General features: G+C 34.7%; 5 protein-coding genes across 9 annotated transcripts; 4 read left to right on the top strand and 1 right to left on the bottom strand.

Annotated features, from left to right (window-relative positions):
• The first annotated feature begins 11813 nt into the window (after positions 1–11813).
• Positions 11814–14172, top strand: LOC107934298 (uncharacterized). Its single transcript, XM_016866680.2, has 3 exons — positions 11814–11946; positions 12114–12326; positions 13874–14172. The coding sequence occupies exons 2-3, from the start codon at positions 12156–12158 to the stop codon at positions 13946–13948; spliced, it is 246 nt and encodes an 81-aa protein (XP_016722169.1). The 5' UTR covers positions 11814–11946; positions 12114–12155; the 3' UTR covers positions 13949–14172.
• A 1629-nt stretch (positions 14173–15801) lies between these two features.
• Positions 15802–28172, top strand: LOC107934308 (phosphomannomutase). 5 transcript variants are annotated; one of them, XM_041075413.1, is made up of 13 exons: positions 15802–17329; positions 17468–24022; positions 25722–25815; positions 25954–25998; positions 26082–26148; positions 26331–26407; positions 26586–26621; positions 26953–27008; positions 27116–27215; positions 27306–27401; positions 27497–27586; positions 27748–27799; positions 27911–28172. In XM_041075413.1, the coding sequence occupies exons 3-13, from the start codon at positions 25747–25749 to the stop codon at positions 27964–27966; spliced, it is 744 nt and encodes a 247-aa protein (XP_040931347.1). In that variant the 5' UTR covers positions 15802–17329; positions 17468–24022; positions 25722–25746; the 3' UTR covers positions 27967–28172. The 5 variants fall into 5 exon arrangements, with proteins under 5 accessions (XP_040931347.1, XP_016722178.1, XP_016722177.1 ...); XM_016866689.2 differs by lacking the exons at positions 15802–17329; positions 17468–24022 and adding an exon at positions 25263–25597; XM_016866688.2 differs by lacking the exons at positions 15802–17329; positions 17468–24022 and adding an exon at positions 25267–25583.
• On the top strand, positions 16412–18169 carry LOC107934304 (uncharacterized). Its single transcript, XM_016866685.1, has 4 exons — positions 16412–16820; positions 16958–17142; positions 17468–17730; positions 17878–18169. The coding sequence occupies exons 1-4, from the start codon at positions 16412–16414 to the stop codon at positions 18167–18169; spliced, it is 1149 nt and encodes a 382-aa protein (XP_016722174.1).
• A 48-nt stretch (positions 28173–28220) lies between the features above and the next one.
• Positions 28221–37471, bottom strand: LOC107934307 (K(+) efflux antiporter 2, chloroplastic). Its single transcript, XM_016866687.2, has 21 exons — positions 37120–37471; positions 35294–36947; positions 34762–34933; positions 34573–34663; positions 34139–34275; positions 33982–34041; positions 33784–33903; positions 33307–33375; positions 32774–32839; positions 32129–32218; positions 31609–31713; positions 31377–31505; positions 30730–30939; positions 30227–30376; positions 29805–29858; positions 29612–29670; positions 29235–29301; positions 28986–29162; positions 28838–28894; positions 28656–28730; positions 28221–28564 (listed from the first exon to the last, which is right to left on the bottom strand). The coding sequence occupies exons 2-21, from the start codon at positions 36892–36894 to the stop codon at positions 28436–28438; spliced, it is 3618 nt and encodes a 1205-aa protein (XP_016722176.1). The 5' UTR covers positions 36895–36947; positions 37120–37471; the 3' UTR covers positions 28221–28435.
• A 25281-nt stretch (positions 37472–62752) lies between these two features.
• Positions 62753–64544, top strand: LOC107934305 (LIM domain-containing protein PLIM2b). Its single transcript, XM_016866686.2, has 5 exons — positions 62753–63100; positions 63188–63287; positions 63430–63452; positions 63539–63628; positions 64026–64544. Exons 1-5 carry the CDS (start codon positions 62966–62968, stop codon positions 64299–64301), a joined length of 624 nt encoding a protein of 207 aa, XP_016722175.1. The 5' UTR covers positions 62753–62965; the 3' UTR covers positions 64302–64544.
• The last annotated feature ends 7545 nt before the right edge of the window (positions 64545–72089 follow it).

The raw sequence follows: 72089 nt of genomic DNA on the forward strand, positions 1-72089 counted from the left end.
TTTGACAAATTCTCGCTCATATTCGGCTACCGTCATGCGCCCTTGTTTCAATTCAAGAAACTCTTTTCTTTTTTGATCAATGAAACGCTGACTCACATACTTCTTCCGGAATTCTTCTTGAAAGAAGTCCCATGTAACTTTCTCTTTAGGCACCACTGACACTAAAGTTTTCCACCAATTATAAGCCGAATCCTCAGCAATGAGATAGCACATTTGAGACTTTCTTCTGGAGTACAAGATAATTCATCCAACACTCTGATAGTATTATCAAGCCAGAACTCTGCTCTTTCAGGATCATCATTTACATTAGCTCGGAACTCTTCGGCTCCATACTTTCGAATTTTGTCCACTGGAGGCTTTGACAATTTTAACACTTCAGTTTGTTGAGGAGCTATGGGAACAGCTTGAGGAATAGGAGGGGGCGGAGGAGGTTGAGCATTAGGATTAGTTCTAACAAACTCAGTGTACCAATTGTTCATCATTTGGAGAAAAGCTTCTCGAGCCTTATCTCCTTGACCCTGAGTCTCGAATCGAATTTCAACAGGCACATTACTTTGAGCATCATCAGCTGTATCTCGGTTAGAATCCATTACTATAAAAAAAACATTTTAAGATGTCAGGAGTCGTCACACTATCATTATTCAATTATGGCATGTATAGATAGTCTATTACACTCGCTACGTTAGTCCGAGAATCGACTAAACCGTAGCTCTGATACCACTAAATGTAACACCCCTTACCCGAGACCGTCTCCGGAATCGAGTACGAGATGTCATCCAATTTAACTTACCGATTCGGAGCATAAAAATTTGCTTTTAAAATTAAATTCACTGTTCATAACAACACTGTCCACCTGCGCAACTGTCACTAATTTAATTATAACTTGAGTTACGAAACTCAAAATTTAAATCCGTAAATTTTCCGTGAAACTAGACTCATATTCCTACTTACCATAAAAGTTTCAGAATTTTGACTTAGCACATTAGTACAGTTTATTCATTAAAGTATCCCTGTTTCACAGCTCGACAGATCTGACCTCTTGGCGCTAAAAATCAAATATCTAATTGTACAGAATTCATATAAGGTTACCATTAATTTATTTTGAAAATAGACTCACTAAGGAATCTGAACATATAAATTATGACCTATAATTATTTCTGTACAATTTATAATGATTTTCTAAAGTTAGAACAGGGGACTTCAAAAAACCATTCTGACCCTGTCTCACTAAAATTTAAATATCTCAAAATATAAAATTCCTTTGCCTACACCGTTTCTTTCATGTAAACATAGACTTGATAAGCTTTAATTCTATATATCATTCACCCTCTAATTCCATTTCTACTATTTATGGTGATTTTTCACATTCACGTCACTGCTGCTGTCAAAGAAACTGCTTCTTTGAATTAGTTACCATTTAAACATACATAACTCCAAACATATTCTTTAATAACTACTTCAATAGCTAACATTAGCCATATCATTTGGACATGCTCAAAATGATTAAGACTCTATACATGCCATAGTTTAAACATTTTGAAAAGCACATAATACCGAGATGGTTATGATAGTGTGATACGAGCTCCGACGGTCCACTATTCGATCAAGTTCAAATCACTATAAAACAAAGGAAAGAAAGAGATGTGTAAGCTATAAATAGCTTAGTAAGTTACATGTAAACAATAATTACTCAATTAATAATTAACACTTTTAACATATAACTAATCAAAATATTTCTTAGCAATTTCAATCACTTACACATACACAATCTTACCAATTCACTTGCATATACATTTTCACACTTAACATTTCATATTCACTTTAATTCATTATTAATCCCGTTGAACACTTGGAATATACACGGATACGTAGAGATTTAGCACATAAGTGCCACACTGATATGTAGCCGAAGCTACCACTGATATGTAGCCGAAGCTACCACTGGATGTAGCCAAAGCTACCACTGAAATGTAGCCGAAGCTACCACTGATCAATAACACTGGAAATGTCCACGGGTCTGCTCACACAAGCTGTCAGGTGTCTGCAACACATGCTAGATCACCCAGCACCCGGGACTCACTGTAACACTGTAACACTGGTCTCTAGTGACATGTCACTTGTATCCAATTCTATTCCTAAGTTCAACCGGGAATTTACACTTAACACTTTATTTTCAACACTTTATCACTTGAATAATTCATGAACAACTTTCCTTCCACATTCAATATTAATTCACATATCAAATATAATTCACAATTTATACAAATATAACTATTATTTACATATAACTTACCTTGGATGCAAAACGACTATTTTTGTAATTTAGTCGATAACTTTCTCTTTTCCCCGATCACTTGCACTATTTCTTCTTTCTTGATCTATATTAACACAATTTAATACATTTTATCAATATTCCATTCAAATACAATTCATACACAACATTTTGACACATTTACATTTTTCCCCATAACTTTTCAAAAATTCCACTTTTGTCCCTAAGCTCGTAAAAATAAAATTCTCTAAATTCTTAAATTTCAAACTTCACTAAATCATATTTCATGCTCATAACGGGCCTCAATTTCACAAAATCACAACTTTATGCACACTTTACCATCTTTCACAATTTAGCCCTTTTTCAACATTTTTCATTGAAATTCATCTAGTAAAACTTGTAATTAACACTTCAAACATTCATTATCTAACATCACTAATCAATTTACAATTATATCATGAATGGGCCAATTTTTAAACTTTAATTTCATTTAAATTAAATGGTAGAAACATGAAATTCAAGCTTCAATAAGCATAAAAATACGAAAATAATTAAAAACGGGGCAAGAAATCACTTACAATTAAGCTTAGGAAAATCAAAACCCTTAACTATGGTAACCTGAAACTTTCGGCAGCAAGCTTCTGATTTTTTTGAAGAAGATGGACACTTATTTTCTCTTTATTTTGTCTTTTACCCAATTTGGACAAAAATGCCCTTGACCCATTACTTAGATATTTTTCTAGAAATACCCTTTTGTGTCCATAACACTAATTTATGGTCTAATTGCCACATAAACACTTCCAATTTCATGCAATAATTCAATTAAGTCATTTAATCACTAATTAGACACACTTTGCATTTTTCTCAATTTAGTCCTAAAAATTCAATTAAGCACTAAAGCATTAAAATTTTCTATCCATATTTTCACACAATATTTCAATCAATCAGTAACTAATAAAAATTTATAAAATTAAACTATTTCACTTCAGATTTGTGGTTACGAAACCACTATTCCGATTAGGCCCTATTTCGGGCTATCACAGATGGTCAAATATTTCCAAAGCACATTCTTCATCGATTTTCAACTTTCAATAATCCTTTCCACTTGTTCATAATCACATCCATACTTTTAAGTATTTCAACATGACAAGTACTAAATTACCATAGGCACATAAAGAACCAACATATTCCTTATCACATATATGTAAGCTTACAAATCATAATCCTTACCTTGTACTGGCACATCTAGCTCAACCCAACCCATACTCAGATCATAAGGCTTTTGGGCAGAATATGCACTAATACATAAGAATATTTCATCGCATACTTTATTATACAAACATACCATTACCAATTAGATCATTCTCACATTTGGAGTTATAATATTAATCACATTTACCTACCTCTTTGATATTGATAATTCACCTCGAAATCACTCCACCAATGAGTAAGTAATACGTACCTGAACATCTTGAATACATAATACTTATTTGATGGTAACTTAATGCAGATACTCAATATCAAAGTCTTACTTGAATCCTAGCATTTAGCCGTCGGGTCTTTAAAGCTCGGATATAGTACGAGCACGAAGCCTACGGACATTAATCAGGATAATATTCTCGCATAAAGCCTGCGGGGTTTTAACCCGGATATAGTACTGACACAATTTCCCTTCGGGACTTATCACATTTATACACTTCCACATCCATCACATTGGCCATTCGGCCTTATCACATATATACACTTTCACATTCATCACATTGGCCATTCGGCCTTATCTCATATATGCATGTTCACATTCATCACATTGGCCATTCGGCCTTATCACACATACATATGTTCACATTCATCACATTGGCCATTCGGCCTTATCACACATACACATGTTCACATTCATCACATTGGCCATTCGGCCTTATCTCATATATGCATGTTCACATTCATCACATTGGCCTTATCACACATACACATGTTCACATTCATCACATTGGCCATTCGGCCTTATCACACATACACATGTTCACATTCATCACATTGGCCATTCGGCCTTATCACATATATACACTTTCACATTCATCACATTGGCCATTCGGCCTTATCACATATATACACTTTCACATTCATCACATCGGCCATTAGGCCTTATCACATATATATACACTTTCACATTCATCACATCGGCCATTAGGCCTTATCACATATATACACTTTCACATTCTTCACATCGGCCATTAGGCCTTATCACATATATACACTTTCGCATTCATCACATCGGCCATTAGGCCTTATCACATATATATACACTTTCACATTCATCACATTGGCCATTAGGCCTTATCACATATATACACTTTCACATTTATTCAAATATACTTCACATACCACATATACTATCATGTACAGACTTGGTCTTGGCCGAATCTACATCCATCACTTTCCAATGAATAATTCAATTTTACGCCATACTATCATTTCATATTCGAATACTCATAAGCTTACAATATCACGATTTAGAATTCAAGTATGGGTTTAATCAATAGCTTATGAGCAACTAAAACAAGTTTTATCCATGTTTACAACAAAATCACATATTCACTACGAGCTGTTTTCCTGAGCAATGGTCACTAAATTATTTATAACCGGAGCTACAAAACTCCAAATCACTTGCCGTTAATTTTTCCTGAATATAGACTCGTATATCTTCCATCCATAAAATTTCCAGAATTTTAGGTTTGGCCAATCAATACCAGATTTTTCTTAAAGTTTCCCCTGTTTCACTGTTTGACTAATCTGACCACTCTTCACTACGAATCAAATTTCTCATTTTACAGAATTCAAAATGTGTTGTATTTGATTTCATTTGAAACTAGACTCATTAAGGAGTCTAAGCATATAAATTTTATCTTATAACCATTTTTGTAAAATTTATAATGATTTTCTAAAAACAGAACAGGGGATTTCGGAGTCATTCTGACACCGTCTCACACAACTTTAAATATCTCTTTATAGGAAATTTCTTTGCTCACAAGGTCTCTTTTATAAGAAACTAGACTAATTAAGCCTTGATTACATATTTTATTCAGCCTATAATTCCACACCAACAATTTATAGTGATTTTCTAAAATCACGTTACTGCTGCTGTCCAAAGCAAATTATTACAATTTGCTCTTAAATTTCCGAGTCCAAACACATATGAACTTACCATTTGAGTTTAAGACATATCAAGGCCACATCATATCTTATTAAATCAACTCATTATGTCCTATTATGATTGAATTTACTCAACGTTTAATCACTTAAAACTTACCTCGGATGTTGTCGAACGATTTCGGCGGCTATTCGATCACTTTTTTCCTTTCCTTTATCCAACTTTGGTCCTCTAAGCTCTTGAGCTTAATCTAGATACAAGTATGGCCAAACCTCCTCCTAATCCTCTTCCAAACCAAACATGAAGCAAGAACTCCTTCCTTCTTCCTTAGAATTTTCGGCCAAAAGAAATTAAAGAGGATGAACAAATTTTCTTTTTTTTCTTTTCTTCACTCACGGCAATGGGGGGGGACAATCACACACATCCTTTCTTTTCTTTTCTTTTTTTGTTTCTCATCCTACTAACACTAATATTTTATTGCCCATGCCCTTTATTTTATTAATCCTTACTTAATGCACTACCCTAACATGTTTATGACATGTTTTTAGCCATAACATCTTGTCCACCCATGCTCTTTATTTTATTAATCCTTACATAATGCACTACCCCAACATGTTTATGACATGTTTTTAGCCATAACATCTTGTCCACCCATGCTCATGGCCGGCCACTGCATATTAGGGGGGGAAATTGACATGCAAGTCCTCCCTTTTGATTACATGCACTATTAGGTCCTTGTAGATTAGCCTATCACATTTCAAAAATGTCACCCATAAGTCCTTTTGACTAAATTCACATGCAATTTACTAAATCGAAGCCTAAAACTTTCACACCTTCATAATCACATATTTGAGACAATAAATATCACATTCAAATAATTTAGTGACTCGGTTTAGCGGTCCTGAAACCGCTTTCCGACTAGGGTCACTTTAGGGGTGTCACAAGTAATGTATTCCGAGCTCTAAGATTTGACAGAACCGATGCCAGTAAGTTAAATAAGATTTCGACTTTGAATATCAGTGGTAAACATCGTTGCATAAGTATTATATGTTTTACATGTTAAGGTTCGTGTTATGTGCTTATATTTGAATTGATTTTTTTTAAGTGATTTAATAGCATCAAAGCACGAAATATATATATATGTGTGTGCGAATGAATTCGGTATTTGAGGATAAGACAATAATATAATTGGTTAATGTAAGTCTCCATATGAAAGAATGTGATTAAAGGTATTAGTATAATCTATGTAAATAGTGAAATATGTGCAAGAAGTCTTGTGTATACATACATACATATTCGGCCAAGGGGTTTGTAACTAATGTACTGATGTATATTTGGTCAAGTGAATTACAATTAGAATACAAGTTTTGTGATACTCAATGTTCAATTTTAATGATGAGCATTAATAGTATGAATTGCTTAAAACTTACTAAGCCTCGAAAGCTTACTTTGTTTCTTATTTCTTTGTTTTATAGATTGTTGATTTTGGCTATCGACTCGGGGATCGTCAGCAGTTCTTCATACTATCGATCTTTTTGGTACAGTTATATTTTGGACTCGATATGGCATGTACAGGTTGGACTATTGACACAAAAAACAAAAAAATATGTTTTGAAATTGTAATTATCTTGGCCGTATGAAAATGGCACTTATGACTTATAAATCTGTATGTATTCAGTTCGATTTATACTTGTGTTGGTAGATTATGTGATTGAAATTAAATGTTTAGCTTGGTAATACTTCATAGCCTATACCGGCGATCGGACATGGGCTAAGGGTGTTACAAATATGCCATTCAAAGATACCCCATTTCATACCAAAACAAAATCAATTAAGAACAAATCTATAATTGTCACATATCAATCATAAAACATAAGTAAAATAGTTACCTAATGTCAACAATTATCAACCCATTTCAACATTCGAAACAAGCATACCAAAATGACCACTTTCATATAGCTTTTAACATGTACAAGCCAACTGTACCATATATACATATAACAATTTACAAAAGTAACGAAAACACAACAAAAGTATAAATGACATTAAACCATATACATGCCATTTATAACCATATCCAAAACAACTCAAAATCTACCAAAATGCTTGCTGGATAGTGTGATAGAACTTTGACAAAGTTTCAATCGATCGAGCTTCCGACGATCTACAAAATAAAGGAAAACATCTTCATAAACATTTAATGCTTAGTAAGTTCGTAAAAGGTAAATTTCAACTTACCGAACATCAATTAACAATCCATACAACATTGCATCATTTTACATTAAACTTTCCTAAGCACCATAATTCACATGGTTAGTAAATATCATGAAAACATAACATACGTGCATCATCTCATATACTAGGACATAAATTCCATACCTTTCTTTTTCATCACATAATAACTTTACATTCATCACATTTCATAAGTTCATATACATCTTACCTTTTCAATTGAACATTAGCAATAATAGGTTTTTATACAGGCCTTTCCTTCATCCTTTACTTACCTATAGTGTGCCTTTTCATGTAATCATAACATTTTCTTTTTAATAATGCTCACACGAGTTGTGAAATGGGCCTGCTCACACAAGCTGTGGCTCAGAATGTTAGCTACACGATACTGCTCACACGAGCTATGGACAATCCGCAACAAATGCAGAACCTCAGCCATCGGTAGGACATTCAAGACCAGCACCCGAAACCGTATAACTCTAATGACATGTCATTTGTATCCTAAGAATTCTTAAGGTTCAAACGGGATTATTTAACTGTCAATTATTCAAAACATCGTGATACTTTCGAGTCAAATCACATTTAATATAATATAACAGATAATCAAGTCAAACTATCATTAATAAGATTATAATTCAAACGAACTTACCTCAATAACTAAGGTCACAAAAGTAGAGTTGAAAACTAATCTAAAGCTTTTGCTTTTCCCCAGTTTAAGTTCGGTTATTGCGTATCTTAATCTAAATAAATAATTTCATTCAATTAAATATTTCAGTAACTTCAGTTATTCAATTCAAGTCTATAATCCATATTAATAGAAAATTATAAAATTACCCCTACTATTTTAACTTTTTCACAATTTAGTTCTTAAGCCTATAGCTTGAAAATTCACCATTTTGTACTAAAAAATATGCTAGCAAATTTTTCCCTATACTCATATCAATCCATATTTTTCCTCATTTTACAAAATATACATAAATTTTACCATTTAAACAAATTAATCCCTAAACTTTAAATCCTTTAAAAATCACCTAACAAAACATGTTCATTTAACAATCAAAATTAATAATCTATCAACTAACATCAAAACATATTCAAACTCAACCATAGCAAGTCCCTCAACCTTTATTAATTTTTTCAAGTTAATCCTGGGCTACATAATTTAAGTTAAAACGAGCTCAAAAACGTAAAAATCATTGAAAAATAATAGAAAAACCACTTACATATTGCACCAGCCGAACCTTCAGGTTCAAAAATGGTGCTTTCCTTCACAAATTGGGTGGTGAAACAAAGAAAGAAGAAGATGGCCACCAACAAATTTTGTTTTTGTTAATTTAATTGTTAATTACCATATTGCCCTTAAGTTATATCTTACATAACAACTAAATCATGTCCATCTTTGTCCACCATAAATTCATGTGATATAATTACTACCTAAGTCCACTATCATACATTTCCAATGCTATTTAATCATTTAACAAATAAAATTCCACATTTGTATCTTTTTGCAACTTAATCTTTATCATCTAATTAACTAGCTAAACCTCAATTTTTTTAATGAAAAATTATCACGACCTTAATGTAACCTTATAGACATTAAATAAATATGAAAATATTTACTCACTTGTCAGAATTGTGGCTCCAAAACTACATTTTCTGACACTACTGAAATCGTGCTGTTATAGTAATGGTTTTTAAAATATAAAATTTCAAGTTATAGTCAAATGACAATGGCACTGAAAAGAGATGAAAGAACATTTTAATCAATGATAAGGTAAAAAAATAATATTCATTCATCATCATCACATACTGATTTAGTTTATTATGTATATTATACTAAATCTATTTTAGAGTCACCCTTATTCACTTTCCTCTATCATCATCTAATATAAAAATTTCACTTTATATTTATATTCTTCAATCTCTCGAATTTTTAGTTCTTTATATCATTTTATTTTTTATTATAAAAACCCTATAAACTCCTTTTATTTTACCTTTGTACTATAACTAAACTAAAGTACTAATTAGATCTTTTAGTGTTTAAGTAAAAATTGATCTAGCACTCGCCTCCCTTGGGTACGGTTCTAGGAGTACTCACCTACTCCGTTGTAACTATATTACAACTGGACCCATTCGGCTACCACCTCATTAATATATATTTTATTGCAGTATTCACACTCTGGACGTTAGTATGTCCAGAGGCAGTCATTAATGCAGATACAGAAGATCCCTTTTCTTTTCCTGTGTCTTCTCCCCTACTATTGGGGTTCTCAAAATTGGGGGTACACTCATACTTCCACGCAGAGTCATTACTATTGACGTTCTCAAGTGCCACAATTATTTCCCACGTCGTTTTGGTCCAAATGCTTCCCCCATGACATCAAACTATACCCGACTATATTTGTCTAGGCCTATATAGAAATATTAAAGCTATATCGCACTCTCAACCCCATTTCCGATTAATTTCCGTAGTATTCTCTTGAATCTCTCCCAAGTCTTCCCTAGAGTCTGTGTATTCTCCTGCTTAAATTCGTATAACTTTTTATAAGTGGATAGCACTTCATTCATAGGAACATTCCGCTTCAAAAATAAAAGCTCTATTTTAAGCGACGATACTCTTTTTTCAACTACAAATTGAAAATATGATTTTAGCACAATTTATGCGAGCTCCTATGTGAGCTAAAGTTTTCAAAGAATGTTTTAAGAAAGGTTTTTCAAGCTGTGTGTCAACAAAGCTCCCCTGTGAGCTAAGGATAAGCTGTGTATCAGCGAAGCTCCCCACGTGAGCTTAAATAATGAAGTTGTGTATCAACGAAGCTCTCCATGCGAGCTTAAGTACTAATTTGCTTGAGAATAAGCTAATTAAGTATACCAAGAAAGCCTAATTTGTCATATCAAATTATGGCAAATCAATGACATCAAACATCTAAATGTTGAACCTTATTGCTACCATCTCTGAACGGGTTGAATGTAAAAAACGAACCAATCTCTGATACCAGTTTGTTAGAGATAAACTTGTGTAAGCAACAAATAAGAAAAATAACGAAGAAATTGAAAAGATCAAACACCCAAATTTTACGTGGAAAAACCCATTCGAAAAGAATAAAAAACCACAGATAAAGATAATTTCACTAAATCGACAAAAACAAAGAGGACAAAGATGGAGATAAAAGTAAACCTTGAAACCCCATAATAAAAACCCTCAAAACTTAAACAGAAAATTCCCTGAAAGCTTGTAGAAACTAATACTTAAATGTGTTATGGGTTAATCTTTCTAGGGTAGAAAATGGCCTATTTATAGGCTAAATTCGTAGGTAAAATAATCTTAAAATAACCTACACTAATCAGAGTTCGATTGGGACAAATAATCATAATTTGACTGGAAAAGGAAAAATAAGAAAATTGCATGACACGTTGCCACGTCCCCTATCGTGACGCCGCGACGTCGTTTGTGCTTCTACCCTGTTTCGTCGTTGCGTTGTCGTGATGTTACATAGCTCCTTGTCACGACATCGCTCTCTATTTATGTCTTAATTTGACCGAAATGTGAAGCATACTCCGCAATTTTTGAAATTTAATATTTAAGATATAGATTTACATTAAATTTCAAGATAAAGTTATGTTTTTACTTTTATTCAAACTCATAATAAGCATTTCGGTAATAAAAATATAAATATGTATATTCATATGCAATGCATGTGATCTAAAAAATTAATTATTAGAAAAACCACGTTGGATATGAATTAGATAATCATTTATCATATGTTGGGTTTAATTTACACGTTAACTTAATAATATCAAATAAATAAATGACATGTATTATGGTATAATTAATTATAGATTTTGTTTAAAGTTTATTTATTGCTTAAAAATAAAAAGAAAAGAAAAATATCAAATAGTTTAATTAACTTGTAAAAATCATATTTAAAATCTCACATCAATATATTGATCGGTTGTAGCTTAAGTTAACGAGTAAATCAAGCAATATTAAAAGTTTGTGGTACATTAAGACATGGCAAAAATAGTACAAATACCCAAGTCAACATTTTATTTTTTGTATAGGCACATTGAATGAAATTTGAGGGGCAACCGTGACATTAACCCTACTAAGAGCAGCCCACTAAAATCAGAACCACTTTAAATAGCTCTGTAAATCTTCAAGCAATGGGCTTCAATGGGCTCTTTGATAATAACAAGACGATAAATTCCTTCATAAACCACCAACGATGCTTTAAATCCATTCCATCACTGTCACCTCAGCTGATCCTTGTTCTTGACCTGCCATTACTCAAAGGTAATCCAATCACCAAATAATCCTTCTCTTTTTTTCTCTCTTAATCCTCCAAATAAGTTATTTCATAAAGCTCTGTTGTTTCTTCTTCTTCTTCTTCTTCTTCTTCTTCTTCTTCTTCTTCTTCTTTCATTTTGATGCATTTTTTTTATTATCTATTTTGTGTACAGATTTCTTAGTGATTCAATCCGTCGATCAAATTAGGGGGAAAAATGGGAGGGGGAGAGCATGGGCATGGAGTTCAGGATTTCAGGGCGAAGGTGTGGAGCATGTCGGGGGGTCCGTACTGCCGGCCCAAGCACTGGCGTCGCAACACTGCCATTGCCATGTTCGGCGTTTTCCTCATTTGCATCCCCATTGCCATGAAATCAGCCGAGCTCGAGGTTCATAAATCCCCCTCTTTTCTCTCTTTTTTTTAATTTTTTTATTACCGTTTCTGATTTCTGCTAAGAAATAGAACCTATATTAGCCCTAACTAATTGAATTGTTGACTCTAGGGGGTTTTTACCATTTTGAAAATTGAAAGGATTCAATTCTTTATGAAGTATTCATGCTAAGATGTTGGTTATGAATTTGGTCAAATCATGTAGCTATTTTTCCTGCGCTTCTCATTTTTGTTGAAATTTGGATACATTTCTGGGCATGGGTATGGTGGGGTATGACTTTCCTGTATAGAGAAACATAGAAAAAAATCCAGCATAGGATATGTTATACATAGAAGAGGTAATGGTGGCTCAGAACGGTTCACCCTGCTTGGTGGGGAGCCGTACGGTGGCCGGAGATAGGTAGAAGGAGCTAGAAGAATGGTGGAGGTCCAGTTAGGTGGGAAATTCAGGTGTTTTATGGGTACTTAGGCTCTATCGTTGAGGTCCCTGTTTATATATACAAGTCTTCGCTTGTCCCGAGGTGCCACATCTCATTTTCTCGTTGAGGCATTGGCAGACAAGTGGTCTAGGTAGGATGAACAGTGAGTGGGGCTTGCTTGATGTGGACAGATTGCAGGGATATGTTGGGCGAGGTGTCTGCTCGTCGATCAAAGGGTTTACCCTGCGAGGCCACTAAGAAGTTCTAATGATAGGGGTTTAGGTGAGGTATCCACGAGGTGTTTGGTGACGAGGTGTAACAGGCTACATACCCATATCCGATGTGCGTTCTCAAATCTGAGTAACATAGGCTAGTAGAAATGTTGCTTGAAGCCTGAAAATTTAGATACAAACAAAGATAGAAGTGGATACGAAGGTCAATTATGATAATCCCTTTCGAATAGGCTACCAGCTATCTGCTTGATCATTCAAACATTTAGTTGACTGTTTTTGTTTAAATTTTATTAATCAAACATAGTTCTAGTGTTCATTAAACTTGCTCTCAGTTTCATTTCAACGTCTAAATGGTGCAGAAAAGTCGAGTTTTTCTTGTAGTTACTTGATCAGCATATATTCCTAATTGAACACTGATAGATCTAACACTTCCCACTTTCCTTAATGAAATCAATATGTGAAGAAGGTAAGTTAAAAAAGTCACCCTCATCATGCATAAAGTCTATCTTATTGATGGTTTCCAAGCCCATCACTAATGTAAATTCCAGCTTCTCATTTTCTCATCTGGTAACTGACATTTAGCTTCCTCAATGGCATTTTTACTCTTTATACTTGTATGTTAGGATTTCAATCGTCTATGTGCCTTCCAAGCTCAATTTGTCACTCACAGATTGTCATACTGTGTCTTCATCAAATTATCGAAGTAAATGTCCGTATTTGTATTGCTTTATGCACGTCTTTATCTCCTTAAGTGGTTCTGGGTCTCAGCTGATCAAACTGATAATGCCAGACACAAATTGCTCAACTTTTAATTTGAGAACTTTGGTGACTAAAATCTACTAATTTTCAGATGATATTGATTCAAAACTTATAAACCATCCTTTTTGTTGCAGCAACGACCTCATCAGCCTGTCCGTCCGATTCCTTCACAGCTTTGGTGCAAGAACTTCGGAAACAAAGATTATTGAAGTCTGCCTGGGGCTGTTGATGGAGTACCGATGGCATATCAGAGCAGCCTATGATCTGTATTTGAGACCCTTTCACCGATTTAGCTTTCTTCGTGATCAATAAGTTGTGCTTGTTTTGCCTTCACTGTGTTATTGACAAATTTTGAAGTTGATTTTTTTTTCAAACTGAATCAACTTAATATCTGTTTATTCCATCGGTTAAGTGGATTAAATCATTTTTTTTCCTCTTTTTCTTTCCAAGTGTTAGAAATGAGAATGAGTAGAATATTTTTATATTTGGGTTAATACACCATTTAAGGCTTGATTTTTATTTTTATTCAATTTAGTATTTGAGGGGGTTTTTTTTTTTTGGTCTCATTTGGTATGGCGCACAAATTCTAGTAAATAATAAGTACTTGGAAAAAAAAAGTATTGAATATTGAAATTAAAGTCAGTATTTAAATAGGACAAAAAAAAGTAGTTATTAAATTGAAAAAATATACTTAAGTGCTAAAAGTAGATCCCAAATTGTATGTTAACCTTTTATGAATATATTTAAAAAACTTGAAAGTAAAATGCATTAGAATTTAGAAGTCAGGTTTTACCAAAGATTCAAACTTAATTTCACTTTTCCAAAGATAAAAATAAATTTATCTAAATAAGAATTGTACGGTTCCTTAGCTGTAAATTTTGAGAAATTTCCTTAGACGAAAGAAAGGTTATATTTAATTTTTTGTATTCTAATAATCTTTTCAAAATTTAAAATTTCAATCTTATTTCAAATGGTAACACCTAAATTGATTATGTTAAAATTTTGCTATTAGTTCCGTCCCATGTATAAGTTGTTGGTTTGATGCATATTCTTCAATCTAATTATTTTTAGTCTTTATATTTTATAAATTTTGAAATTTTAATTCTAAGTCAAATGATAACCACTAATCCATTAATCAAAAGGATGTATTTTTTCAATATTACGTAGAAATGATAAGCTGACATAGCATTATTGTAACGACCCGATTTTTTTGTTGTCAAAAAAATTCGAATCTTAAGGTCAAATTTATTTAAACTGGGACAACTTATTATTAAATCAAGAATGTTCTTGAGCAAATTATGGATTTGGCAATTAGAAATATAAAGTGGTTTTTGTGAATTATTAAAGAAAATAGTGCAGAAGCTTTCAATATTTAATGCCACTTAACAGGTTAAAATGAAGGGTTTTTTTTATAAAAATAACCCAAAAAATAATTAATTACTTAAATGATCTATTTTTTTATAAAATATAAAAATAATCCAAAATCTACAGTAAAAGTTGGTGGAGCCAAAGTGTTTGGCGCCACCAACATGCCATATCAACAATCTGCATTAAAAAATTAATTTTTTAGTATAGCCATGTGAATGGGGGCCACTTATATAAATACTAGAAAAATACTGCGATTTTTGAAAGTATGAGAGGTTTAAATAATTTTACTTGTTTCAATAGACAAATAGGCAAATAGACTACTTTCTTGGAATTTGGTGGTTGGTGGTGCCAATTTATTTGGCTCCACCAGAAAAAGGTAAAATTGTTTAAACCTTCCATACTTTCAAAAATCACAGTATTTTTCTAATGTTTATACAAGTGGCGCTATTCTACATGGCTACACCAAAAAATTAATTTTTTAATGTAGATTACTGACGTGACATATTGATGGCACCAAACACTTTGTTCTTCCAACATTTGCGGTAGATTTTAAGTTATTTTCATATTTTATAAAAGAAATAGGTCATTTAAGTAATTAATTATTTTTTTTGGTTATTTTTATAAAAAAAAAATCTAAAATAAACCACCTAAATTCAATCAACTTCTAATTACTTTAGGTTTTCTCTTGTGAATGACGATTTCTAATGGTTCTCCTAACGAAGACGACAAGGGTGGGGCTTGTCAGAATGAGAAAGTAGATTCGAATGTGACGAAGGCAGTGGAACTGGATCCTGATCCACCGCTTTCATAGAAGGAGAGGCTAATAGGGAAAAGTTCTTGGGAATTAGGAAGGAAGAATAGTGGATCGGGTATTGATGAAGATGGTGACTTTGCCTTTGTGGAGGGAGACGTTATGAGATCTTTTGTTAATGGCATTCATTCTATTAAGTTTTCAGAGAGAATTAACCAGTTGTTGATCAAAGATATGTCTTTTACTGTGGTGATCAAGCTTTTAGGAAGGAGCATAAGGTATGCTGCACTCCAAAACAAAATTTATGCTCTGTGGAAATCTTGATGGATATTGCTAATGGCTATTTTTTGGCCAAATTCCAGAATAAAAAAGGTTACGAATGGGTACTCTCTCAAGGACCTTGATCATCTTTGGCCAATATTTAACTGTTCAGCCATAGTCCATTGACTTTGATCTAACACAACCCTTTCCTAGTGTGGTCATGTCCTGGATTAGAATTCCCAGGCTACCGGGTTATATGTACAAAAAGAAGATATTATGAGAGATTGGGGGCATGGTTGGTAAGGTTGGCAAGCTAGACTTCAACACAGATAGCAGAGCAAGGGGAAGATTTGCGCGTATGGTGGTTAATGTCAGTCTGGACAAACTTTTAGTCTCACAAGTTCTGATAAACGGGCCCCTCCAAAGAATAGAGTATGAATATTTACCTACTGTTTGCTTTTCATGTGGTTGTTATGGACACATGAAGGAGTTATGCTCGTCGAAGGTGATTATTCCAGGGGCAGATTTTGAAGGGAAATCGTCCGGTAAGGGAGATCAAACGATTATTTCAGCTCCGGTGGGGAAGGAATCAACGGATGCTAATGACGCCTATGGTCCGTGGATGCTTGTCGAGAGAAGGAGTAGGTGTAATTCAAGGGATGCTAGAAAGATTAGTGCCGAAAATCTTAGAAATTTGGCAGGTAAATCAAGATTTAATGTGTTGGATTCCCTAAATGAAACAGAAAATTTTCAGGGGGAGACTCGTGAAGGGGATTTGAACAATAGCACTAATCAAGCTGGGAATTTTATCTCCCTGAATCTTGTCGGTGCAAATAAGGCTCCATTTCGTTGATTGAAAAGTCTGGACAGGATAGTTCTATGGGCCATAGGAAATCAGTGGGCCACAAATTGATTGTTGGGGCTAAGGAGCCTAATGGAAAAGGGAAGAGTGGACATGGCTTTGTTTCCGCTGGAGTGTTCCAAGTCCAACGGGTCAAGGGAGCCATCCTTTGCAAGCCAATGGTCTGGGCTTTATTAATTTAGCTAATAGACCTGATTTCGCCAAATGTCGAATTAGGTTAAAGGGTTTTCAAGGTCCAGCATTTTCAGACCATATTAAGGACGTCCAGATGCCTTTAATTTTGGAGGATTTTCCTACTGTTCAAAACAGCGAAACCGTGAATGGGAAAAAATTGGTGATCGATCTAGGGTAAGTTCTTCTTGCGCCATGAATAATTCTGCCTTATTCTTTCACTTTAATCCTATTTATAAAAGGAATTCGGAGGTGCTATTTTCTTTAGAGAAAAGTATTTTAGATTCGAATAAACATTCTATAGTTGTTTTCAAGGAGAATGTTCAACCAAATTCTTTGGGAGACATGGGTGAGGGTCAAGCTACAGAGGTGGGTGGTGGCTTTGCGGATACTGGTGTGAGAATTATTGGCGGAAAATTTAATGGAAGACAGAGAGGCAAGAAGCTCAACCGGACCATTCGTGATAGAGGAAATATTTTTAAAAATTCTAGTACTCAGGTTCCTCTTCACGAGTCGATGAGAAATTTGGTTGAGTCTCTGCAGGATGCTCCAGATGATGGCCGTAAGGAGTCAGGGAAGTAACTTGTCTTTAAATTTGCCCCTTGTTTGTAAGTTAGTTTTTTTTTTTTGTGTTGATTTAATATTTAACGGATTTGAATCTTTCCCTTCTTTCATGGAATTGTCAAGGGTGTGCGAACACAAAGTTTTAAACCAGATATTTTTAGCTTGTTGAAGCCAAGGGTATGTGGGAGAAAAACTGATGAAGTCATTGACAAGTTGGGTTTTCAGTACTCTCACCGAGTTGAAGCAGTAGAATTTTCAGGAGGCATTTGGATTAGTTGGAAAAATACTGTTAATCTTGAGGTTATACGTAATCATCCTCAATTCATTTTGGTCCGTATTTGCAGTAGTGTTTCTTCTCAGTATGTCTTTATAGCTTTTGTCTATGGTAGTCCTAATTGGAGGAAACGAAGATTGCTTTGGGAGCAACTGAAGACTACTATCCCTTCTGCTTAGATCCCCTAGTTAACTATTGGTGATTTTAATGCTATTTTGTCCTCTGATGAGAAAAAAGGAGGGAGGTCTAGTGGGACAACGTGCTCTTAATTTGGAGATTTTGTCGATTTTAATGGGCTTCATGACTTTGGTTTCAGTGGTCCTTTGTTTACTTGGCAAAGAGCGAGGACTTTTGAGCGTCTTGATCGTGCTTTAGGGAATGAAGCGTGGGTTAAAGCCTTTTTGGATTGTTGATTACTCACCTTACTAGGTTTAAATCGGATCACCAACCACTTATTCTTAATTTTAATCCAGCTCACTCCTTACCCAAGGGGCGTCCTTTCAAATTTCTTGCGGGTTGGGCAGAACATCCATCCTTATTCAATTTTGTCAATGAGAATTGGAAGTATAACGGTTAAATATTTGATTCCTTTTCTAATTTAACTGCTAGCCTCAAGGTCTGGAATAAATCTATATACGGTCATATTGGTGATCGTAAAAAAAAGTTTCACTCCTTATTGAATGTTCAGAAGGCATTGAAACTTTTGGATTCAGAATTTTTGGTCCATAAAGAGATGAAGATTAGAGAGACAATAGAATCGGTTCTTTTGCATGAAGAATTGTTATGGAAACAGAAATTCAGTTGCGACTAACTTGGGGCACCTAAATACTAGATTTTTCTATCGTCGTACAATCTAAAAGAGGAAGGCTAATCGCATTACTTCTTTGCGTAGTCAGGATAGGGATTGGATTTATGATCCTGATGTTATTCAGCAAAAGACGGTTAATTTCTTTCAGAAATTATATAGGGAACATCCGACTTAGGGGGTCTCTACCTCATAACTCTTTTCCTCCAATTGAATAGTGTGATAAGGATTTTTTGGAGAGTGCTATTTCGAATTAGGAAATTAAGAAAGTTCTGTTCGGCATGACCCCTCTAAAAGCTCAAGTAGTGATGGTTTCCATGCCAGATTCTTTTAGAATCAATGGGATAACATAGGAGAAGCGATCTGTAACTAGGTTAAAAGTATTTTCAATGGTTGTTCTATTGATCAAGGACTTAACAGTACTCTTCTTATTCTCGTCCCTAAAGTTGCTAATCCTGAGGAATTCTCACAATTTCATCCTATTAGTCTCTACTCCGTCCTTTATAAGCTGGTAATGAAGGTAATTGCAAATAGATTTAGGGTGGTATTCCCTAAAATCATTTTCTTGTGAGCAGGCTGGTTTTATTGCGGGAAGAAACATCTGATAATATCCTTATAACCTAGGAGGTCATACACTCTATGAAGGCTAAGAACAAAAGATGAATGGCTGTCAAAATCACCCTTGAAAAGGCCTATGACAGATTACAATGGGATTTCATTGATAGTTTGTTGAAAGCAGCAAGTATTCCAAGTTTTCTTAGGAGAGGAATCATGTCAGCTATCTCAAACTCCACCATGAAGATTTTGTAAAATGGGGTGCCAACTCCTAAGTTTAAGCCTCTTAAAGGCGTTCAATAGGGATGCACATTATCTCCATACTTTTTTGTGCTTTGTATGGAATGGTTAGGACATAGGATTCAGTCAGCTATTTCTAGTGGTAAGTGAAAACCTATCAGATTATCATGTTCTTTGCAGATGACTTAGTTATCTCTCTAAGGTAGACTTGAAGCATGCTGAGGTCCTTAAGGAAATTCTTGATAAATTTTGCAATATTTCAGGTCATCAGGTTAATGTTCAGAAAACCATTATGTTTTTCTTTGGAGGAGTAGAAGATAATCTTAAAGATAATTTGAGTAGCTTACTTGGATATCAGAAGGTGCACAATTTGGGTATCTACTTGGGAGTGCCATTATTTCATGGCAGAGTTACTTGCTCTACTTTGAGGTTCATTGTGGATAAGGTACGTAGCGAATTGAATAATTGGGGTGCTAAGCAACTTTCGATGGCTGATAGAATCACCTTTGTCCAATCTGTCCTTTCTATCCCAAATTATTTTATGCAATCTATGAGTATTCCCAAAGGTGTTTGTGACGAAATCGAAGGTTTGGCTAGGCAATTCATTTGGGGTTCTACCAATGGGATAAGAAATATATCCTTGGTTGATTGGGGTTCTATTTGTCAACCTCTCTCTCGTGGAGGTCTCGGTTTCTGTCATTTAGAATATCAAAATTTTGCCTTCTTACTGAAGTTAGGATTTAATCTTGTTTCTAAAAATGATGCCTTATTGGTTTGAGTTCTGCGAGCAAAATACAGGATGGAGGATAAAATTCCTGAAAGCATAATACGAGGGAATTGCTCAACTGTTTGGAGAGCCCTTGCTAAGGTCTGGCCTCTTTTGCGCGAAAACTTATGTTAGTATATGGGAATAGGAAATTCCATCCGTTGTTGGAAGGATCCTTGGATTCCTAATGTTGGTCCTTTGATGAATTATATTCTTTCTCAAAGCAATCTTGTGTCAGAATGTTTTCTGTGTGACATGATTTCCAATGATGGGGCATAGAATTTGGACTTGTTTAGAGTCTAGTTGTCAGAAGATATTATTAAAAGAATTGTTAGCATCCTTCCTCCATATCCTTCTACAGGTAATGACAAAATTAATTGGATTGGCACATCTACTAGATCATTTTCTATGAAAAGTGCTTGTAGGTCTCTTCATGAAAGTTTTTGGTATTCTAAAGATAAATGGTGGAAGGTTACTTGGAAGTTTCTGGGACCTCAACGAGTTCAGTTATTCTTGTGGCTTGTTTTCAAGCAACGCCTTCTAACGAATATGGAATGGATCAAACAGGATATTGGACAAAATGGTTCGTGTTCGCTTTGTGGACATGGCGAAGAGGATTTAATTCATGTCCTTAAGAATTATTCGGCAGCTAGAGAGGTTTGGTTTCGTGTTATTCTCTTGGAACTTCAAAGCAGTTTTTTCTCTGGTGATTTGCTCGAGTGGATAGGGATAAATCTTTGCTCTTCTATATAGATGCCCAATGTGGGAAGTCTTTGGTCAAGTCTCTTTGGTTTAATTGTTTGGCGTTTATGGAAGAACATGAACCTTTTTATTTCCAAGGAATATCTTAGAGCTTTACTGAAACTATTAAGTCTTTTGTGTGTTGGGCAAAATAATATTTTCCTGCTCGTAAGTGGGTCCTGCCTAATCAAATTTAAGCAGATCATGATTCTTCGATGACAGGTAATTGGATCCATTTGTTCACTGATGGAGCTGTTATGTTGGATGCATGTTTTGCGGCTTCAGGAGGGATGGCGTGTAAGCAAGAAGAGGAGTGGATCGTTGGGTTCAATTGTTATTTGGGATTATGCACAGTCTTCGATGCTGAACTATGGGGTGTTCTAGATGGCATAACACTCGTCCATGAAAGGGGATATCAAAAAGTTGTGATTCATACGAAAAATTTGGAAGTAGTCAAAGTTATTCAAGATGCCAATTTGACAGATTCATGCTTAGCTTTATTACGTAGAATCCACGTGAGTCTACAAGCTATACAACATTGGAAGATAAAACATGTTCAAAGAGAGAGCAATCAAGTTGCTGGCCGTCTTGCAAAGTTAGCTACAATAAGGAGTACTAATATGAAGATCTTTGAATACATTCCTGAAGAGCTAGTACCTGTTTTTGAGATTGATGGAATAGAAAATTCTCGACTATGCTAATTTCTTTTAGATAGTTGTTTAATTCACCCAAAAAAAAACCAGTGCAGAGACTAAATTGAGAAAGCTAACAAATGATAAAGTAAATGAGAGGGACTTATGTAGCAATTGATCATGGTCGTGCATGGTAATTAAACCGTGGCCAAATTAAGCTGAATAAATACACTTGATCCAAGCCATCCAATTCCATTAAGCTTTGTCACGCAAGTTATTAGCGATTAGATCGGCATTAAATGAAATTAAAAAATAATGATAATAAAACTAATTGCACGTATAAAAGTGATGGTGGGAGAGATAAAAAAGAAATTCTCTTTTTTTTTCCTCTTTATTAGTCGAACCATTAAGGAGGAGAAAGGAAAATTTTCTTAGCTTTTCTTCCTTCTTGTCGTGGCCAATTCATGAGGTAAGGGTGGTTTTTCATTTGATTTTTGATGGATTCTTAATCATTTGAGCTTAATCTAACTAACCTATGAATTAGATTTTCTTATTATTTTTTTTATTAAATTGCTATTAATAAGTTTAAGTGAGGTTGAAGCTTATCTGAGATGAAATTATGGATGATATGTTTAGATTATGTATGGATCATGTTAGAATGTAGTAGAAAGTGTTGGATTAGGTTAGAAATTTAGTTAGATTTTATAATTGATTTTGTGATACTAGGATCCAAATTAAATAGAATGAAAGCTGATGGAAACTTTTGTTATAATTGAAAGTATGCGGTTCCTAGAGTGTGAATATGAAGTCGTATTCTAATTTGATATGGAATATCAAAAGATACAAGATTTTTTGATATTATGGCTTTCAAGGACTAAAATGAATAAATTACATTTCATGTTTAATTGATGTATTTCTATACGTTATATGTGGAACTAATTTCGACTTCATAATCGAACTTATCGTACATAGTTAATGGCAAAGTCGGAACGTTGAGAGTTAAGGCGTAGGTGAACAAAATCGGTTTGTGCTATTATAATTCGCTTTCAATTACTTATTTTATTGGTTAGCTAGTGAAATAGTCAAATGCAAAATAAATGTCAATGTAATCGATTCTAAACTTGAAACCCTATATGTGTGATACGATATGATACTTATATAAGACTATGCATGAATGATGAAAATTGATAATATATGCCTCATATGATTTATATGAATTGATTATGAAAATGTGGTGATAAAAATTTCGATGCCATGATAATATGTTATACATAATTTAATTATAGTATTTAATACACTAATGGTATTACGATGATAGATATTGACATTTGCATTGATAGTAAATAATGATGATTGTGCTATTAAACGATGTTAGACGTAGTTTGGGTATAGTTGGTATGTCATAGTGTCATTATAGGTGATATTATTTAGTTCCAATTTTTAGAAGGTCGTGGGCAATCCCAAATTTCAGAGGATCGTGGACATATATTGATATACAGATTGAGTAGTTCCAATTTTCTAAGGGTTGTGGAGTTGTTTTGATATATATAAAGATTTGAGTATCCATTATAATGTCTATTATTGATTAATAAGGGCCAAATTGAATAAGAAATATATGTGATATTGCTTTGGTATATTTTGTATTGAAAATGCAATGACACGAATATATAATATGTTGAAATGAATACCGATTATCGAAATATAATAATTGTGGACTTGTGAATTCAATGAAAGATTGAAATGCATTTGTATATGGTTGCATACATTGATGGTAGACGAAATGAAGCTACAGTTATCAATGCTACATATGTATATACTTGTTATTTATTTAAATCTCTTGTATTGAGTTTGAATTATATTAGCATCACTAGGTATGTAATATTCAGTGTATTACTTTGTTTATTTTCATGCACAGGTTAGAGTAGGTTCTTTAGTAGATCGAAGGTAGTTTAACTCAATTCGGTCAAATTTAATATCTATGTCTATAAATTTATTTAATGACATATTCCTAGATTGAGTCTTGTGTTTTAAGTATCAGTTTTAGATAATTTGGTATGTTTTGTTTTCTAATGTGCCTTTTAATTATTTTGAAGTTAAGTTTGGTTAGTTATTTCTGTATTAATATGCATAGTTTTGCTTATTTGATAGCTTGTTTAATTATGCTTAGAGTTGATGCATGAAATGCTGTAAATACGTATGTGATTAATTTGGTGAATGATGGATTGATGTTTTTGTTGGCATAGGTTAAACTTGATTTGGAAGTCATTTGATAGACATCTGTTGTACAATCTAGGTAAATTGATCATTTAGTCTCGAGACATCAAGATGTAAACATGATAATTTCATGCAATTATGTTCTTAGGTCCCAAGACATGTTGAGCGCGTCTCGAAATATATAATGACATGCTTCGAAAAGTAAACATTGAACTTATATTAGTTTTGCATTGTTTTAGGTCTTGAGACAATTACTTTTGTCTCGAAACATCCGAACATCGAAAATAAATTAAGAAAACAAAGGTGTCTCAAGACCAATTTCGAGACACAAAAGGCCCAATCTCAAGACATGAACCCCAATTTCTCAAGACATAACTACATCAAAGCAAAAATAGTAAGTAGTCTCGAGATAAGATCTCATTGCCTTGAGACATATTGTTGAATTTTGATATTAGATTTTGGATTTGAAACCCAACTTCGTATTTGAACCCATGTAACCCCAAGGCATGTTAATTAAGAGTCTTTGACATTAATAATGTATGTATATGGATATAAATAATGTTTGAATATTTGATATGAACGATATTTATAAGTTAAATTTATGGAAATGTAACGTAACGCGACATCATTCTTCTGAATCTGTGATTCGGTTGATGTGGGGGTGTTACAATTATATATGTGATAATATGCTTGTTGCAAAAGATTTTGAAAATAGAAGAATTTAACGATACAATTTGACGATTGTTGAAATTTTAAAATTTGAAAAGTACAAGGATTAAAAATACCAATAATATAGATCAACTAGTGTTGGGTATAGTGGTAAGGCCAATGTTTTTAAAACAAGGCTAGTGGTCGAACTAGTAAGGTCATCGGTTTATCGATTCGATCAATTCGATTAAAAACTCATTAAAAAGTTTTAAAAAAATAAAAATATATATTTAAAATTTAATAAAAACTTAGTTCAATCAGTTTATACCGGTTCATAATCATTTTCTAAATCAGTACGTAGTTGATTTTCTGTCCAATTCAAATATCATTGGATAAAGCATATTGTAAGCTTAAGAGAAGACATAAATTCAAACCTTAAGATGACATTATTAAGAGAAGTAGCTTGAAACTAGAAGTAGAATGTAAAATGGATATAAATAATAAAAGAAATCAATAATATAGGAGAAATAGCAGAATTAGGCCTAGAGAAAAACAGATGTGAGATAAGCAAATCAGTTAAAGCTCCAGGCCAAGTTTTGTTGGTTAGGCTCATTGGCCCATTATCTTTCAACCATTTACAAAACTTGTCCATTTCTACTTGGAATATGCCATTAAGCATTATCCTTTACTGGTCGAGTTTTTCTCACCCTTTGATTTTCATGAAAGCTTTACGTTCATAACACGAGTATAAATGACAACTGAAGCATCACTTAGATGGGCTACAACCCCGTTGCCATGCATTCTCTTACCTAAGCAACTCCCAGATCTAAAGCAGCTCTCTATCTCAACCAAAACCTTCTCAGCAAATTGTTTAATCCCTGGCAATTCCTCCCTTGTTCCGCCATTAAAGATCTATACTTTAAATCCCCTAAGCTTTTGTTTCACCTTTTTTAACTCTTTTTTTCTCTCTCGAAATCCCATCAAAACTCAAGGTTAAAAATTCTCAGTTAATCCCCATCTCTTCTCTGGCTCTAAATTTCCACTTCTTATCATAATAATGCATTTTTTTGAATTTTAATTTTAATTTTAGTTTGCAGTTTTACTTGAAGCTTTTGTAATTTTTATGGCAGAAGAAGGAAAAACAGATAAACTTCAATGGCTATCAGAAAACCTGGTTTGATTGCTTTATTTGATGTTGATGGCACTCTTACAGCTCCAAGAAAGGTATTCAATCTCTTTTTTAATCCTATAAATTTTAGTGATATGATTTTGGGTTTTTGAATTTAAGTTGGATTTTGACCTTTATTTTCTTCATTTCTTCTTTTTTTGTTGAATGTATCATTCATTTAAAATGGTATATAGGTGGCTACACCCAAGATGTTGGAGTTCATGAAGGAACTGAAAAAGGTAAATCTTTTTTGGAACATAAAAATGACTTCTTCTTTTCTTATTTTTTTTGGGAGTTTATCCAGTTTTATTTTCAATTGTAGGTTGTTACTGTTGGAGTGGTGGGCGGATCTGATCTCAGTAAGATATCTGAGCAACTTGGGAAATCAGGTTAGCTTCAGCTCTTGACATTATACTTCTAATTATGAAATGTTGTTCTTTTCATTGTTTCTCTATAACTATTAATGAAGAATTTGTGGCCAATTATATCTCTTTCTATAATTATAGATTAAAATTTTTATGAAATATTAATGCCTGTGTTTATTAACCATAGCTTACATTTTTCAATGCAGTTGTCAATGACTATGATTATGTATTTTCTGAAAATGGGCTTGTTGCTCATAAAGATGGAAAACTCATTGGCACCCAGGTATACTCATAGCCTGCATTTTCTAGGTGTTTAAATGCTAATTTTAAGACACTTTCTCCAGATACTTGCAAGGATAGTATTTGCTTGAGCTAATGATATGTTCTTTAATCTTTTTTTTCCTCGGTTTGTTTAAGCTTATTTGCTTTTCTTTAACGGGTCTCTTTTTTCCGTTTTTCAGAGCTTGAAGTCATTTCTGGGAGAAAAAAAGGTCAAGGTAAGATTTTTTCTCCTTAAATGTGATCCTATTCTATTAAAAATCTAGAAGGTATTGCATAACAAAAAGGGTTCATATGTGGTGTTGTTATGACTCCATTGGCATTCATTAGCAATTTCTGGTTTGCGCTAGAGATGTCTACCAACATGTCTGGTTATCGATGATTTCGAGAATCTCTACAATCTTTATACTCTTCTATTTCAAAAAATAAATGTGGGATGGCTAGAGTATCCAACTTGCACAGAGTTAAGTGGTGATTGAATGATATGTAGAAATACTGCATTGCATGTTCTCAACTCTTTTTGTTCATAGACTGCAAATGATTGTGCAGGAATTTATAAACTTCACACTGCATTATATTGCTGACTTGGATATCCCGATAAAAAGGTAAGATCATTGGAAGAGTTCATTTTTTAAAGTCTAGTTCAACCCTGTGCATATTCCTTTATCATTCGAGCTGAATAAGACCAATCCTTTATCAACATTCTGTTTAGGGGTACATTCATAGAATTCCGAAGTGGGATGCTCAATGTATCTCCAATTGGGCGAAACTGCTGCCAAGAAGAAAGGGATGAATTTGAAAAGTATGACAAGGTAAATATATACCTTATAGAATTTGTACTTTTATAGTGTAGAGTTTATAGATGTATGCTTTACATACATATAAAACACTTGGGGTTCCAGGTTCACAACATACGCCCAAAAATGGTTTCGGTGCTTCGAGAAAAGTTCGCTCACCTTCACTTGACATTCTCAATTGGAGGACAAATAAGCTTTGATGTGAGTGACACATATAATTTGCGGTTTAACCGTTTTAAGTACAAGGAGTATAGAGATTCATTGAATTAATCATTGCTTCATGTTGGTTGTAATAGGTTTTTCCTCAGGGTTGGGACAAAACATACTGCTTGAGATACCTTGAAGAATTTCAAGAGATTCATTTCTTTGGTGACAAAACTTACAAGGTTGGATTCTTATTTGATTCAAATCTTATGGCCAAACTACATTATAGATTTTTTGTCACTACCCTTTGCTTTTTGGCTTTCTTTCAATTTATACCTTATGTTTGTTTAATTTTCCGCACTTTCATGTGGCTAATGATCTTGGCTGGGTGTTCTGTGATCAGGGAGGGAATGATCATGAAATTTATGAATCAGAGAGAACAGAGGGACACACAGGTCAGTTGTGCATTTCAAGTTAACATTATTCACAATCACAATATCTAATTTCCATTGACAGAAAATTTTGTGCCTATGAAAGCTTCAGGATAACTGTTATCGTTATTGCAGTTACCAGCCCTGAGGATACAGTAAAGCAGTGCAAAGCTCTTTTCATGAGCAATTGAAACTTCCCTCTTGGTATACCATTTCAATTTGTATCTCTTAGTTTATGGAAGAATAAGTGCTAAAGCCAATGCTTGGCCCTAGCATATATATATATTGTAATTTTATACGAGTCATTGTTAAAATTTGCCTATTAAGAGAATCTGTATGTACCAGGAATTATTACTTTATCACCACTCTTTTACTATAAGAAAATATTTTTGGGTTACAGCCATTTATTTACAGAAACCAGAAACATTTTTTAGGAGATGAAATATTTTGGGAAAAATAAAAATGAATGTATATTTACATGTGTTTTCTCTATACAAATGTATTTTATGAAAAACACATTTTTAAATGCAATCAAAGGAATCAATCACTTTGAAAAGTTGTAGTCAGTCTAAAAAGTTTTGTAATTTCCTTGCCTTCTCCCCTTTTTACACCTTACAACAATGGGGGCAAGTGATCTTCTATACGTTTTTTTCCCCCTTTTTACTCTTGAGAATCTTTCACATTGCCAAGGGTGACATTGTTATCATCCGAAGAATCTGATTGCTGAGCTTTGGATTTACTCATGACTCCAAATCCATAGTTAAGAGGAATTCCATCATCTTGGTACAGCTGTGGATAAGAACGCACACATATATCGGGTTTGATGTTCGAATGCAAAGTTTAATATCGCTGGAATTGAAAAGAGGGCAGTTGAGAATACCTCTGTTAGCTCCCTAAGATGGCGGGATCTAAATTCGTTGATTGTTGCCGCAATCTCCGATGAGGGAATTTTAGCCTGCATAAAGAAATGGCAAAAAGTAAGAAGGCTTAGATAACATGTTGCGGAAGCATAGGTTGCATATCCAGATCCATCTATTGTCAAGGAACAATCATCCATCATACCTGTGAAAGAACAGCGGCTGCCAACTGCAGACTTGGTTCCACGGTCTCCGGTACAACCTGTGGTCAGCCCACGAAGCAAGAAGAGAATTAGAGGGAAGCAAACAGGACGATGGGAGGAAATTTTGGTATGAAGGTATCAGAATATTACAGCCGTTGCACCAGCCTTTTCTAAATTAAGGCCATGATCAACATCGTGAGCACGGACGAAAGTCTTCACATTAGGGAAATGCTTGCTCAGAGCCCAAACAGTTCTATAATTGCCACCAGGAGAATCCAAGGTTATTGCTGCAGCACATGCTCTTTCAGCACCAACATTATGAAGCACCTAGCACCCAGTATAAAAAATGTTCAACATTGATCTACAAGTTTTGCTTAGTTCAAACTAGTTTTGCTTTACCTCTGGACTACCAGAATCTCCGAAATAAACAGGAAGGTCCAGTGCACGCCCCATAGCCACCCGATCACTGAAAGAGAAAAGCTTTTATTGAGGAGCTTGAGATATCTGGCTACATATTATTTCTACCACAGGTATAGATGTTGAAAGTACAACAAAATTTATGATCATTGCAGAATGCCTTAGCCTTATCTACGTGTATGTTTTTTAGCTTCTTCAACAAAAATGTCAATTGCTTTGCATTGAAGAAAAAACGTGCCATGAAATAGGTCTACCCCTAAGCTTAAGATGGAGATAGATGTTTGCAAAATCATAACAATTACAATTGACAATCATAAAAATATGCAAATAATTCCTTCAAAAAAAGAATTTGAGGATACCTCCTTACGTCAAGAGCAACAAATGGAATTAGGCGTTCTGAAAGAAGCTGAGCTATGATCTGAGCATGGTCAAAAGAAAAAGAGAATAATTGCCATTGTTATATACATGTTCAAATTACAATTTTGAGAGCAGGTTCATCAGATTAACATTTTTAGACTAATTTCGCAATTAAAGGGTTTAAATATTAAATACCTGCCCAACACGTCCAAAGCCACAAATGATAATATGATCATGCAAATCATCAGTCTGGAAATAAAACCAAGTCATAAAAGCAGATTTGTAACCATCAGCGACCTCATAACTCAGGTCTTTAATGTATTGAAAATAGCTGTACTACATACAGATACTTTATATTCCCTCAAACTTTAATAATGTACATACATTAATTGAACTTTAATATTCAGTACTTTTATTGCAAAACCAATGAAGCTTTCTTCCTACAGGGGATTGATAATCACTCGGATGCCTTGGACTTTCCGAATCTAATTATTACTACCTCATGCAACAAAACATGGATTTCAAAGAACCATAGCAAGGTTGCTTTAGTTATCCAGAAACTGCTGAGAGGGAAAACGTAATCACAACTCAATGGAGCTGTAAGTTGGAAACATTACCTCACTCTCAACAGGCAATAAACTTCGAACATCAACAAGCTCGAAACGAGAAGCAATTAACTGGCCTCCAGCAGCAAGCCATGGTGTGAGGGCCATTGAGATCCCCACAACAAGGAACAACAATGAGGATAGCTGAGAAGACATTATACCCTGCCAACAACACCATTTATACTTGAATAAGCAATATACTTGAATAAGCAACAAACATTTCGTTATTAACAGTTAGAAGTTGGATTAGCAATCATATTTAAAAGAACAATGATCCCAGGCGATTAGGTACAAAAAAGTGGTCATTTACCTAAAAAGAGTGACACGACTATAATTAATGTCACAAGTATGTTATCAAAATTATTTTTTCTCAAATCACCCTAAGCCGGAAGAAAATCAAAAGTAGAATCTAAAGCGCAAGAGATTAACTAAAAGTTTGGCAAATGCAGGATTAACGTTACATGTGAATGAAATAACCTCATGACTAAACTATGCTAGTTAATAGGGGCAGAAACCTGATTAACAGCTTCACCAAAAGCCACAAATGCAAATTCTCCACCTGGTGCAAGAAGAAGACCAACCCTTATGGCAGATATGATTGAAATACCACAAAGTTTACCAACAAGTGCCACCAATATAGTCTTGCCACCAATTAAGAGTCCCAATGCCCCCGCAATGGCAGGAAAATTTGAAAGAAGAAGTTTTGGGTCAATGGACATGCCAACCTGAAAACTCAGTCAGCAAACGTCATCAGTTGCACATACTTGATAATCAATCTATGGCAGTACCAATAACCTAAAAGCAATACAAGCCTAAGCAAGAGCCAAGATTCTCCAAACTCAGTGGTGTATATAAATGATACGAAGACTTTATCCAACTACATCCCCCAACCTTTTCCCCCCTCCGGACTGTGGGATAAAATAATGCTCTACTGTTGTTGCTTTTTTATAAAATCCTCTACTGTTGAAATAATGAAATTGGGTGATATGACAATTTTATAATATTACACTAGTGGCATAAAAATCTATTTCATCCTACCAAACATGACCTTATGGCCCCATAAAATGATCACCAGGCATGTTTTACAACTGAAGCAAGAATGCTATTCAACGAAACAAACATCTACTCATATGCAGATTGTCGAGATGCCAAAAATACCAACCGTCATGAAAAAGAGACCCAATAAGAGCCCTCGATATGGAGCAATATCTGATTCAACCTGCAAAGCGAATTCAGTCTCTGCAAGAAGCAACCCAGCTAGAAATGCTCCCAATGCCATGGAAAGTCCAGCCTGTTCAACAAGAAGAGAAAGAAAAGGGGAGGCTCTAAGGTAGTATAACTTCTACAGCAGGGGAAAAAAACAAGTCAAGAACAAGAATGTAAAGTTTTCATACCCTTGCAGTTAGGACACTTGTCCCTAAAATAACAAGGAGGGTATTGGCAGAGAATATTTCTGCATTTTTATTTTCTGCTATTTGCTTATAAATTGGCCGAAGCAGCTGCAGGAAATAAGAAAAGGTTATAAGAATCAGCAGATGCTGTGTGTCTGAAGCACTAGAGTGGTTTTCCAGAATTGGGCGCAGGTATGGACAATATTAAGTAGAAGTTCAGAAGACTGGACTAAATGCTACTGAATCAAGTCTGGCAAAAAAAAAAAATGCTACTGAGTCGGTAGTATCAATCTATTAGATACATTATTATGTGCATTAAATAAATGATCAATCATCTCCACTTGAATAATATCACATACACCAACGTGGTTATATTTGAACACTCTTAATATATATAGTCTTTGAAGTTTTTCATCAGTCAACATTACAGGATAAATTAAGATAAAAACGGTAGTAACAGAATAGAAAATTATTGGGCAAACCTGAGGTCATAATTTATGAATGTCTTAGATATAAAACTTACCAATCTTCCACCAGCAATAATTGCAGTGATGGCAACTGCAGCCTTAACAGCAGCTAGTCCAAGAGCTTCTGCAATGGCTCCAAAACCAACCTGGAAACCAGAAAAAATACATCACCCAAATTGCCAATATCAGTTGGTGAAGCAATAACAGCAAAGATAACAGTAATAAGGCAGTCATATAAACCAGACTGAGGGGAAATTTTCGCTTTTTCTTAACTTGCCTTGACCATCAAAATTCTTCAAGTTTCTTCCCTTAAATTTACACTAGCAAATATTTATTCAGACTACTTTCTTGGGAGTTCATTAGAAGCATTTTATGGAAGCAAAATCAACTAACACAAAAGGCATGATGTTGGGGAAAGCACATGCTCCCTTTAAGCAAATTAATGGAGTAAGTTTCCAAGAGCGTAAATAGCTACTAAGATATCTCAAGGAGATGAAGGAACAAGCAGTCTTTTATTAATAAAAGTTTAGGAAAACCATTCATCAAAGCCTGAGCGTTTTTATGCAAGCATTAGAACAAAAAAAAAACCGGATGTAAGTAAATGACATACCATCATAGCAAGACAAATTCTGAACCTTCAATGTCAAATGCAGAACAAATAGGAAAAGCAAAGACGGATCATTAGAATTTAGAAACCTTACCCCTCCTTTTGATGAATTTGGCGAGATAAGAGGTATGAGTATAAGCAAAACAACAACAGCCAAGTCCTGAAAAGAATAGATAACAAGCAATAAAATGGCTTGCAACCATGACATCTAAATTAACTAAATGTCCAAGCAGAACTCGAAAGACTAACGAGGAATCCAAGCATATCATATGTAGGAATTGTATTTTCCATAATTGCTAGTTTAGTCTAATCATTCATAAAGTATCTTAAGCAATACTGGAGCTAGATGGCTCAAGTACATAGCCAATTACCATATCATGTTGAGTAGATATCTAGTTTTGTCTTTTGCACATTTGAAGGGTAAAGATGACAGTTCAAAACATGAAGAACAGGAAAGATGATTAAAAAAACAAAAGGACAAAAACAGAAGATGCAGGGATAAATGTATAAGTTATCAAGATGTTCATTTTGGATAAAAACACTGAACTATCGTCCCTGACCGCTAAACTCAATTCATAACAAATTGCATCCTGGAGCCAGTCACTTTTTTCGAGATCATAGGATAACCTGGAAGAGTAAGACAGAAAATGTTGCGCGTCCATGGCGTGAAGTACTCTCACCTCGCTCCTGTAATACCTGCAAATGAAGACAACATCAATTATATGTCCATCAAATCGAACCTTTAGGTTTCATTTTCTCTGGTAGGTAGCTATTGTGACAGAACAATATATATACACACAAATAAAAAGGAAAATGATAAAGTCTGATGCAATCAGATTATAGTCATATGATAAATATATCAAAACTATTAGGTGGATTTGTAAAGACATGGCAAGCTCCTAAGTTATATTCTAATTTTCAAAGATTTCACGATGCTGCAGAAGAGTATAACAGGAAACATAATCAACAAGAACATTAAAATATTTTGCTCTAGGAAGCTTGTCTAATTACCTTTTTTTGCCTTTCTTCATATAGCACAAGAATAATGATAATATCATGTTACAATAAATGAAATCTGAAGCAAAATCAGTCTGTGTTAATTACCTGCAGGACAACAGCAGTTGAAGACAATGCCAGGCCATTGCCAATCACTATCGCAGCTGGACTGGGATGCCCAGCAACAAAATGAGCAACTAGACCAACTGCAACTGCTGTCACCAAGACCTGTATCACATAAAATTAAGTAAAAAGAACTTAGTAAAATACAAGTGAAAGTGATAGAAAGTTTATTTTCTCAATCACCTGGGCAGTGCCTAGTCCAAAAACATATTTCTTCATGGAACTTAGCCTTTCAACAGATAGCTGCAAAAAGCAAAATGAGGGTACAAGTTTATTAACTTCTCATAATGATGGAGTTCAAATGTAAAGCTGGAACCGTGGATATGATAATATACTCCACCTCAAGGCCAATATTGAATAGCAAGAAAACAACTCCAAATTCAGCTATTGCTTTGGTTCCATGTACATGACGGATTATCGATAGACCATAAGGTCCAATCAAGATGCCAGCAGCCAAATATCCAAGAACGGGGCTGCCTAAAATTTGGGGCAGATAGGATAGAAACATCAACTAATACACTATTCCAGAAAGAGAAAAGGAAAAATAGAGCAATGAATGATAATGATAAGGAGAAGAAAAGCTCCAAACAGAAATTAGTGTAGTTAGGACTATAGGAAACATCATAAAAAGAAAACAAAAAAATAATCAAGCATGAACTCCAAATGCTATCCCAAAAATTCATGAATGAAAAGAATACTCATGTGTTTTTCTAAGAACGTCACCTCCATGCAACATGCTCAAATTTGAAATAAATAATACAGTACTTTAGTCACCTCCAGGAAGTTTCTGAAAGACAGGCACAAAAATTACACTTGCAAGCAGTAACCACAAAACATCAAGGAGGGAGGCCTCCTCCTCGTTCATCTGTGAAATTTAAACACTGAAATGAGATGATGACAAGCTGCATAAAAGGGGATTAAGGTTAAAAATAAAAAATAGATAATTAATAAAGAATCACATACCTCTTGATGAGGAAACGTAGCAACTAGTTTCTTGAGTCTTTTGGGAATTTTCTGTATTTGTCGGATCAGAGGCTTTGCATTTGCGGAAACTTCTTCTATACTAGTGGCAATGACATCTGGCTGCTGCAGCAGCTGAGAATTCCTCTCTGCCCGATTAGCATAGAAGGCAGCCCTGTAATTGAAGGTGGGAATCATTTCTCCAAGCAGGAAATCTTATAAGTAGCAATAAACTGATAAAACACGGACTCGATTGAATAGCCCCTCTCAGAAGATTTGACTCAGTGTTGCTCTATAATCAAGCAGTGCTTTTCTAGATCTAAACTTTTAATTAAACAAGAAATGGCATAGCATTGCAAAGGAAACACATCTTGTTTCTACAGCTTCTATAAAAAACTAAAGATAATTTAATACGACTATTTGAGTCATAAAGCAAGAAATCAACAATGTTCAGTAAAGACATATACAGGAATTTCCGGAAGAGTGATATATTTAAATTAGTTAATGAAACAAGGTAGTAAAATTCAAAACATACCCGGCTCCAAAGAGAAGTATTCCTACAACCAGCTTAGGGATTTGTTTCCTTGCAGACTCCACAAGATCCTGGGCAGTTGATGCTGGTGTGAATTCTGTCCCATCAACGCTGAAGGAAAAGAATGACGCAGAGAAGAAACGGGAAGATTTATTCAACAATGACTTTGGGGTACTGGTAGGTGAACTCTCCCTTGTCAGATCCTTTGGAGTTTCAGGCTTCTTTGGTTGAACATTTTTTGACTTCTCTGCTTCAATTTCAGCTTCTTTAAGAGACTCTAAACCCAGCATTCCATTCTCACGATCACTCTCCTCATCAACTAGTTCGTGATCTTCGGAACTTTTTCTCGCTTTCTCTGATAAGATGTCTTCCTTAGGTTCAAGTTCAACAACTACCGTATCATCCTTTTCTCTTTCAACAGTAACAGCATCAGAGGCCCCTTGAGTGATCTCCCCCTCCTCGACAACAGCCTCCTCACCCAAAACCTTCCCATGGACAGCTTCACCAGTTGAAGTAGAAAGAGATTTTTCGGCTTTTTGTAGGGCCATCTCAGCATCATGCATACACTGTGTAGCCTCCAACTCAAAAGCAACAGCTTGCTCTGCTAAAAGCATGATATGGGCCACATCTTCCTCAGCTTTAAAGGCATCCATCTCTGCTTTCTCTGCAACCTCATTCAATCGATGTGCTTCATTGTGCAACTCATATTTTTTACTCCGCAAGTGCGATAACTCTGCTTCACAATTCTCGAGCGTCTCCTTGCATTTTATAACCTCATCTTGTGCAGCCAATAGTGGTCCATTATCTTCCCTAACATCAATTTCCACATCACTTTCCCCAGATCTTTCTGGGAAATCATTTCCCTCTTTCTGAGACTCTATGGCCACCTGATGCCTTGCCTTGGCTAAAGATAGTGCCATTGTTGCTTCTAGAACAGCCTCTTTAGCAACACGCTCTTCATTCAAAATATCTTGAATCATATCAAGCCTTCTATTAACATCAATCCGAGCATGAGCTGCTTCGTCCTTCAAGGCTATCGCAGCTTCTGATATTCTCTGAGCCTTTTCCTCAAACATTCTACTATTAAGACGTGCCACTTCCAATTTCCTCATTGCCTTCTGCAACAATTCCCTCAACTCATCCACAGTTGGTGTTTCCACTTCATTACTTTCATTTCTTTCTTCTTCTCCCAAACCATTTGAGACAGTACCACTCGAGTTCTCGTCATTATTCTCCACAAACTCCACATTCTCACCATTCCCGACGGCATATGCCAAAGAATTATTACCTTGACGACGCGACCTAACTCCTCTTACTTTCAAGACATCACGTAAACCATAAAACGATGTACTTGAGTACGCACAGCACAAATGACTATCAAATTTCCCTCTGAAAACCAAATTTGAACTTAAACAGCCACTATACACCAGACTTTTCCTCGTTTTATTCAAGGATCGAGTTTTCAATCCAATCTTGGAATCAAAAACATTGTAACCGAAATTTTTACATCTAAACCTATGGCATAAGGGATCCAGTATCCTATAACTAGTACCTTCACTACCGCGAAAGCTAGTAGAACTCTTAAAACTACAAGCAAAATCCATCTTTATTCTTGACAAGTGTTTCAAGAACTCTCATTGACTTTCTAATCAAACACCTGGCAAGATTAAAGTATTAATGAATACGCACTAGCAGTCCTAGAACAGCAAATCCAAATATAATTTATACTCATGCAAGAACGCCTACGTCTACGTATATGTAAACAAAGAAGTTAAGCACGTATTCTGCAAAAGAAACAACAAATAAAAGCGAAGAGAGAGTAAACTTACTGATCAAAGAAGAGAAGAAATGCTTGAGAAAGGCGCAGTTTCTTCAGAGAAAGTAAAAAATTAAAGCAGAAATGACACTAGTGATGAAAAATCAGCGTCCTTATATTCTTTCAATTGTAAAGTTGAAAGATTTTGTATATTCGTTCTCTTTCGGTTCTTTCCCTCAAACTTTGCGAGATTAGAAATGGTAGAAATTAAAGAATTCCTCACTATTTTTCATTTCTTCTTCTTTTTCCCCTCTGTTTGGGAACTGAGAAAAAAAAGAAGGGAAAACTTGCAGGGGGAAATTAGGTGATTGGTGGATAACTTGTTTTGTTTTTCCGCGAAGTACTTGAATTTACTAAAACGGCCTTTTATTTGTGTGGAGAATGAGATTTTATAGGGTTTTACTGACTAATATACCCTTGGAAAGACTACAGTATCGTAAGCGCTAAGCAGTTGTGTTTGGGGCGCGTGGGAGCTAACTGATTCTGTTTCTTTTTAGTTTTTTAAACTGATTCTGTTTCATGTGGCGGGTAAAACGATATAAAATTTTTAAACTTCAATTTGGATAAAAAGAATTATTATTTATAAAATGTGCCGAATCTTGAATTTTTAAACTTAAGATCCAAGTCCCCCAAGTTCTTATTACTATATTTTTTTTTGTCAAATTTTGCTATTAGCTATTATACTATGCATAAGTTACATATTCAGTTCTTATAATTTAATTTCATCAATCTTTTTTTTAAAATTTTTAAATTTTAACACTTACCCAAACAGTAACAGTAAAATTTGTTAGGTTAAATTTTGGTATTGATATAGTACTGTGCGTAAGTTGTAGATTTAATGTTTATTCTCCGATTTGATTATTTTTAGTCTCTATACTTTTTAATTTTGAAATTATGATAATGACTCAAATGGTAGTCATTAAATACATTAACTAAAGGCATAATGACTTATTTGATATTCCACCTTTACAAAAAATTATTTTGAAGTGGTATACATTAACAAAAAAAATTTATTTGATATATTTTTTTATTTTTAAATTTTTAAATTTTTTTAAAATTAATTAATTGTTAATGTGGTATATACCTAGATGTCACATCAACAAAGTTAACAAACGTTAATTTTTCAATTCATTTTGAAGTAACATGACAAACATAACAAACAATACAAGATCAATGGATAAAGAGGCGAAAAATAAAATAGAAGGCTAAAATGACTTTTTGTGTAAAATTAAAGGACCAAATAAGTCATTGTGCCTTAACTAAACTAACATAACTTTTTTTGTCTTATTATGTAGAAATAACAAATTGACATACATTAGACATGGAATAATATGTTTACTTCATAAATTTTAAAAATAGCAAAATTTAACAGTTACCGTTTAAGTAAGGACTTAAATTTTAAATTTAGAAAGTAAATTGACTAAGAATGACCAAATTAGAGTATACGGACTAAATTCCCAACTTATATACAATATAAGAATCAAATTCACAACCATAAACCATGCTTTAAATTTTAATTAATATATCAGATTAAAATTATAAAAAATAGAAAAATAATATTTTTAAATGTAGGGATTATTTAGGCTTAATTCTAAATTTAAGCTTCTGAACAATGCTTGTTTTCCCACTTTGGTACTTATACTTTTTTTTTGTCCAAATTGATACTTGTATTATCATTCTATAACCCGGTTCAACCCTTTTTTGTAACAGTGTTAAAAACTGGTTGCCACGTGGCGCCAATCAAAATGTGTCACATGGTACTTAGGTTTATTTAAAATAAAAATGTTGACTCGCCATTTGTAACACCCTTCACGCGACCCAATCACTGGGTGTGAGCTACAGGATTCCACATCCGTTGTCGGAGCAACTACTGTCAAATATACCACAAATAAATCATTTAAACATTCAATCATATCATAGATACATTTACATTACAATACACAATTAAATTTGAGCCTAAATCGAGCTTATGAAAGCTCTTTTATTGACTCGAACATGAAATGGGACCAAATTGTAAAGTTTTAAATTTTCAGGACTGACATCATGACATCATTTCCTCCGCTTCATGATGTCGCCAAACGATTTTTCACGTCACAACGTTAGACCACTCGACGTCAAGACGTCACATACTGTCAACCGACGTTGCGACGAAGAAGATTGCTTGTCAGGACGTGGACTCGGTTTTTGGTAAAATATAGGCCATTTGGTACCTATTTCATAACTCCCAAACAAATTCATCAAACCAACATCATTTACCATTTCATCTACACTAACACATTCCTATCACATGCCAAAACAATTTATTTAACCATTTCAATCCAATTAATTTAATATAACGTCCATTTAGCATCAAAGCCGACTTTTGTATATTGTATATTGTATATTCTAGATACTTTTGTGAAAGATCGTATAAATTGTAATCTGAAACTAAAAGGGACAGTATGATGAATATGTTGATATATGAATGTTAGAAAAGACTTACATGTATAGTTGGTATGAACTTGACAAGTATACAGTATATAATGGGAGATTTGGAGTTGAAAGTATAACTATAAGAGAATGTCTAAGATGTATGTTAAGTTTAGGCAAATGCATGAAAGGTCTATTTGTGAGTCAGTGTCTATTCACTGTGGTGAAGTCTAGAAAGGGTTCGTCGAGACTTTAATCACGATCTTTGAAAGGAAAGCCAGTGCTCATAGCACCATTTTGTGTAAGACCATAGCTGGGCTATGGCATCATATGGAAAGACTATATCGTGTAAGACCATAGCTTGTCAGCTCTAGCATCATATGGGAAGAACCAAAAAAAGTTTATTACCTAATGGGGTTCTTTGTGCGACCCGAAATGATGAGGGGCAAACCTCACCAAATATGAGCCTAGACGAATCACTGTTGTAAACACACTAGAGAAATGGAAGCCTTTGTGGCGATTTAAGAGATGGAAGCCTTTATAGCAAATCTTGTAAAGAACGCCTTTGTAGCACACTTTAAAGAATGACTCTTATAGAAACCTTCTAAAGAAAACGCCTTTTTGGCGGACCTTGAAAGAAAGAAATGACTTCTTTGACATATCCTGAAGAGATGGAATTCTTGTCAAATAAGGAAGGAACAATATGAAAGATAGATTCTAGACTTAAAGCCTTCGCAGTAAAGAATAAATAATATGCTTTTGCGGTAGGTTACGAAGGAATATCCTCTATGGTGGATCCTATTGGGAAAGTTCTCACGGTGCACACAGGATGGGCTACTCCTATTGCATATTCTAGGAAGACTCCTAATAACAAACCATGAAGAACGCTCATTGTGGCGGACTCTATACTGAGTGATAGGTGTATTTCTTATTATTCCTAATGCAAACAGTGAGATTAGTAAGTACGAAATGTATCTGTGGGTACTACGGTAAGGTACTCGATATGATTAAGATTCGTACAAAGATGAAAATTTTAAGAGATATAGCTTGGTAAATGAGAATGTATTTTGAAAATGAAAATAAACATGATACGCTCGAAAGGAAACATCAAACACCCGTGTATGGGTCTCTTTCTGAAGTTTGAGGAAGTTATTGTTTGGTAAACGGAGAATGTAGGTAAGGTCTCAAGGGCACTGAAGAGAAGGAAATGGTCTTAGGGTAAGGTATGGTAATGATCGTGAATAAATAAATGGAAATAGAGGTAATTTTTGTTAGAGACTCGAGGAAGAACAAGAGTAGCAAGATGGTTTTGAAACATTAAATATGGCATGCAAATATGATTTAGGTAAATGGTATTTGCCTCACTAGGTTCCGTTGAACTTATCTTTGTATGTTATGTTTTAGGTGGGTTTTAAGGGTCTTCGCCTGGAGAGACGACTCCTATGCTACGCTAAAGAAGTGGCGTATTGGGCTATTATGCATGCAAAGCAAGGTTATTGGCCTGTTCGAGTCTAAGTTGTCTTATAGAAGTTTTTTACACAAAATGGTTATGATAGACCATGACATTAATTCAATCAAAGTTGTAAATATACTCTCTAGGTATACTAATTGAATTCTAGTATTTTTCATACTTATGTATTTTTTAGAGGAATTAATAATTAAACAGTAGTAATCAAATGTAAAATTTGTGGAATTGAGTGAGCTACATATGTACTTGAACAGTAACACCCTAGATTCTGATTTGGTTCATCGGATTGGGTTTGGGGCATTACAAGCCCAAAAAGCCCTCATGAATATAAAGGTGGCGACAACCCTAGTAGGAATATTAGGATGTGCCTTCCACCTTAGTTCTATTCTAAGTAAGATGTTTTTCTATTTGAAATAAATCATTACAATTCAGCAAGGGTTCTACCTTTTCTTTTTATAAATAGATGGCATCGGTAGAGCTATTAACACAACTTTGAAAGATTGTTATTCTACCAAAAAATAGAGAGAAATTATTTTCAACTATTACATACATTTTTCCAAAATAACAATTCTACTGGTTTCTATTGAGAATAGAAAATTTTCATTTTCACCCCAAAAAGGAGAGAAAACTTTTTCTAGTTCTATGTTTCGATTCAATTAGTTCGAGCCCACACTCGAAGTAGTTCGTTGTACGAGAATAGTAAAGAAGATCATTTGGTTGAAAGTCGAGAACAACCAATGTCCACTAAGTCGAAAACACAAGTACAAATTCGGTTAAAGTTTTTACTATAAATATCACAAACCGGGTCAATTTTCAAAATTTTAATTTTTTGCTGTGCAAGAAAACCTTTTTCAAACCGGGATTTTTTCAACAGTATTTTTGTGTACTACGTATACCTCATTGTTTAAGGAGCCTCTTTTTCTTTCCACCCTAACTGGGGATCGAGACATTTCCCAAGCCCTATTCATCTATGTCTTTGGTGAATTCTCTAACTATCCCGGTGGTCTATGTTTTTCAAACCTATCAAGCTCATTCATTTTGGTGACTTATCACCCCAATCATAACACTAACTCTACTTAAATCCCTTGGAATTCCTCCCGGTAATAGATTTTCCAATTGTGACCCCATGTTTGACGTCTAGGCGGTCTTCCCGAGTTTACCGTCTCAGCAAACTATGTTTATTGTCCGTGTTTACTGTTTCGACGGATTACCCTATGTTTATTGTCCTAGAAGACTACCTCGTGTTTACTGTCCCAGTGGACTAGTCCGTGTTTACTGTTTCGACGGATTACCCTATGTTTACTATCCCAGCAGACTACATCGGTTGTCATAGCCTAACTATGGTTTTACACATTAGACCTCTGTTGAGGTATCGCCCCATAAAACCTACTGACCGTCGTTGCAGTGTTGCTCTATGGAACCTAATAACCTTCATCACAATGTCATCTAGAAGAACCTGTTTTACATTTTGTCTTGATGCTTGAATACCGAAGTGTCCCCCCGGGGCAAGGCCCAAAACTTCGTACATCGTGGTTTGCTCCCAGCAATCCCAGATGGTGAAATCTTAATGAAATTCTAATTTCTCGATTTCTTTGCTCATTCATCCATTTTGTCTTTCTTAACATTGATGCTCAAACACTGCAATGTCCCCTTTGCAAAGCCCAAAGCTTCTTATATCATAGTTTGCACACAGTAATACCGTATGACGCTATCTAACAAAAATTCTTGTTCCCAATCCTAAGTTCATCTATCGCATCAATAATTTCCCTTCCACACCCTGCATACAATAAGTAAGTATATCATAACATTTATCGTTATACATTCACCACGCTAGATAACCCATCTACAACTATTCATTATCAACATTCAGCAAACAACTGGCAAGGTACAAAAACTCACATCGTTTCCTTATCCTTGTTAACTTAGTTGTTCAAACATTAGAGCCTCATTTGTTTAGGCAACCAAATGTGACAACCATTTATTGGTTAAAAATAAAGGTGTTCAACCCTTAAAACCCAGAATCCATGATTATGCAGAAACTCTTAAGAGTTCTTACCTTATCTCATTCTTCAATTCAAACATGCAAAATGATAAGGAAGCTTACCAGTTCCTCAATTTCTCTACTACCAGACTTCAATTCACGCGTCTTCAATTCATGCGTCTGCTGTGACATGAAGAGCTTCCTTCAGTTGCATCCCCTTTTTTCTTCAGAACGACTGATGGGCGTTGAATCCACCAAAAATAATTCCTACAAAATAGCTCTAATTAATAGTAGAGCGGTAGTAGGGTTGAGTCCATAGGGATTGGATGCGATAATCAACTTTTGAGTCTGACTTATGAATAGGATGTCGTGTTAAGGGTCGTGGCTAGAGTCGTGCCCACGACTCAAAACGTACCAGCTGAAAAAGAAGAAAATAAATAAGTAAAGTAGGGGATTTTAAAATTGATTAGAAATTAAACAATTAAAACTGCTAAGATAAATAATTAAATAAATCAGAAATTAAATTGGGATTTGCAGTCAAATGTAATGAGCCTTAGCCTTAGACTCGGTCAATTCCGTGTTGAGAATCGATCCTCGAAAATTAATCTTCTCCTCCGATCGATAAGCTGGTTATAGTAGTTAAGAACGTCCTAACCACCAATTCTTCCTCTAGTAGCTGATTCCAGTACGACCTGCAAACTAACCCTTACCGATTATCTAACTGAGATACACATGTTAGCGATTCAAGATTCCGATAGCCTTGCGTTCTGAAGAACCCAACTCGAATCAACAGCCTCAACCGCGTGGGTCGTTTAAACCCGATCACCTCTTCCTCGATTTGTTCTCAGAAATCCTAATGCAGCACTACCGACTCAAATTTCCAACTGTAAGCAAACACGACTCCAACCCAACGTGCACTTTGACTTGAAATCGAATTCAACTTTAAGGGATGATTGGTCTATCCCGATACTTAAGAAAAAGGTGAATACCGATTGGAAGGATTTTAGGCGCGAGTACGAATCTCGACCAAAAAGAACACCGGCCTAAAGCTAAGATGGAATTTAGTGGAGCATGAATTTATTCATGCTTGAGAGTGATGATGATGGATTTATGTGAAAGGTGATGGAAATTGGAAAAGAAAAGCAATTGGAAGGTAATTAACCCAATTTGACAAAAGAAACAAAACCAAATGAAAATTGACAGAATGCTAAACTCCAATTTGAAAAGGGAAAAGGAGAGTATTTCTATTCCAAATAGAAGTAGGAATACAAAGACAAGGGATGATTTTCTAAGAACTAAAAGCCCCTATTTATATAGATAGGGTTGACTAAAAATAGCTTAATCCTAAAATAATAAAATAAAAATAAAAATAAATAATAAAACTAAATAAAATAAAATAATATATTCTATTTTTAGATTTTTACAAAGTCAAACTTTGATGTTAAGTCCTTGGCCTCCCCATCTTTATGATTTGGCCCTAACTCAATGATTTATTTTTCAATTTGGCCCCTTTTTGCTCGTTTTTGACCTATTGCATCCCTGACAAGATTAAATCATAAAAACACCAATTAAGCAGGAATTAATTCAGAAATAAGTCAAATTAAACACAAGAAATATGCAAATTAACATGTTTATCAAATCCCCCTACTTAGCTCATGCTTGCCCTTAAGCATGTTTGTTCTTTCAAACATTAAATTTGTTCTACAATTTATTAAAAATCGAGCCTCTTTTTCGCATACATAATCAATGTAAACAACTTAGGCAAAAAATAAATAAATGCTCAAGATATAAAGTTTGATCAACAAATGTCGTATAATTGAAATATGCGAACTAAATAATTTCATTAAATTGAGTTTGAATCCAATAACTTGCAAGGCATTTTTAATTAATTACGCATTAGAAAAATAAAATTATTGACGTGGTCAAACTTTTTACGCGAACTAGGATGACAACCCAAGCACCCTAGCCCGGTTACTCAGTTCAAACAGTCTTAAAATTTTATTTATTTATTATATATTATTTCTCCCTCTTTTTTTTTGAAAGCTCAGTTAGCGGAATGTTTATAAGTTATCGACTCGTCACTCGAACCTTTTTACGCGAGATAAGATGATAACCCAAGCACCTTACCCCGGTTACTCAATCCAGTCAAATTTTCGAAACTTCACTCATAACTTGAACTTTTATTAATTTACTTATTTATTCATGCACAAGCAAATATATTTTCCAAACAATCAATTTATACGAAAAATCTAGCTACATATAGCAACTTTAAGACACAAATATCGATTAATCTATATACTTGAACATTATGATTCAAAATTTTCCCAATTTTTTCAAATTAACTAAATATGAGATTAAAGGCTCAATGTTTAAATAAACTATCGAATGAATTTAACATAAGATTGAACATATGCAAAAGAGAGGCATGCAGCAAAAATCATGCATATTTACCATCCATCCCCCCTACTTAATCAATGCTTTTCCTCAAGCATATATTATATGAAAGAAAATTTAGCAGCCCAAATTAAATAAAAAATAAAAAGTAAAGGATACTCCCCATATATGTTAAGGACGTTGTTGGTGTTGGGAGTAACGATTCTGTAGGATGTCGAGGATTGTGGAGACTTGGGTTTCCATTATTCCAAGACGAGCTTCGATTCGGCTTAAACGGTCCTTTACGATTGGAGGTTGTTCCTCTTGTTCTCGAGTAGCGAAATGTGGGCATTGGCGAAAAACCATATTCCCATGAGCAGTCCGTGTACCTGGAGGAACAAAATAACATGCAGTAGGGGTGCCGGCAAGCAAACCCATATGATATGCACATGTCAAGGACGAGAAATCAATTTCAGGAAAAAGTGTAGAGGTTAAGTTCGTGATATACGACCCAAGTATTAGAGGACGATTACAACGCAAAAAGCATGAAAATTCTTTGCAAACCAATATCCTAAATTAACTTTATAACCGGAATGCATACACCACAAGAAAAATAATTCAGTTCTCGTTAAAACAGCAGATGAATCGTTTCGTCCCGAAAAACTAAATGCCAAAAATCGGTGAATATATTTTAAAGCAGGTTCATGCACCAATAAGTCTTTTGTGGTTTTCGGATTATAAAGTTGATTAGAATTGGTTAAAACACGATAGACATCTTGAGCATTAAAGTCGCTCGGAATGTCTAACAGAGCAGTATAATAGGAATCGAATTGAATATTATCAAGGTCAACAAAACCCATGGCAACATTAAAATCAGATATTGACATTCGAAAGTCCTTTCCAAGTAAACGAAAGCAGACAATGCTTTGTGTTTCAACTGTCTGTAATGCATTAACATTGAAGCTAAATGTGGTGTAAAACTCATAGATTAACTCATAATATGCATGACAAGAAATATTTGCAAATGAGCTCCAACCAATAGCATCAAAATAATTAACTACAGCATCATGAATATCTAACAAATCAAGAGTGGTGGAATCGATTTGCTTACAGACCGGGATTGGACGTCGAATTTCGTCATAACGTTTGCAATGCTCTGGGGTTAAAAAATTTAAAAACCTTCGTAATCGTCCTTCTGTGGGAATTATGTTGCCACGACATCATGTTTTAACCATATAAAGTTGATTGTTTTGTGCTAGTCGAACATATGCGTCGGGTGAGGGGGGTGGACTTGAAGTTTCAACAGCATCAGTACTGCTCTCCGGCGGTGTCGTTGGTTCATGTGTCTGTTGTTGACAAATTTGGATGGTGGCCGATCGTGTTTGGCGTTGACCCACACGTTCATTCGTGGTCGAAGGAGCCTCGACGTGGTCGCGAGATGTTTGAGCCTCGTTCGAGTTACCTGCATGATATGTCAGTAAAGGTAAATGAGATGGAGGGTTAAGGGTCGACCTCTCGGGACTATCGGAGCTGCTGTCTGAAAGTTCTGGTTCGACAGGATTCGAATGTTGTTGGTGTCGTGCTCTCGTTAGTAGGGCTCTTCGTACAGGAGGCGGTGGAGGAGGTTCATCATCGTCAATATCGAAGACAAGAGAAGCAGAGAATCGGTGCCAATTTTGATTGAGTAAAACTGAGATATTATCTGCGGCTTGGTTCCGAGTTTGGACCATGGTGTCCGTGCGAGTGTCACGAGTAGTCAGTTCTGGTGGTACGACGATGGTGGACCAGGCGGTGGCAGACGACGGTGGCGCACAGCGGCAGTGACGGCAGCGACTGCAGCGGTTGGTACAAGTGGTGCGTTTTTGGCCGATTTTTGAATGAGGATGGTGGGGTGTCGATGTTTGCCTCGGTTAATGCGGTGGTTAGGGGTTTTGGTGTTTTAAAGGGGAAAAATGAAATAAAATGGGGGTTGGGAAAAAGGGAGTGGCGGCGCATGGTGGCGGCTTCGTTCGGCGAAGATGATGCGTCGCAGGTGAGAGGTTGCTGTTCGGTGGTGGTTCAGCTATGAAGAACAACGGCGTTCAGCAAAGAAGAGGGAAAACGAAATAAAAGTGGAGGTGGGGCATGGTTCATCGACGGTTGCGTGTTGTAAGACCGGCTACGGGCTGTGACGACGGCGTGGGGGCTTGTTCGACGGTGCGTCGGCGGAGAAGGGGGCCGGCGAACGGTGGTGTTGGGTTTAGGTGAAGGCTACAAAAAAGAGAAAAAAGAAATGGGGGTGGTGTGCTGGTTCTTTTGATGGCGGTGGGCAGCTAAATCAGCGAAGGCGTGGGGTGGGGTCGGCTAAGGGGTGTGACGGCGGTGGTCGACGATAGGGGTGTGACAGCGGTGGCGACGTGGCTTGCTTGGGTTAGGGTTTCTTTTTGGAGTTTGAAAAAGATGAAGATGAAGGAATAATGGGTTTTGGGTGTTTAAAATTTTATTTTTGTTTATTTTTTTATTTGGGTTATTTTAGGTTGGGTGAGGTAATTGGGTTAGGTGTTGGTTATTGGGCCAATCTTAGGTATTGGGTTTATGTGGGTATTGGTATAGGTAGTTTGATTGGTTTGGGTTGATGATTTAATTGGGTTAGATTGATGGATGTGGGTGTTGGTAGGTGATTTGGTAATTGGGTTTAAAGGAAATGGGTAATTGGGCTTGGTTTTTGGGTATTTTGGTATGTGGGTAAATGGGTTTGGGTAGGAATTTTAGTGAATGTTGGTTTTCTTTTTTCACTATCACCAAATTAGTAAGTCGTGCCCACGCCACCTTCATTACTCATCTTTTTGAAAATTAATAACCCCCGTAGTGTTCCTGAAAACATCAAATTGACTAAGTTAAATAAGAATTAATTTATTTATTTACATCCTAATTTACTTAAACTAAAAATTAAATAAAAGAGAATTAATGAAAATAAATTTGGGTTGCCTCCCAAAAAGCGCTTTTTTAACGTCGTTAGCTCAACGACCTGGAAATTTATTTAGCCGGCTCTTCGAGGACTAATTCCTCAACCAAGTGAACTTGAAAGTTTTCATAAAAATGCTTTAAGCGCTACTCGTTGACTTTGAAAATTTTTTCGGATTCCTCACTTTTGACCTCGACTGCACCGTGTGAAAATATGTGAGTAACAATAAAAGGCCCTAACCATTTAGTCCGAAGCTTACCTGCAAAAATTCTCAATGTAGGGTCATAAAGTAATACTTTCTAGCCTACCATAAATTGTTTGCGGTTTATCTTTTGGTCATGGTACGCTTTGACCTTATCTTTGTAAATTTGGGCACTTTCATACGCTTCTCGTCGAATTTCCTCAAGTTCCTGGATATTTAATTTACGATGCTTACCTGCAGCTTCCAATTCCATGTTGCATAGTTTGACCGCCCAGAACGCCTTATGTTCTAGCTTAACAGGGAGATGGCATGGTTTACCGAAAATTAGTCGATAAGGAGACATACCTATAGGTCGTTTATAAGCTATTCGGTATGCCCACAATGCATCGTTAAGTCGTAAACTCCAGTCTTTCCTATCTAGTTTAACGGTCTTCTCCAAAATCAACTTGATTTCCCGATTCGACACCTTCGCCTGACCATTCGATTGTGGGTGATAAGCTGTAGTGACTCAATGCACTACTCCGTACTTTTTCAAGAGCGTATCAATTACTTTATTGCAAAAATGCGTCCCTCGATCGCTGATCAAAGCTCGCGGTGTGCCAAACCTGGAAAAAATACAACTTTTCAAAAAATCGATTACTGTTTTGGCATCAGCACGATGAGTAGCTTTTGCATGTACCCATTTTGACACATAGTCAACAGCAAGTATAATATAAACATTACCGAACAATGAGACAAAAGGGCCCATAAAATCAATGCCCCATATATCAAAAATTTCATAGACATGTACAAGGTTTACAGGCATTTCATTTTTTCGGCTCAAGTTCCCTACCTTTTGACATTTTCGCAAGTCTTACAAAATAGATATGTGTCACGAAAAATATTTGACCAATATAGTCCACATTCGAGGAATTTATGCGTAGTTCGTTTAGGGCCAAAATGTCCACCACATGCATAAGAATGACAAAAGGATAGAATTGATTTTACCTCAGTTTCAGGAATGCATTGACGAATTACCTGGTCAGAACAGTACTTCCAAAGATAGGGGTCATCCCAAATATAGTATCGAGACTCACGTTTTATCTTGTCTTTTTCAGATCGTGAAAGGTTAGGAGAGACCATACCTGTAGCAAGATAATACACCATGTTTGCATACCAAGGAAAAATCGTCTGAGCAACAAGCAAATTTTCGTCTGGAAAATCATCTTTAAGTGGTGTTACATCCTTTGATGGAGGAATTCGACTCAGATGGTCAGCCACCAAATTTTCACGTTCCTTTTTATCTTTTATTTCGAGATCGAATTCTTGCAGAAGTAGTACCCACCTTATAAGTCTCAGTTTTGCTTCCTTCTTTTCGATCAGATATTTAAGGGCTGCATGATCAGAAAAAACCACAATCTTAGTTCCTAACAAATATGAACGAAATTTTTCTAAGGCAAAGACTATAGCTGGAAACTCTTTTTCAGTGGTTGAATAATTGATTTGGGCAGCGTCTAAAGTTTTAGAGGCATAAGAGATGACGTGTGGTTCCTTCTCGATCCTTTGTCCAAGGACTGCTCCCACGCTATGGTCACTAGCATCACACATTATCTCGAAAGGATAACTCCAATTTGGTGGTTGAACAATTGGTGTCGAAACGAGCTTATGTTTGAGCGTGTCAAATGTTTCTCTGCACGATTGGTCAAACTCAAACTCCTTGTCTTTCTGTAATAGGTGACAGAGAGGTTGCGCAATCTTCAAAAAATCCCTAATGAACCGTCTGTAGAAACCTGCATGGCCAAGGAAAGATCGAATCTCCCTCACAGTTGTGGGGTATGGTAGTGAGTTAATGATGTCGATTTTTACTTTATCGACAGAAATTCCCTCAGCAGAAATAATCTGACCTAGAACTAATCCCTTGTCTACCATAAAATGACATTTCTCATAATTTAGAACAAGATTAAATTCTAAGCATCTTTTCAGAATTTTTGCAATATTAGTCAAGCATACCTCGAAGGACTCACCATATACAGTGAAGTCGTCCATAAACACCTCGATTATTTTCTCAACATAGTCTGAAAATATGCTTACCATGCACCTCTGAAAAGTAGCTGGTGCGTTACAGAGTCCGAACGGCATCCATCTGCAAGCGAATGTGCCAAATAGGCACGTAAACTCGTCTTCTCCTGATCCTCCGGTGCCACTAGAATCTGAAAAAGACCTGAGTAACCATCAAGACAACAATAGTGAGACTTTCCAGCTAATCATTCTAACATCTGGTCAATAAAAGGAAGTGGAAAGTGATCTTTCGGAGTTAAAGAATTCAACTTCCTGTAATCGATGCAGACTCTCCACCCTATTTGGACCCGAGTGGGAACCATCTCACTTGTCGAATTCTCAATTACGGTCACTCCGGTCTTTTTTGGGACTACGTGGACTGGGCTAACCCAATTGCTATCAGAAATGGGATAGATCATCCCACCGTCAAGTAGCTTTTTGACCTCTTTTCTCACCACTTCCATCATAGGCGGATTGAGACGCCTTTGAACCTCTCTTTTAGGAACATCATTATCGACAACCTAAATTTTGTGCATGCAAGTCGATGGACTCAATCCCTTGATGTCAGCTATTGTCCACCCAATTACCTCTTTATAGTCCCTAAGGACTCGTACCAAGTTTTCTTCTTCTATCTTCGAGAGTTTACTCGAGATTATCACTGGTAGTGTATTTCCTTCACCGAGAAAAGCATACTTCAAGTGACTTGGGGGTGGTTTGAGTTCTAACTTCGAAGCCTGCAAAACAGATGGTACGAGCTTAGTCTGTGAAGGAGTTAATTCAATAAATTTACCTGGGTTTCTCCATTGTTGTTGTGCCTCCATATGAGCTACCGTTTCGTGAACCGAATCTTCAAAGTTTATCCATTCTTCCAGTTCCTTAATGACGTCTAAGTCAAGACTCCTGCATAGAACGGTTCGTAATTCATCCTCATCATGATATTCTAATCATAATTCAGTAAAGGGATCAATTATATCAATGTTAGAAACGTTAGAAATCACGCCGGGACAGTTCATGGCCTCATAGACATTAAATTTCACCATCTCTCCATCGAACTCCATAGTGAGTATTCCACTTCGTACATCAATCTTTGTTTGAGCGGTGCTAAAAAATGGTCTCTCGAGGAGTATGTCAGATGAATTTGCCGAATTGTCATCCTCCATGTCGATAATATAGAAGTCTACAGGAAATATTAGTTCGCTTACCTTGACAAGAACGTCCTTTAACACTCCCTCCAGATGTACCACAGATCTATCTGCAAGCTGGATTATCACACCTGTTTCCTTTAAAGGACCCGCGTTAAGTAGTTTATAAATTGACAAAGGCATAACATTAATTGATGCGCCTAAGTCACACATTGCTTTTTTAATACCAACACTACCTATTTTATAGGATATGAAAAATATACCTTGGTCCTTATACTTGGGTGGTATTTTCCGTTGCAGAATGGTGGAGACATTCTCTCCGATGCTTACCTTTTCATTTCCCAAAAGTTTCCTTTTACTTGTGCATAATTCTTTCAAGAATTTGGCATATCGTGGGATCTGCTTGATCGCGTCGATGAGAGGTATGTTGATTTCTACCTTTCAAAAAGTGTCGAGAATCTCCTTCTTGTCTCGCTCCTTCTTACATTGAACAAGCCGTCTGGGAAACGGAGGTGGTACTGTAAATGACTTTGTGGTGCTGAATCTACTGGAGCCTCTGTGTCAAGTTTCTCCTTATCTTGACTTGCATCGTGGCCGCGACTTGTGTCATGTACGGGCTCCAAAACCTTCCCACTCCTTAGCGTCATAGCGCTTGTATTGTGTCGTGGATTTGGCTCAGTTTGGGATTGCAGCTTACCCTGGGACTCCAAACGGCTAACTGTGAGCGCAAGTTTGCTCACTTGCTTGTCCAACTCCTACAAATGAATGTCAGTTTTTTGTTGGAATTTCTCAGTACTGTTGGCTAACCTTTCCACTATGGCTTCCAAGGATGACTTCGGGGGTGGCATCTGTTGATTCTGCGGTGGCCTCTGTTGAAACGGTTGATTGAACCGCGGATTCGTCCCATAACTAAGATTCGGGTGATCTTTCCACCCCACATTATACGAGTTCAACTAGGGGTCATTTCGTCCTTGGGGCGGTCCTAGAAAAGTTCCCGACAGTATTCGCTTGTTCCGCTGAATCCTCTTGTAAAATCAGACATGAGTCTGTCGGGTGGTCTGGCTTGGCGCAAATTTCGCATAATCGTGCTGGGGCTGTTTTATCTAAAAGCAAAGTTTGAACAACATTAGTCAGCTTATCAATCTTATCTTCCAGAGACAAAGAACTTAATCCATGAACCCGTCTCGTGGGTTCTGTAACCGGTCGGAATTGTTGAGAGTTGGCAGCCATGGTTGAAATCAACCCTCTCGCTCTCTGAGGCGTCATGTTAATAAGCGCCCCCCACTTGCAGCATCTATCATTTTCATTTCCATCGAGAGTAAACCCTCATAAAAATATTGCAATAGTAGCTATTCAGTCAGTCCATGTTGTGGGCAGCTTGCATACAACTTTTTTATACCGTTCCCAGTAATCGTAGAGCGACTCAGTGTCTTTCTGACGGATTCCTATGATGTCCCTCCGTAGTTCGGCTGCTCGGGCTACAGGGAAGAACCTGTCAAGAAACAAACGAGACATGTCAGACCATGTGTTGACAGATCCCGGAGGCAAATAAAATAGCCACTCTCTAGCAGAGTCGGCTAATGAAAACGGAAAAGCACGAAGTTTGATTTGGTCTTCTGTTACTCTCTGGGCTTCATACTTGTGCACACCATATGGAACTCCTTAAGGTGAGTGTGTGGATTTTCGTATTGTAGTCCACGAAAAGCGGGCAGTAGGTGGATCAAACCTGAATTTAACTCGAACGGCGTCCCTCCTGCTGGATAAGTTATACATAAGGGTTGTTGTTCATCTGGTGCAGCTGCGAGCTGGCGTATCGTCTGTTCGGCCATCTTGTCTGGTTCGTCAAAAATTTCTTCGGTGTAAAATATAGCTTCAAATTTGGGATTTAGCCGTTTACCACGTCGTATAGCCTCTCTTCGTAGTTGTCGGGCCAATTTCTCAATTTCTGGCTCAAACTCTAAATTCTCGGTTCTAATCTGGTCATAAGGTAGACAAACAAAAGTTAGAAAATATCTTCAATCCCCGGCAACGGCGCCAAAATTTGATGGGTGTCGAATCTACCAAAAATAATTCCTACAAAATAGCTCTAATTAGTAGTAGAGCGGTAGTACGTTCGAGTCAAGAGGGATTGGATGCAATAATCAACTTTCGAGTCTGACTTATGAATAGAATGTCGTGTCAAGGGTCGTGGCTAGAGTCGTGCCCACGACTCAAAACGTACCAGCTGAAAAAGAAGCAAATAAATAAGTAAAATGGGGGATTTTGAAATTGATTAGAAATTAAATAATTAAAACTGCTAAGATAAATAATTAAATTGGGATTTGCAGTCAAATGTAATGAGCCTTAGCCTTAGACTCGGTCAATTTCGTGTTGAGAATCAATCTTCGAAAATTAATCTTCTCCTCCGATCGATAAGCTGGTTATAGCAGTTAAGAACGTCCTAACCACCAATTCTTCCTCTACTAGCTGGTTTCGGTACGACCTGCAAACCAACCCTTACCGATTATCTAACTGAGATACATGTGTTATCGATTCAAGATTCTGATAGCCTTGCGTTCTAAAGAACCCAACTCAAATCAACAGCCTCAACCGCATGGGTCGTTTAAACCCGATCACCTCTTCCTCGATTTGTTCTCAGAAATCCTAATACAGCACGACCGACTCAAATTTCCAACTGTAAGCAAACACGACTCCAACCCAACGTGCACTTTGACTTGAAATCGAATTCAACTTTAAGGGATGATTGGTCTATCCCGATACTTAGGAAAAAGGTGAATACTGATTGGAAGGATTTTAGGCGCGAGTACGAATCTCGACCAAAAAGAACACCGACCTAAAGCTAAGATGGAATTTAGTGGAGCATGAATTTATTCATGCTTGAGAGTGATGATGATGGATTTATGTGAAAGGTGATGGAAATTGGAAAAAAAAAAGCACTTGGAAGGCAATTAACCCAATTTGACGAAATAAACAAAACCAAATGAAAATTGACAGAATGCTAAACTCCAATTTGAAAAGGGAAAATGAGAGTATTTCTATTCCAAATAGAAGTAGGAATACAAAGACAATGGATGATTTTCTAAGAACTAAAAGCCTCTATTTATATAGATAGGGTTTACTAAAAATAGCTTAATCCTAAAATAATAAAATAAAATAAAAATAAATAATAAAACTAAATAAAATAAAATAATATCTTCTATTTTTAGATTTTTACAAAGTCAAACTTTGATGTTAAGTCCTTGACCTTCCCATCTTTATGATTTGGCCCCAACTCAATGATTTATTTTTCAATTTGGCCCCTTTTTGCTTGTTTTTGACCTATTGTATCCCTGGCAAGATTAAATCATAAAAACACCAATTAAGCAGGGATTAATTCAGAAATAAGTCAAATTAAACACAAGAAATATGCAAATTAACATGTTTATCAACGACTGAAGATGATGATGCTATGGAGAAAAAAAGATTTATAAACAGAATTGAGAAAATTCAATCTCCACTCACACCTATATATGCACTCCTTAGGTACAGTCATCACCTACCATTTTAACCATCCATTCCTTAGTCATGTTGTCTCCCACTATGGAACCAGTCAGTTCCAATCTAACTAAACTAAAATTAGAATCCAATTAATCATATTTTAGCCACCAAAACTTTTGAATTTCCCCAACGGGGTCCAGCAATTTACTAGTCCTTTTAATTTAATCCTCGCTTTCCCTAGTTTCGGGTTACTAATGGTAGTCGGGTGTTACACACTATGAAATGGATGTCGAGCCATGGATATTTGAGGTAGATAGAGATATTTTGGTGACTTCGTTGTATTCTTAAGAGAGAAAAGAAGAGATTGTTTGATATAGTGTATATAGACTCTTTCTAGGTGAAATGAAAAGAAAAAGAAATCGATAAAATCAAAATATTGTGAGAGTTAAAAGCATGGTAAATGCTAAAAGCATTGTGAGTGAAAGAATGAAAGATGTAGGAAAATGAGCTCAAACGAAAAATCAAATTCGAGGTTAAAAGGAAACCTTTGGATTCATAATGTATAAGTGTTTTTTAGCTTTCTGTATTAACTGATTTCAAACAGTATCTTCTAAGTTTTTGGAGAAATAAGGAATGTGAGAGAATGAGAAATAAGGAGGTGAGCTTTACGATAAATTAGGGGTGAATAGGGAATAATGTCGTGTGCTTCATTATTTTTAGTGTTTGAAACCATTTTAAGCTACCTTTTATCTGAACTCTAAACTATTCCAAGCCTCAGAACGTTACAAGCCTAAAAAACCTTTACGACCCGAATATTTCATTCACACAATTCTCTTGACTTGTCTGAATTTATTCAGATAAACGCCTTCGATTCACTTCAAATGTCTATAATGTATCCACATAGTCTATTTTAATGGATAACATAATTGTACATACATTCATTTAGATTGCCTCTAGATTTGTTAGCCTTTTCAATTTGTTGAACTAATTTTATTTGTTTTAAAAATAATTGAGTTAGCTAAATATCAGTCTTAGGTTGCATGTGAGATAGTCCTTATACGAGTTTAGTATTTTACCATCGTGTTGCGTTTTTGTTTTATTTAGTCCAAGGGTCGTCTTTTGCATGTTTTTTATGTTTGCTTGAGGACAAGCAAAGACTTGAGTATGGGGGGTATGATCTGTCGTTTGATATGTCAAACTAAGCTCCTTAGTATGCTTAAAGGACTTGTTTCCAAACAATTTATATGTTTTTGTCATGCTTTTACTTAGTCTCAATTCTTTGCACAAATAATTTATTAGTGTGTATTTTATGCTATTTTGGTACCTGAGATGACCAATTGGCATCCAGGACATCTAATGAGGTTGGTGGGTGATTTAGAGAGCCCACGATGGCCCAAATAGAGTGAGAACAACACCGAGAAGGAGGGTATCGCAATATCGAAAGATGAAAGTCATGATACCCCTGACAGTGTTGGAACAAGGAAGCTCGAGCCACCTACAATGGTATCGCGACACCCAAGGCTCCCAAGGACCCCATTTCAAGATTGGAGTTGATATCGCTATACTTGGTTCTGGGTATCGCGATATCACTATCGAAGGAGACAAAAAATGACCATAGGGGCAATCCTTGTCCAACATGTCCCAAGACCAAAATTAGACATTTAGGGGTAATTTGGTCAACATTTTTGTACATGAACTCTGTTGAAATAGGTCAAATTTGGTGAAACAAAGAGCACACTTCATATTTTTAGGTTTTTAGGATTATTCTCTTCATCTCTTAGGGTTTAGTTTTCTTCTTCATAGTCTAGGTTTCATTTCTTTCTCATTTTTCTAGTGTTTCTTAGTTTCTTGTAGTTAGTTAAGTTAGTTACATTGTAGGTAGGATGTAACAACCCGATTTAGACCCTAATCGCAACGGTAGTTTTGGGACCACGAATCTGAGTTAGAAAAATATTTTAATATTATTTTCTGTGCTTATAATAAGTGAATTGATATCTGTGAAAGTTTTGTGTGGAAATTTTATCATTTGTGTGCTTAATTTGAAAAAAAAAACTTAATCGCGTAAAATGTAAAAGTGGCTAGCCATTTGTTAAAAGTGCCTATTTTCTTTTATTAAATAAAGGTGAGGTCCTTATGATGAAATTGGACCATTATAAAGTTAGTGGAATTAATGGTTTGGCAAAGTTGTTAAATGGATTATTTTTAAAGGTTAGTTTTGTAAATAAAATAAATCAAATGCGTGAAAATAAAGCCATTATCACCTTTGTTTTTACCGAAAATCAAAAGAAAGGAAAAGATGAAAGCTTGTTGAACATTCGACCATGGTTAGCTTGATTTGGTAAGTGAATTTTTGTTTGATTTTTGATAATTTCTATGTTTTTGTGATCGTTGCTTCGAATACTAGTAAACCCATGCTTCAATTTTCAGATTTGATGATGAATTGGAGATTTGCAATTGATAATAGCTTGATGTTTTTGTTGTTTGATGATGAAAAATAAATATTTGTTGATAGATTATTATGTTTAATTAAGTGGTTTTTGATAAAAATCCAAATTTGGGATTAAATTGTGGATTTTGTAAATTAAGGGGTCAAAATGTGAAATAAATGAAAGAAATGGGCTGTTATGAACCTTAGCAAAATTCGGCTATACTAGAGTTTAGTGAAATTATGTGTATTTTGTGTTTTGTGAAATAGGGACCAAATTGCGAAAAATGTGAAATGTCAGGGGCAAAATTGTAATTAGCCTATTTATGTGTTTTTGGATGAATTTGATTGAATATATGATTAAATAAGTTGAATTTGTATTGAATTAGATCAAGAAATGTAGAAATTGGATTTGGACCGGGGGAAAACCAAAGTTGTCGACTAGTTGTCTCGTCCCAATTACCGTTGTCTAAGGTAAGTTTACAAGCAAATAAACGTACTTAATTTTAATTAAATACAAAGTATATATGCTGAAATGAAATATATGAATTAATATATGCTAATATCGAATGTGTATAAGCATGGTAACTATGTTCATGCATTCGTTTCGACTGAGTTATAACATTTGAAAGTCCGTATGAACTATATGGAATATCTGGAATTTTTTTTTATATATGAATTGTTTATGACACAACTTTATAATAGTGATATTCGGGCTTTGAGCCTAGCAAGCCTTGTGCTGGTGAATTAAATCGAGCTTATGCCTAGCAGGCTTATTGCCGGTGTATAAAATAGACTTTGAGTCTAGCAGGCCTTATACCGGTGTGAGATTCAGGCTTAGGCCTAGCAGGCTTTATGTCGGTGAATTATTATAAGTTTATGCCTAAAAGACTTTATGCTAATGTGGTAATTGAATACGTTAAACAAGCTAAATGATTAGGTATGAGTTAGCTTTTTGTTTACTTGAAAATAAGGTAAGCTGATTATTTGATATGTGATACAAACATATGTATGATGTTAGTCTGAAATTTGTGAGTAATTGTGAAATATATTCGGCCAAAGTTAAGCATAATTATGTGGTATGAAGGTTTGAGACATGAGTATATGAAAACAAGTGTTTAAATATTCGACTTTATGCATTAATAATATGATTTTCATAGTGTATGACATTTTGGTATAGATACATGTATATTTGGCTACACGATAAGTGTAAATATGAGATATTAAAGTTTGATTCAAGAATATATGTTTGTGGGTGTGTATATTCGATTATATAATGGTATAATAGTTATAGTACATTCATTCAAAGGTTATGTGTAGTGATATCATATTGTGGGCTATGTGCAAACTTATATAAATGATTATATACTGCCTAAATGATATAAAGAAAGAATAATTATAAGCGATTCATGAATATATGTATATGAGTTTATATATTTATTCGGTTAATTATTGATAATATGGCTTTGAAATTGAATGATATATATATTAATATTAGTTGTATGGATATTTGATAAAAGTGAAAGTATATGTATTATATGAAATTATAAGTTTGAAGTTATATGTGATTATGATAGTATAAGTTGGTTTGGTAATTAAATCGATATTGACAATGAGTTATTTATTTGCTTATAGCTTACTAAGCTCTCAAAGCTTATTCTGTGTGTTTTTCTTATGTTTATAGATTTTCGAAGATCTGCTCGGGTTGGAAGTCAGTGGAGATGACATCACACTATACGGTTATCATTTCAGTAAATAATATTTTAAGACTAAGTTATGTGGCATGTATAGGCTAGTCTTAAAGTTAATTGTTTTGAATGAGTATGTATTAAAGCCATGCGAAAATGGCTTAACTACCTTGCTTGAAATCGGTTACGTTAAATTATGGTTTATGTTTATTTTAGTTATAATATTAGATGCTATGGTTGAATAATATTTGTGATATGCGTTTTTGTGCATTGAAGTTGATTGGTGAGCTGGATGTGGCTTGAACGATTCGACCATGGTATACTGGTAAGTATGAAATACATTTGTTATGTTACTTTTGGTTGAAATGCTTCAGTTATGACTTGTAATGATAGTAATAACCTCATTTAGTTGACTAATACATTCGGTTAAATGATAGTAAGAGATATTGACTATAATTGATTATTAGTTTGGCATATATATATTTTCATGTGAATTGCGGTAGTTTATATGATAAGGGATGTGTTAATATTTGGTCTTGGACTAAACTTATGTTAAAAATATATCCAAGGTATTATAATGTTTATGAAGTTGTTTATGTGTTTCAGCTACATGATACATAATGATTGTTAAATGAGCTAAGTATATCACCTACTAGTTAGGTGACAATTAAGATACATGCATAGGATATATTCGGTGTTCCCTTATGGTTCGGAATAATGATATGTATAATTCATAAATTGTTTATTATGGTAAAAGATATGTGCTAATTTAATCAGAAATACTTTGTTAGTTGAATTTATAAATGTATATGTATAAATGCACTTATACTATGGTTGGTATATGTGTAAAATCGAATAATACTTGTCCTTATGATTCGGTTTGTTTTGGAAATGCATATGCATATATCATGCTTATATGATTTGTAAAATAGGTACAATTGATGAAGGTAAATATTGAGTATGTGTTAGGAATGTATTGATAGTAAAATGGTTAATTAATAAGTAACATATATATGTATATATTTGTATGCGGATGTGCATTTGGTAAACTTCTAACTTAAAGCTGAATGATGGAATTGATATTACTTAAATGTTTAGTGAAATATTATTGATTATTTATGAAATTGATAATGCCTTGTAATATGACTTAATTGGTTAATCCTGTGCATGTATAGAATTAAGAAATAAAAACTTTAATTTTTATTTTAGTATTCACTTATCATTAAAGTTATTAACCTATGATTTGTATATGTAATATGCTTATATTTAATTAATTATATGCTCTACATGTATATAAGAATATGACTTGTGATAATATGAGAATGTTCAAAACTGTGCTTATGTTCAGTAATGCCTTGTGACCCTAGTCCGGCGGCAGATACAGGTTAGGGGTGTTACATAGGATCTATTTGCTTATTTAGTCCTTCAAACTCTCTTGCAGTTATAATCTAATCCATTAATCGAATGTCATTTCTTTTTGTTACATTTTTCTATTAAAAATCACTCCTTTAATGTTCTTGTTTACTTTTCTTGCTGCCATTGTTGTTGTATCCAAGCTTTTGCGAGAAAGCTTGGGTTTTTATTGATTTGGTTAGGGTTTAAGTTAATGTTATTTTCATTTGATTTCTTGTTGATTACAGGTTTCAATATGAGTATTAGTGGCTAAATATTTAGGGATTTGGTTGATGGAAATGTTGGTTAATTGATTTTTGAGTTCGGGGAATAAATTGCAAAACTGGACTAAATTGAATAGGCTTAAAAACTTAAGATTGACGGCCCTAAGGGAAAATCAAAATAAGTGAGATCGAGAGGAGATCTTATTAGGCAACAATTTGATAAGTCTCGGGTTAGTCGGTGAGGTCGAGAGATAAATTGGCCTAATTTGTCAAAATTGGTAAAGTTGAGGTCGAGAGGTAAATTGGAGCCAATTTAGGAGTAATAGCAATTTAGACCCCTAATTCGAAATTCAACCAACCACATGGAAATCAATCAACCACTCTTCGTTATTGTATTTATTCGTATTTGATAGTTGTGTAGTTTGTTTTCTTTATAATTTAGTCCTTTGCAAATTTTATTTAGTTAGTATAATCAAACTCTTAAATGGCTTGTCGTACTATAGTATCTAGTTGAATCGGTGGTTGAACCAATTGAACTAAAATTTCTGATTTTTTATTTTATTTTTAATAATTTTTTAATGGGACCAATTGGATCGACGTATTGGTGGCTTGACCAATTCAACCATTGGTCCGGTTAAAAAAACATTGACAGCAACCCTTGGTAATCTTAGTGGTATGCCGCCCACCTCTATTTGTCTTAGTAGGAGTATATGCATTTTTCTATTAAAATACTATTATTTATTTAGACCTTTTTCAACTGAGATTCTTGTATTTTTGTCTATAAATAAAAATAATTGGCTAGGCAAAAATAAACCATTCACCTACGTAGTTATTTAGTTGAATAAAAAAGTGGTTTATTTTCCTATTGAAATAATTCTTTTTTTTTCTTTGAGTTATCGGTTTCTAGCCTAGAATGTTTTCACAAAGTTTTTGTTAATTTGCGAACAGAGTCCACACTTTAGCAAACTGAGGTCGAGGTTAGCGAAGAAGATCGAGAGGTTGAAAGTTGGGAACAACCAAGTCTGCTTATTTCGAAAACACAAGTATAATTCGGGTAAATGGTTTATTGTTATAAATGTTATGACTACTCGGTTTTAAGAAAATTTTTAAATTTTCGCTCAGCTTAAAAAACACTGTCTTTTAAATTGATTTTTCCAATAATATTGTCCTTGTGTTGAACTCACGTTTTGTCTCCTAAATCTGTGAAGAGCCCGAGTGCTTGAAAAAGCTATCTAGAGTGTATATTCACACAATATGAGTGTCTTGTTGGATTGGAAAGTATAGAACACATGATCGCCTACCAAAAAAAATAATTTTATTTTATCTATGGTAAGATTTGAATTCCCAACCAATAGCATACATATGTCACTAGAAAAGAGGCATTGTAGTCAAATTTACCTTTTAATTTTATAGTTAAATAAAACTCTTAACATAAACATAATTTCATCTGAAATACTAACTAAATTAAATACAAATAAAAAAAAGAATCTTACTTAAAATAAACTATTTAAAAGGCATGTACCAAAATTTCAATGGCTCTTTTAACAGCTCAACCAATTATTTATTTTGTGAATCAATTCTTCAACATAACAAGAACTCAATGCTTAAAATTTCTGTATTGTTGATTTACTCAACATTGCAATACATTTGTTAAAATTAAAAGATAAATTTATTTAATTCAATAAAAAAAATGGATGATGCTAAACTTGCTATGCTAGCAAAAAAATAGCTAGCTCATAAGTTGCTTCATCCAAATTTGGCGGTCAAAAAGAAGGAGCCTTGTTTCTCTCCAGTTCAACAGGGTTTCCATCCACGTTTAAGACATTAACATCCCAAATTTCCCACATAAATGTCGGGATATCCAATCACGTGTCCTCCAATCGCCACCTCAAATGCATGAAAATTCCATTATAATCTGATATATATCAGTGTTTTTATAAACAGAGCGAGAGGGTTTTATTTTTAACACAGACGACAATAGGGCAAGCTTGCTTTTCCTTTTATTTGTTCCTCGGACCTATTGTTTCAGTGCATAGTTTTTTCTTCTTCTTTTTTCTTTTAAACATCTTCAAAAGAGTTTCTCAAATTCAAACGAAAATGGCATTCACCGGAACATTGGACAAATGCAAAGCTTGTGACAAGACCGTTCATGTTGTGGATATGTTAACTCTTGAAGGAGTTCCTTACCATAAAACTTGCTTCAAATGCAGCCATTGCAAGGGAAACCTTGTGGTATGTTTCTTGATTTTTAAACCCTTTTGAAATTGTCTTTTTATTTATTTATTAATTCACATAAAATATGTATTTTGTCCTTCTCAGATGAGTACTTATTCTTCTATGGATGGAGTTCTTTACTGCAAGCCTCATTTTGAGCAATTATTTAAGGAATCTGGCAATTTCAGCAAGAATTTCCAAACATGTAAATAACTAATACCCAATTTTTTTTCTCTCTTTCTCTGTTTATGACCATAATTCGAAACCTTTTTTTTTTCTTTGCATAAATTCGTTTTTGACCCTACTGTAGCTAACAACTTTAATTTTCTTGATTATCACTTTTGCAGCAAAGGAAAGGCAAATTGATCAGGTATATTTTCCTTCCTTTCTATATTTTGCACTTTGATTAGACTCATTTAGTATTTTGATGACCAATACTCGATATCTCTTTGTTAGGTGAAGACTCCAAACAAACTTTCATCCTTGTTTTGTGGAACCCAAGACAAGTGTGCTGCATGCCACAAGACAGTGTACCCATTAGAAAAGGTTCGTAAATTCTTTTTATATGTCTTCATTGTAACGGAAAGATCTCGTTAAGTCAATCATTATGAACAAATATTTCACTCAATCAACTTTAGAAATATTCTCATCATCTCACCTCATCAAATGCTACATGACTACAGACGTGTGGACTATACGCAATTGACACATAACCCTTACAAGCTAATAGAAGACTTAGTTGAGGACACTCACTCTCAACATAATAGAAAGCTAAGAGAAGAGAGAGAGGGAGCTCCTCTTTCCAACTCCGAAACTTTCAACCGTTATTTTTTTATACGATTATTAGTCTCTATGTGTGGCAGTTTATATTTATTTATCAACACTTGTAAAATTATTTATGTAATGATGCATAAAATTAATATGTAATTTAAACCACTAATAGGTGACAATGGAAGGGGAATGTTTCCACAAGACATGCTTTAGGTGTGCCCATGGAGGGTGCGCATTAACACACTCTTCTTATGCTGCTCTAGATGGGGTCCTCTATTGTAAACACCATTTTGCGCAGCTTTTCATGGTGAAAGGCAACTACGCCCATGTCCTCCAAGCGGCTTCCCACAAGAGAAACAATAGTTCTGCATCTCCAAAATTAGCTGAAAACCAAGCAGATCAACGAGAAACCGCCGCTGATGAAGATGACTCTGAAGACAAATCTTAATTAATTATAAATTTTTAATACACCACCATGGTTTATTTATAAAATCCCAACATTGTTCTTTCTTATTATTATTTTAGAGTTGTATTTTTTAATTTTTTTATTTTACTTTTGATATTGTTTGAAAGGGTGATAGATCATCTGATCATTAAAGTTGAACATCTTGTTCGATTTGTTCACGTTTTGTTTTTTGTATTGACTTGTTATATATATATGTAATGATATTTGCAATGCATTCTTTTTTTAGGGATTTCAATTTTTTTGTGACTGGAATTTGATTTAGTTTCGAAATTTCCAACCAAGTCATTTCCGAGAATGAGCATGATTTTAGATTTTCATGTTAGTAGAGCTAATAAGTTGCATTAATAGATGGAAGTGATTAATTAGAATTTTGGTTTTTAGACTAAATTGTATGAGTCAATGTCTTAGAACTGAAAAATAGAGTTAGCTAGAAAAGAGGTCCTTTTGTCGTCATTTACCCAAGGGCATTTTCATATTTAAATTTCTGGAAGGTAGCGGTTAGGAGGCAATTACATTGGTTTCTACACCAAAATTGCATCCATTTTCTCTCATTTCTTCATCAAATATTGATTTCAATTCAATTAGTTGTATTTGGTAAGTTCGATTTTCAATACAATTTCCACTTAAACAAGTTTGAAAAACAAAACAAAAAATCAAGTTTCAATCTTGGATTTTTTGAGTGGAGATTTTAAGAGTTGTTGGATGAATAAATGACAAAGTAAACATAATCTTTTTATTTTACCTCTTCAAACTTTGATTTCAACAATTTCTTTACACATTCTCCCTTCTTGTTTTAAAGTGCCAATGTTCAAATTTGTTGATTTTTAGATTTTGAGTGAAAATGAGTTTAAGGTTATTTAAGATTTTATTAGAATTTAGATCACACCCTTTTAAATATTATTATTCTCCTTCCTTTTATATTGTAACAAAAAATAAAAATGGATAAACTATATCACAAGTTATCCTACTATGGTTTTTTTTATCACCCAATTATGATTTTTTTTAGTTTGGTCACTCAATTATGGATTTGTTTTTTTTTTTACCACTCAACTATATTTTTTTTAAATTGATCATTCAACTAATTGAGTTTTTTTTTGTTCATTTCTCTTAACTGCACTAACGGGGTGATGTGGTAGTTGAAAAATTACTATAATAACAAATTTAGCCATCAACTTTCACATATTATATCGATTTAGCTGTATTTTAAAAAAAATAACTTTTAAAGTTGATAAATGATCTCAATTTGATCCTAATTCTAAAAAATTCAAAGAAATATATAAAAATACATAAAGATATTTAAAAAATATAATAATAAATGTATGGGAAAAATTTACAAAAAGTGAAAAATTTACAAAAAGTGATTCTCAGTGTGGTTGTAGATTGAAAAGCAAAATTTCCCAAGTCAATTGTGCTTCTAAAATATCTTTCACTTTGGTTTGGTATTCAAATAATTTAGGTTCTATTACATCATCATAACAATTCCATTAAAAATTTTAGTTATGATATTTGGTGACTTTTTTACCTCAATAATGTAAAAAAATTAAATATTAAAATGGTATGTTAATAGGATTAAATACTAAAATGGTATGTCAATAGGGGTGGTGCCTATCTCATAGACGGCACCATCATTTTTGTTCTAAAATTTATTTTTTATTTTTTTAAAATATTATTTTATTAGTGGTGCCTCTCTCATAGGCGGCACCACAATTAAAAAAACCTTAAATACGGTCAAAATACGACCCATCTGCCCGCACCACATTGGTGCCACATGGACTGGTGGCACCAGTCACACCTCCTTGACAAGCGGCACTGGTGCCAGTGAGTCGTCCCCTCCGTTAGCAGCTGTGCACTGCAAATTTGCAGTATTTAGTCCCGTCCAAGGGACAAAAAATGAGGATTGGGTACCTTATAACCATGGTCCCCCTTGTAGAAGGGTTTCGGCAATGAGAAAAAACAAAGGAAAGAAAGGGAAAAAATAAGATATGTTTGTTAGTAATTAATTTTTTTTAATTTAAAGGGATTAGTTATTTTTTATGTTATTTTTTTGATTGTGTTTAGTTTAGTGTTTTGTGATTTTTTATGAATGTAAATTTTTTTATTCTTTTTAAAATTATTTTAAAGTCATTTTGTTAGTAATTTATGGTTAGGTTATAAATTGTTTGTGTTTATTGTAATTTTTATGAATTTAAAATTTTTTAATTATTTGAAAGTTATTTTGTTAGTAATTTATGATTAGGTTATAAATTGTTTGTGTTTAGTTTAGTGTTTATTGTGATTTTTTATGAATGTAATTTTTTTTAATTTTTTAAAGTTATTTTGTTAGTAATTTATGATTAGGTTATAAATTATTTGTTTAGTTTAATTTGTATTGTGATTTGTTATAATGTAATTTTATTTGTTTTTTTTATTTATTTGACAATTTTTATTTATTTATTGAAATGTTGATTAAATTTATTTTTATATAATTTTAGAGGTTGTTTGAAATAAACTAAACATGTATGTTTCTATTTTATTTTTTGTCAATTTGTATGTTTTTTATGTTTAGATAGTTTATGTTTATTTTAATTATATTATTATTGTAAACTAACATAATTTTTTTATGTAGGTAAAATATGGGAATTTATGAGATATTTTTTATTGTAATTATATTATCATTGTACTATATTTATCGTATTATTTATTGTATGTATAATATTAATGTGTTTTGATAATTGTTGAAAATGGACCCTCTAGAAATTAATTATCAAAATTAATTATCTCAGTTTAGTATATAATATTCTTTACTGTGTTTTTTGCAACAAACTAAATGAATTCCTTTTTTTTAATTGTAGATTTGCAACAAATAAGTTTTTTAATTAATAATGATGATCACATATCAAATATTATTAATGAGATGATAATGAAATTGTTATTTGTTACTCGCGTCATTTACGGAATTAAATTAGATTATATTAACTATTTTACTAATTTAATAATCTCAGGGACAATACCGAGCATTGAGGGGTCATGTGAATAGTGTAGGCTATCTGCCAAATGAACGCCTCATGCCATACTTGGAGTTACCCGGATTCAGATTAGCGGCATTGATTTGGACCTTTGATTTGCGATACAACTTAATATCTGCTTTGGTCAAGCGATGACGTTTGGAGACCCATACATTTCATTTGTCGTGTCGGGAGTGCACCATCACTCTACAGGATATTACACTGCAACTCGGGCTCCCCATCGATGGGAATGCAGTCACGAATATAAGTTCGATATCTAGGCCGGCTGCCCTTTGCTATAACTTACTTGGACGCCCACCCAATGAGGGAAAATTTACGGGTTTGAGTGTAACAACCCGATTTTAGCTAAGTCGAAACAGTAGTTTTGGAACCACGAATCCGATGTCAAAAAATTATTTTAATATTATTTTATATGGTTATAGCATGATTGTATGTATGTGTGAAAATTTTGTGAGCTAATTTTATCGTTTAATAGCTCAATTTGAGGAAAATGACTTAATCACGTAAAATGCAAAAGTTGCATTCTAATTATTAAAAGTACTAATTAGTTATAAAAGGAAGTGTGGAGCACTTGCATGTCAATTTGACCATTGATAGTGAAATTTGACATAAATGGGCATGTGTTAGGTGAATGTATAATGGTTTCATTAAGGTTAAAGTTGTACATTGGTTAATAATGTTAATATTAGTAAAAATAAAAGCCAAAATCATTCTTATTTTCATCATCCATTGCAAAAAATACAAAGAAAATAAAGCTTGGAGAGCATTTAGGGTTCGGCTAGCTTATGGCTTGATTAAGGTATGTTTTGAGCTCGGTTTTTAATGATTTCTATGCTTTTGTGATCGTTGCTTTGAGTACTAGCTAGCTCGTGTTTTAATTTTTGAAACTCTTAAAGATTTTGAGAGTTTCCATTGATGATTTATTGTGTTTTTTCGCATTTGATGATGAAATATGAATTTTTGATGATAGATTATCATGTTTCGTAAAGTGATTTTTAGTGAAATTTGCATAAAAAGGGTCAATTTGTGTAAAGATGAAAATGTGTGGTTAAATGCGTGAAAATTTGATAAATGTGGGCTGCTAAGAAGCCTATAGAAATTCGGCTAGCTTGGGTTTAATTGAAATTGTTGAAAATTGTGTTTTTATGAAATAGGGACTAAATTGTAAGAAATGTGAAAGTTTAAGGCCAAAGTGCAAATTGGCTTAAAATGTGTTTAAAGACTAAATTGGCTGAGTTAGTGATTAAATGGATTGATTTTGAATAAATATAGATGAAGAACGAAAAAAATCGGATCTAGATCGAGGGAAAACGAAAGTTGTTGAATAGTCGACTCGATCCGTTCATTGTATATACAAGGTAAGTACATATGTAAATATGTATTTAAATCGAACTGTATATGTTTAATTGTCATTGAATTGCTATGAATATTGAATGATCGAGTACGAGTAAGAATCGATAGAGTTACGATGTCCGAAAGCCCCGTACGAACCTAGGAATAGTATAGGATACAAATGTCATGACATTAGGATTACTGAGATGTGATTACATGTAAGACCATGTCTGGGAAATTGGCATTGTATTATGTTTATGTATAAGACCATGTCTGGGACATCGGCATCGTTATGTGATTTCGTATAAGACCCTGTCTGGTACAATGGCATCGATATGTGATAACATGTAAGACCATATCTGGGATATGGCATTGTACGAGTTTATGTGATTTTTGAGTATCCTTAACAATTCTGAATAGTTCAATGGGCAAAGTTAAGTCGAGAAAGAATGTGTGAATGAGCTAAGTGACTCAAGTATGTACGAGATGCTTATGAGTATTGAAAGGAGAAGTATTTAATGAAATTACATGTGAATTTGAATAAGTAGTCATTGAGAAAGGTTTTTGTATCTATATATGATTACTCATATTTTGCTCATGGATGAAAATGTAATTGATTTATGTGGTAATTTATTTGTGTATGGCTTACTAAGCTTTTAAAGCTTACTTTGTGTGTTCTTTCCATGTTTTATAGATAATTGAAGGTAGCTCAAACTCGGGGATCGTCGGGAAACATCATCACACTATCGATCATTTTGTTGGTACTTTTGAAACTTGTATATATGGTATATGGCATGTATAGGCTAGGGTTAAGATGGTATGTTTTGAGTTGTGATTTTGGCTATATGATTTGGCTTATAAATGTTTGTTGTATTGGCCATTTAAGTTGGCCTAAAGTATGTGTTTGATAAATGATATATGTGATGTATATAATGCTTTGTATTGGCATAATTTAGTATATTGATTTGGCATGTTTTGAATATGGAATTTAGTAGTTGAAATGGTTGTGGTTAGATGGCATGTTATGTGTATGGATTAGCATGCTTTGGCTGCCTTTGAATGCATTGAAATGGTATGAGATGATGTGGTTTAGGTATGTTTATGGAGGGTGAGAAATGTGGCTTAAACCAAGACTATTTTTACTCTACATGGCCAAGCACACGGGCGTGTGGCTCGAACGTGTGTAACACATAGTCTTGGTACACGACCGTCCGTCCCTTGGGTAGCCCTTCGATTTAAGTCAGTATACCCTACAGGTTTGGCACAGCCTAGACACACGAGTTTATTGGCCGTGTGTGGCACACGGGCTGGCACATGGGCGTGTGGCTGGCTGTGTGACCCAAGTCAGTGTACACTCTAGTTTTCACACGGCCATGGCACACGGGCGTGTCTCCGGCCGTGTGATGCAAGTCAGTATGTATGCCCTGTTTCCACATGGCCTGGACACGGACGTGTCTGATGGCCGTGTGATGCACACTGTCTGTTCACACGAGCGTGTGGTCTGGCCGTGTGAGGTAAGTTAGTGACCTCCACGGGGTTGAGCACGGGCTGGGGCACGGCCATGTGATTCCAATTCGGATGTCCACACAGCCTGAGACACGAGCGTGTTTCTTGGCTATGTGAGTGACACGGTGTAATGCCCCCACGCCCGAGACCATCGCCGGAGTCGAGTTTGAGGGGTTACCGAACAATATTTATCAAATTAAGAACTTCAAATCATTTATTTCTACATTCACAGCTTTCTAACTACCCGCGTCACAGTTACAAGAAAAATCATATCTCGAGTTACGAAACTCAAAATCTAGATCTGTAAATTTTCCCTAAATCATATATCTATTTACTAATTTTTTTCTAGAATTTTTGGTTGGGCCAATTAGTACAGTTTATTAGTTAAAGTCTCCCCTATTTCAGGGTTCGACTGCTCTGACCTCTGTGTATTACGAATCAGATATTTCTCTATACAGAAATTAAATGACTATGAGGTTTGTTTCTATTAAAACTAGACTCAATAAAGAACCTGTACATATAAATAAAAACTTCTAATTATTTTTGTAAAATTTATTATGAATTTTTAAAGTCAGAACAGGGGATCCAGAAATCACTCTGGCCCTGTTTCACAAAAGTTTAAATATCTCATAAAATATAATTTATATGCCTGTTTTGTTCAATCCACATGAAAATAGACTCATTAAGATTCAATTTCATAACTTACTCATCATTTAGTTCCATTTATACTATTTTTAGTGATTTTTCAAATTCATGTCATTGCTGCAGCAATATTCTGTTTTAAGGCAAGTTTCATCTTTCCATGAATTTTTATGAACTAGATAACCTATTAAACTTCCATAATATCAAACATGATCTAAATTAGCCATCACTATGACTTATCAATATCAAACATTTTCTCAACCAAACATGGCCATATCATAAAATTATTTACACAAAATAAGTATATTGCTATACATGCCATACTTAAATTTTACAAGCCATTTACCCAGATGAAAGTCCTTTGGATAGTGTGATCGAACCTTCGACCCGTCCCGATTCCCGAGCTGGCTTGTTCAAAACTACAGTAAATAAAGAGGAGGGAGTAAGCATAAATGCTTAGTAAGTTCATATGTAAATAACAAGTAACATAACAATACAAATATACCAAACAACTTTAGCATGGTATCACCAAAACATATATCACATTTCTAAACATCATTCCTCATCTTACCACCTTATCATTGTTGTATCTATTTTCAACCCGAGGGTTAAGAACATACCTGTCCAAAGTGTCCATTTCACAACACTTACCAAAACGTCGCTTGCATCTTAAGTGTTCTTCCATTTCACTAGAAATTTCACCCGTTGAACAGATCGGAATACAACTCGGATACACGGATAATTTGCACATAAGTGCCTCATATGTAATCAAGCTACCATGTAACCCGCCCATAAGTGAACTCGGACTCAACTCAATAAGCTCGGGCGTTCGCATCCATAAGTGAACTCGGACTCAACTCAACGAGTTCAGACATTTGCATCCATAAGTGAACTCGGACTCAACTCAACGAGTTCGGATGCTTAACCATCCTAGTGACATGTCACTTGTATCCTAATCTATTCCTAAGGTTCAAACGGGCTTTTTCCCTCGATCTCACATTTGCCGTCTTCCATGGAATATCGGAACCGTTACTCGGTAGCAATTCATATTTATCAAGTAGTAAACGTAATTTGCATATTACTCAACATTAACCACAAAGCATAATATTTCACGATTAAAAATCAGCATATCATATAATTAACATTAATAACTTAAAAATAACATTTATGCTACATTATTTACACATGAACTTACCTTGGTACCAAAATATAAAGATTTTGCAATTTAGTCCACAATCTTTTCTTTTCCTCGATCGCGACTTGAATCTCGTTTTTCTTGATTATG

Source organism: Gossypium hirsutum, chromosome A08, assembly GCF_007990345.1.
Source record: "Gossypium hirsutum isolate 1008001.06 chromosome A08, Gossypium_hirsutum_v2.1, whole genome shotgun sequence".
Classification (NCBI taxonomy): domain Eukaryota; kingdom Viridiplantae; phylum Streptophyta; class Magnoliopsida; order Malvales; family Malvaceae; genus Gossypium; species Gossypium hirsutum.

What these genes read in the sequence shown, in the direction of transcription:
- LOC107934298 (XM_016866680.2), top strand. Translation starts at nt 12,156, where the DNA reads ATGGGAGGGGGAGAGCATGGGCATGGAGTTCAGGATTTCAGGGCGAAG. An exon ending in TGAAATCAGCCGAGCTCGAG is followed by an intron (nt 12,327 to 13,873) that starts GTTCATAAATCC and finishes TTTTTGTTGCAG; the next exon opens with CAACGACCTCATCAGCCTGT.
- LOC107934304 (XM_016866685.1), top strand. Translation starts at nt 16,412, where the DNA reads ATGGTTGGTAAGGTTGGCAAGCTAGACTTCAACACAGATAGCAGAGCA. An exon ending in AAATCTTAGAAATTTGGCAG is followed by an intron (nt 16,821 to 16,957) that starts GTAAATCAAGAT and finishes GGTGCAAATAAG; the next exon opens with GCTCCATTTCGTTGATTGAA. An exon ending in CCATCCTTTGCAAGCCAATG is followed by an intron (nt 17,143 to 17,467) that starts GTCTGGGCTTTA and finishes GTTGTTTTCAAG; the next exon opens with GAGAATGTTCAACCAAATTC.
- LOC107934308 (XM_041075413.1), top strand. Translation starts at nt 25,747, where the DNA reads ATGGCTATCAGAAAACCTGGTTTGATTGCTTTATTTGATGTTGATGGC. An exon ending in CTCTTACAGCTCCAAGAAAG is followed by an intron (nt 25,816 to 25,953) that starts GTATTCAATCTC and finishes AATGGTATATAG; the next exon opens with GTGGCTACACCCAAGATGTT. An exon ending in TCATGAAGGAACTGAAAAAG is followed by an intron (nt 25,999 to 26,081) that starts GTAAATCTTTTT and finishes TTTCAATTGTAG; the next exon opens with GTTGTTACTGTTGGAGTGGT.
- LOC107934307 (XM_016866687.2), bottom strand. Translation starts at nt 36,894, where the DNA reads ATGGATTTTGCTTGTAGTTTTAAGAGTTCTACTAGCTTTCGCGGTAGT. An exon ending in TTGGTGAAGCTGTTAATCAG is followed by an intron (nt 30,377 to 30,729) that starts GTTTCTGCCCCT and finishes TGTTGTTGGCAG; the next exon opens with GGTATAATGTCTTCTCAGCT. An exon ending in GTTGCTCTTGACGTAAGGAG is followed by an intron (nt 29,302 to 29,611) that starts GTATCCTCAAAT and finishes TTTCTCTTTCAG; the next exon opens with TGATCGGGTGGCTATGGGGC.
- LOC107934305 (XM_016866686.2), top strand. Translation starts at nt 62,966, where the DNA reads ATGGCATTCACCGGAACATTGGACAAATGCAAAGCTTGTGACAAGACC. An exon ending in ATTGCAAGGGAAACCTTGTG is followed by an intron (nt 63,101 to 63,187) that starts GTATGTTTCTTG and finishes TGTCCTTCTCAG; the next exon opens with ATGAGTACTTATTCTTCTAT. An exon ending in AGGAAAGGCAAATTGATCAG is followed by an intron (nt 63,453 to 63,538) that starts GTATATTTTCCT and finishes TCTCTTTGTTAG; the next exon opens with GTGAAGACTCCAAACAAACT.